The 72,089-nt window shown below is 39.7% G+C and overlaps 1 long non-coding RNA gene across 5 annotated transcripts; it reads left to right on the top strand.

Moving 5' to 3' along the window:
• The first annotated feature begins 11,947 nt into the window (after positions 1-11,947).
• On the top strand, positions 11,948-39,938 carry LOC112543710 (uncharacterized). 5 transcript variants are annotated; one of them, XR_012901027.1, is made up of 5 exons: positions 12,095-12,107; positions 17,746-17,827; positions 30,881-30,937; positions 38,121-38,366; positions 39,502-39,938. It is a non-coding gene; the product is annotated as an uncharacterized LOC112543710 (long non-coding RNA). The 5 variants fall into 5 exon arrangements; XR_012901025.1 differs by lacking the exon at positions 12,095-12,107 and adding an exon at positions 13,036-13,129; XR_003086928.2 differs by lacking the exon at positions 30,881-30,937 and having other exon boundaries at positions 11,948-12,107.
• The last annotated feature ends 32,151 nt before the right edge of the window (positions 39,939-72,089 follow it).

Raw genomic sequence — 72,089 nt, 5'->3', positions numbered from 1 at the left:
CAGGCTTCATTTGCATAAGCCGGGCGCCGCCATTTTTAAATCCCGGCTGGTTCAAACCCCGTGCCGCGCGCCTACACGCGGCACGAACTAGGTAGTTCGAACTAGGCTTCCTAGTTCGAACTACCATTACTCCTCATTCCACAAGGAGTAACGGTAGTTTGAACTAGGAAGCCTAGTTCGAACTACCTAGTTCGTGCCACGTGAAGCCGCGCGGCACGGGGTTCGAACCAGCCGGGATTTAAAAATGGCGGCGCCCGGCTTATGCAAATGAAGCCCAGGAAATTCAAATCCCGGGCTTCATTTGCAAGTGTGGTATGCCTACATTACCCCGCTAGTTCGAACTAGCGTGGTAGTGTAGACATACCCCATGTATTGACCTTCATGCCTCAGAATATAACAGAATAAGACAAAAACAATTATGTTCATTTTATCTCACAATTGCCCATTGTGGGGCTCCTAACCTTTCTAAAGCATTTGGTGAGTGCCTCAACTATGTATGATATAAGGAGGGGGTGGCATGCAGAGATTGGTCCACAAAGGACTTTAGGGATCTAAATCAAGACCCCTCCTTTTATCATGCATAGTTGAGGCCTTGTAGGATATCAGCCCTATAATGTGTTTCTCTTTATGGTTAAATCAGTCCACCTTTAGAGAACAAAGCAGTGCTTTTTGGCTATTACCTTTGACACACTTGACCATGATTTGCATCCCAATCAAGTTCATTTTGGCTTTATTCTGATTTTTCATTTCAAGGAACATTCTCACAACCTTTACCCTTGTCCCATTCAGTCCTATGCTCTGAGGCATATTGTCAATCATTAGATGGAAAAATATTTCAACTATTTTAAAGCTACAGTATTTGTCACAGACTCAAAGGATAAAGATCTAATGACTTACCAGGGGCTTTGCTTATAAATACACACCTATACCAGTCTCAGGTCTCAGTATTTTTGTTTTATTCTTTCCATTTCTACACTTAAAAAAGGAACACATTTTCTCCTAGAAAATGCTGACAGCATATCTTGGTATCTCAAGGCAGAGAAGTTGCTTCCCTCCAGGCAGTGTGCTTGCAACTTTCACATGGACACACATGACTGAGCTGCCTATAGGCACCCTTGCTTTCATTGTTTTCATAATTCAATATGTTTAAAAACAGCCATGCTAACAAACATTAGAAAGATGAGTGGGAAGTGAAACTCTGTGGGACTGAACTTCAGAAATATACTCCAACCAGAGAGAGAGGGACTCAGAACAGAAACGTAGGAGAGTATTCACAGGGATTTGTTTTGCAAGAATAAGAACTCATTTGAAGATGAAATGTTAATACATGTAATCAGAGGAATTAAAAAAATAAAACAGATTATTCTGACTAATGCAGTTTAAAAAAAAAACCATACAGTTTCTAAGTAAATCTATAATATATTTCACACAGACCCGAGCAGTTGGTTTATTTCCTTTTATTCCTCAGACACCTGTGAGAAAAATAAATGCATTAGAATACATTTTCTGCCTATTAAAAACTATACAGAAAAACTGTCTTGCTCTTTTAAATGCATTCTTGATAAAGTAGTTACACTAATGAAAAATACATTTCCAGTACACCAAACTATAGAATGCAACAGAAATGTATATATTCTATAGGCCAATTCCTGGTACCATCACATATAATAACAATACTTCCATTGATTGAGGCAGGACTAGGATTTGGCTCCTGAAATGTTTATCGTATTTGTGGGTTCTGAATCATAAAAACAATGGAACTCTTTTTACCTGAGTTGCTAATTACATTTATTTTAACTTTGTTCTTTGGAAATCAATTTATCACATATGCAAACAGCACAGATGCCTAAGAACAAGTCATATGTATCATGCTTTCAACATTGAAATAGCTTAGTCTGTGCAGGAAGTCTACAGCGGTATGGATTTATGTAGTTTCTTAAATACTGAGTCCACTGCAGGTTGTTTAGAAAAGTGGAAATGTCAGGAAAGGCATAGGGATGTGTCAAGACAGAGAGAAATTATTTCCTTTTCTGTACTGCGCCAACTGTGACATCAGCAATCCTAGGAAGTTACTTAAAGTGATGTTTGAAGTAATAACCCTGCAGTAAGGGTCAGATACACATAATATAGTGACACATATTGACTAATCACATTCCACACAGGCTAACTACAATGCACCGAAGTGAGAACATGAATATGGTGGGAAGTTAGGAATTTCGGAGTGCAATTTTATATCTGCAAAAAAAAGTATGTAAAGTTTTTTTGGGGGGTAGGGAGGACCACAACTATTTGTACATACAGATTACATTTGAGCAGGCATATACCCAGTTTGCATGTGCAAATGCTGTTTTGTTCATGCTTTTATAGGTACAACAGATGTGCATATATTACAGAGGTGCAAAATGCATGCCAAACTCTAAAAATTGGTCTATTTGTATTAGTATTATTTTATTTTACTACTAGTGGTGTGCCCTCCTCTGCCCTTGTTGGACAGTGCAAAACTTTACTTTAAAATATGGGAATTTTGTTATGCTTAAAAGAGCTAAGAAACCAGCTATGATTTTGGGGTATATTTTTCTAGAATTTACATTATGCAGGTTTCTTCTTAAATGATCAAGAATAGGCTCAATAGAAGAGATCTTATATACAATTCTGCTTCCCAGATGATTCATCACATTTGTAAATTAACATACAAAAACCAAAACAAGATTAAATAACCAAATGTACTGCATCACAAAACAATCTTGACATTTATTTTGACAATAAATTTGCAGTTTAATTTTACTATGAAAACTTCATAATGTACTAGTATAGCAGATTTTATAAAACTGGCGGCAAGAGTCTTCTCTGCAGCATTCTGCTGTTAAATCCTTGCTGAGGCTGCTCAGCTGAATGAAAGTTAGAGATATTTATGATCATTTATTTGTTTTATCATAGTGTTTAGGATTTCAGTTCATTCATCAGGACCCCATTGTGCTGTACAAACACAGAACAAAAAGTCATTCTCTACGCTACAAATGAATAGTGAAAATTAGCACGTTTCCTCTATAGTTTTACAGTACAATGATTTATCATTGGGGAAATATGAATAAGTATGGGTGCCGATACATTTTCATGCTGCCTGCCTTGAACAAGCATGGTTGTTCCTTGAGATACTTGATTGGGAAGGAAGTACGTGAATGGCATAGCCTCAGAAAATTATCATCTCCTGTGATGTAAGAGCATGATATATAGTTTAAGTTTTATGGGATTTTTTATTTGTCAAGTTGGAGCAAAATTAACTTTATTGGGAATTAATGTGATTTAGTACCTCTGATTTTAACTGTATCTACAAGGGAAATAATGATTTATGGGTAATGCATTTATTCTTGTATTGGCTGCAGAAAGAATTTTGGTCATCATGTATCTCAAGAACAAAAGTTAAAAACAGGTCAGAGATGACAGTCACAAACAACATTTATGGTACATGAAGTTAAATTGTTTGTTTGTTTTCATTTACTGAGCTCAATGGATCATCCCATTGATGAGAAATTTCAATTGTTAAATGACCTAAAAATGTAGCACTCACACAATGACTCATCTAAACACAAATACAGAATGTGTGCATATATTTTTTTCATTGTTTCTCTTTTTTATGTTTGTTATTTTATGCTTTTTCTAAATTGGTGCAAGATTTCTATACTGAAAACACACCTTGTATATTACCAATATACTATAGTATAAAATCAGCAAAGCAAGAAACAATCGTCTGGCTAATTGTTTTGATCAAACATGACATGGACTTTGTACTCATAGTAGACATATATTTCTGTAAGTTATAGCTTTCATAGTATGTGCTTTCATTTTACTGTAATCCTGTCTGTTTCAGACCCTAAAGAATGCAGCACAACCGTTTCAGTTTTCAACCTGTCAAGACTTTGCACAAATGATTTGTCAAGAAAAAGTCTAATTATGTCTGGCTTAAGGCTTCCATGTTAAACAGGAACAATTGTGGTGACTGAGAAAGAACTGCCTCTTGGCACTTAAGCAAAATGTGAAAGCAGCATGATTGTCCTGCCTTGTTTCTTTCCATCAACACCCTGTGGTCAGAAAAAAGAAACCTCAAAATACTTCAGCTCCATTTCTATCCATTTCCTGAGACTGGCAGCACCTTGGCATTTGTCTTGTACTCTGTGTGTGTCATACTGCTAGGGCAACAAGACAGCCTGTTGAATACTAAGTGTGAAACCAAGCAGACTTCAAGCCAAGAGCTGCTACTCCAGCAATCAAGCAGATTAAGCTTCAGTGATTCTGATGAGCATATTAACACTCAAAGTGAATTAGGATGTGCCTGAATCAGTCCAATTGCAGGTAAACCTGTGCTGTAAAATGATAAACTGAAAATCTATTTAGCTCTTGATGTTTCTCATGCGCTCTGATATATGTGCAGGCATTGTGTTGACTATCTGCTGCAGGGGATGGATTGGTTTGTAACTGGAGTACTTGAACCAAAAATCCTACAGTTATGCCACCAATTGGAACAAGGAGGATCTGGTCTAACTCCCAATTGAAGTCAATGGAAAGACTTCCACTCTGAGTTAGACTGGGCATTAGATAATAAAAATCCTTGTAGAAATAACTATGGATAAAGGAAAAGGGCATACCTGAAAGATTGGATCACAATTATAACAACAGCTAGTTTGGACTGGATGAATCCTGGGGAATTAAAGCAATTTCTTTTGATGAAAAGTCATTTGTGATTTTTGGTCCCTCATTTTTTTGGTGCCCAACTTGAGATAGTTTAGGAGATTTGTTTCTAGACAGTGCTCAGCACTCCCGATGCTAAAATTTAGGCTCTTTTAAGCTGTCTTAAGTTGGGCATGCAAAAAAGGAAGCCACTGGACCTAATGAGTAAAATCACCAGGTACAATCTTCATTGGGACAAAATTGATATGATGTAAATTATAAAACCAGGATCTAACCTTTCTTCCTATGAATGAACATTGCTTTATTGTGTTGTCTCAGGAGTATTAAAGGTTGAACCTCTCTAAACTGGGACTCTCTGGTTTGGACTATGGATGTTCATGGACCAGAGAGTCCAGGTGGAGGGTTGGCATCAGGGGGCCTGGCTGGCTGGCAGAACAGTGGGCTAACAGTGGGGCTGGCACTGCAGCAGGGCCAACAGTCCTATTATGGAGGGGAGCCCAGCTGGGGGGATAGTATGGGGGAGCTGGCTGGGAGTGGAGTCAGGCTTCGGTGCCAGTAGTAGGGGGGACAGAATTGACCTCCTCTATTTCAGCAAACTCCCTTGTTCGAGACCAGTCTAGTCCCAAGGGTGCCAGACCAGGGAGATTTAACCTATACCAGATATGAATTTTGTCTCAGACACACAATTACTTTTCTGTACTACACTTCCTCCTGTGGATAATAATTGGCTACTATCATACCAGCAGAGTGGGAAGGAGCCTAGGGTAAGAGCCACCACAACCTCTCTCTTCTCCCTAGAGTGGAAGAGTAGCAGCTCACGATTGAGGGAGAAAATGTTGAGGATAGGGATGGGGAGCTCACTGTGCAACCATGCAGATGGGCTATAGATGGCAGAAACTTCTAGTGCGTCTAGACTTGCCAGCTGTCTACACTGGCCGCTTGAATTTCCGCAAGAGCACTGACTTTGTAATGTACAAAATCAGTGCTTCTTATGCAAATACTTTCACGCTCCCGCTCGGGAAAAAGCCCTCATGCGCAAGAATACTTGCACAAGAGGGCCAGTGTAGAAAGGGAAGAACTGTTTTGCGGAAAAAAGCCCCAATGGCTAAAATGGCGATCGGGGCTTTCTTGCGCAAAATCGCATCTAGACTGGCCACAGATGCTTTTGCACAAAAGCACTTTTTGCGCAAAAGCATCCATGCCAATCTAGACGCACTTTTGCGGAAATACTTTTAACAGAAAAACTTTTCCGTTAAAAGTATTTCCGCAAAATCATGCCAGTCTAGACGCAGCCCCCGATTATCTGGTAAACACACTTTAGTTAGGACAAGCTGGGGTGATATTTGTTTGGGATATAAAAATATATAATATTTTGTTTATTCCATCAGACACATATGATATTGTGATATTTCTTTGCACTTTAATATGTGAGTTCATGTACAGTTACAGGCCAGGTCTACACTAGGGGACAATGTCGAATTAAGGTACACAACTTCAGCTATGCAAATACCATATCCAGAGTAGATGTACTTTAGCTTGAGTTACCATGGTGTCTCCCCTCTCCCATTGACTCCTTTTACTCTTCTCACTTCCATAAAGTACCAGAGTAGAGGGGAACTTGATGGGCAGTTGATTCAGTGGGTCTTTACTGGACCCACTAAATTGACCCCCGGGAGATTGATCCCTGTAACACTGATCTCCCGGTAAGTGTAGACAAGGCCTGTATTACATAACAAGAACATGTGCGTAAACATATTGTATTATGCACTAGAGTATATGTTTTTCTTTGACCAGTTTCCTAGGTAATGTGTTGTACATTCATCCTTTGTGTCAAAGGCATGTCTTGGACCCCTTGGAAACCATCAGTTTAGGCTGCACAAGAGATATATTGCAGTGGGAAAAAAATCTTAAAGCAGCATGGGATTTGACATGGACTGGGATTATCTTTTGTAGAAATAAACCAAGTACAAATAAATATGACACTGTTTCCTTCTTCCTTCTCATATTAGCCAACTCCTAGTTAATAATAAATATTGTCTTATGACATGTAGTATGCAAATTCCCATGCTCTCCAGAATTATCAGTTAGAAAGGGTGCACTGCCTTGTCTTTTTTTCCATATGGTGATTATCAGGCTTTATATCCCGTGACATTTGCTTTTCATTCTTTCTAGATTCTCTGCAGTAGAGAATGTCTAAAAGGATTTTCAGCTGCTAACAGGGATCCTGATGTATTCTGTGTGATTAAGAAGTGAACTATGAAAAGGTCTCTCGCAAAGCTTGGGAAAGAAAAAGACTAATTGAGGAAGGAAAAATATTGCTTTTGATTTTGAGAACAAAAGGTTCCATTTATTTGAAGAACATGTCTTGGTTTGTACTGTTGGTTATTTATTCAAGTCATTTTAAATCCAGCACGTGCTGGAGATAGAGCAACATGTAGCACGAGAAAACATCCACAATACCCTTTCTAAATTGGGCTTATTTTCCTCAGTAACTCAGAATTTGCTCTCAGAACACAAGGGTACTAGGAATATTTTTCTTTAAAATCCCCCACTTAGTGAAAGAAGTATCAAAATTAAAGAGGAGGAAAAGGTAAATTCCAATTTTCTGATATCTGTGTTGAGTGGTGTGGAGAAGATGCCTGAAACATTTTTAAAATTTGGGGTTTGCAAGCATAGATTTAACTTTCTTACATATATTATGTAGGCCAATACCATCACATATAATAACAATATTTCTATTGATTGAGGCAGGACTAGGATTTGCCTCCTGAACCTTTTATCATATTTGTGGGTTCTGAATCATAAAAACAATGGAACTCTTGAGGTAAGAACATCAGTGCATTGACTTCAATGGAGCTAAACCAATTTACACCAGCTAAGAAGCCATCCCATTGTTTCTCCAGACCATATGGGATGTGAGAGGTTTTTACTTGGGTGACTGAATTCACACAGTGGTTTTGTTCTCATAGATTATGCTATCTCCCCAATCTCTCCAAAATTTTGCACTTGCTATCATCATTGCTTATCCTTCATTATCATTGTTTGGAATTGTCTCCCTCTAGCTGCTCCAAAAGAATAATGATCTTAAATGATGTTCTATGGACTTATTAAATTTCAGGCTCTTACTGCGTTCATTTTAAAAGATTTCCTCGCTGACTTATTAGTTAAGAGGCAGAGAAAAGAGAGAGACTTGTCTTGTCTTTGCTCCAGCCAACCTAACCTTTTTTTTCCTGGTATCGGGTTGGTTCCAGTTCTCCACAGCAGTTTTTCTGTTTTGTTTTTCATTAGTTTAGTTTTGTGTTCATTCTGAGATCAGGCCTATTTGGTTTTTAAGGGCTAGATCCAGGGTACAGAGCCTAAGTGTGCATGCGCTATTACACCCTATTCTGAGCTGTAGTTTATGTTCACAGATTCCAAGGCCACCTAGATCAGTGTTTCTCTCCCAATGGAAGTCATAGGAAAATTCTCAGTGAGTCCTCAATCTAGTGCATATGGGAGGTCCTGGAGGTATATGGAGTTGGAGAGCGACCCTGCCCTGCACTCATCCTCAGTGGAAGATCTTGTCCCATGTGATGGGGCCTAGCTCCTCACTCCTGACTTTGCAACCCGGCACCTGAGGTAAAAAAACTAGTCATCCCACACTACCATGCTGAGGTGACATCTGAGCCAAATTTATGTTGAAACATTACTATATGGTGCACAGACACTCAGCACTTTACTCAGGTGTGTGGCAGATAGGTAGCTAGACCAGTGTGCCAGATCAGGGATCCAGCCCTGTGGGAACTGTTGCTACAGGATGAATGCAAGGTGGGTTTACTCTCCAATGGCCTTTATCTCCTCCCTAACCCAAGCTTTCTTTTTGCATTAGGCTAATATTAGGACTGTGATGCCATAAAGGAGGGTACTTCTGGGAGTAGTTAGTTCCCCTGCAGTGGTTGTTGGAGGAGGAGGAGAAGATGGTGGCTTATGATTTTTCCTCTTTCCACATCAACAATTTTGGTCCTGGATGGGTTGCAAAGAAACCACAACATACAACTGGTGTGTTGCCTTGCTAAAAAGTTTGGGAGCCACTGAGCTAGATAACTGAGCTAATTAAGCCTATCCCTATAAATTATTATTTTCCAAACCTGTAATCATTCTTGTGGCTCTTCTCTGAACTCTCTCCATTTTTTGCCATACTAAAATATACACCATTTGTTCTCAGTTTACCAAGCAATCCAGATCACTCTGAATCAGTGACCTGTCCTCTTCATTATTTGTGTCAGTGAAAACGTAAGCAGTAATGATTATTGCCCCTACAATGAACCAGCATGAAGAGAAAGGACCACAGCTCTTCCTCCCTCTGTTCCCCTTTTGGTGCACTATGTACCCTCAGGGAGGGAGGGATGGAAGAGTGTCTGGATTTGCTTAAGTAAATGGAATTCTGCCTGTTCCTAAGCTGGGCTAAGATTTCCATCACTAAGGAAAGACTCAGATGCTGTTTATTTTCTCAATATTTGAGTCAACCTATAAATCCCTTGGTAAGAACATGTTTTGACAACACAATACTAAAAGCAAAACTGATTCTTGCACTAGGCAAACTTAACTTTCATCTGCACATCCCCAAAAGGCTGCTCCATATTTGAGAGACAGATATTGAAAGGGACTTCTCAGCACATTGCATGCTATCCATGCAATCAGTGCTTTTTTCTTGTCTTCTGCAGTTTGTATTCCTCTCTCCTGGACATTTCAAATCACTGGTTGCTATCAGGGAATATTCTCCAAACAACAAAGAAGAGTATTTTTAATACATATGGGACTTACCATCAATAAAGGACAAATCTATTATTTTTCATGTTTCTTAATCCATACTGTGTTCATTCTTGAGCTATACTATATAATAAATGACATCAAAGAGCTTTCATGCAGTGCGGTTGAGGAAAGAAGAGAAAGGTGCTCAGTCACAACAAAGAAAACAAAATCTCTGAGGAAAAAAAAACATTTTTGCCCAATTGCAAGCACACCAGTGTCAAACTGTTGCATTTTTACTTTAGAAAAATTCTGAATGGCTCATAGTTAATGCTGAGAGTGAAATTATTTTACAGCTTTACCAATCATGATAATATTTGTAACTAGCGTGTGTGCTGTTAATTTCTGCTCCACCAGTTATGCTATTGCTTGTTATCATCATGAAGTGGGTCTTCTGGGGCACACTGATCTGACTTTGTGGGAAGAAAAGACTGTTTCTGTTCTGACTTTTAGAATGGTGGGGATCTAAAGATTTCCTACTCTTAAGAACTGGAAAGCCTCATCACCAATTTGCTGTCTTTGCCCTCTCACTAATAATGAGGAAGCATTAGGATTTAATTTCAGCCTCACCGGGAGATGATTCACATTTTTATAAATCATCCATAACTCTGGGAAAAATGCATTTCATTGAGATAATCCTTTCTTATACATCTGTACTACAATAATTTTGATCAAGCAATCTTTGGGATTTCCTGCAAGGTATGTTCAGATTTTTTTTCCTCTCTTGTTTGTCTTTCTTTCAGTATCTAGAAAACATTGAATAACATATCCAGAAAGTCAGCAGGCATAAACTTGATTCTTCTGGCACAAAGGTTATCTCTTATCGTTAGTAGGCTGTGTTTATACCAATCCTAGCTTTGTATTTAGGATGAGATTAAGGGTTATTCTTCAGAACATCTCAGGAGACATAATACAGGAAAAGGAAGAACTACACAGTCATTGGTCTCTCATCGTGCTCACACAATCTACTTTTGACTAGTGAGCAGCATGACAGGTAAAAAGCTTTATTGCTCAAAGCTATTCCAATCGATTTCTCAAAGGAGACACTGTGTATGGTAAAAGTGGATTTCAGAGCAGGACACAGAGAGGTTTGGGAAAAGAAAAGCTGATATTCTTTTTTAATTGCTTTATGCCTCTGCATATGTAGGTGTATAGTACATGAAACATAGTAGTATGTAAATATATATTATAATAATACCCCACTAGTGTCGTAGATATGAATGGATCTACAAATCAAACACATTTTGGTATTTTCTCTAGAGTGTTCAAGAAAAGTTACAAATGTATATATTTTTTCTGCATATGAAGGATACTACCAGAGTTGAATTTCTACAATAACCTTGTCCTGGTGAAACAGTTTTTTTTTTAAAGCAATGCCAAGTGTGTGGGATCTTTTGGTTCAGATAGGCAATTTCAAGACTTCAAATTCAGTTTTAATGTTGAAAGTATTGAATTAGACCAAGAATGGGACATAGGGTTGCAAACTCTGATTGAAGCTATTCCAGAAGATTTTTTCTCCAACATGACATAATGTCATTTTCTTAAAATCTTGGAGGATCCTAATGGGGAAAAGTGAAGATAGTATGACACTTTCAGAACAGAATGAGTCAGTTGAGCATTATTATGCCCACCAGTGTTATTTTTTGGTTTCTCTTGAAGGTAGGAGAGTAGGCCAAGCTCTAGCTGGCCATGATGGCTGAGAAATCCTCCTCCCTGACTAGATGGAGTAGAGAAGGGAAATGAAGTATATAGTGCTACCCTCTGCAGGGTTTGGGGAAGATGGCAGTGGAGATCTCCAAACCCATGAATGTAGTTTTCCCTTTCCCTTTGACTGATGAGTAGGGTGCCAAGGATCTCAGGTCCCCTGACATCCAGAGGGACAGCAGGAGAAAGAAGCAATCCCAATCACTCCACAGGAAAGTCAGCCTTCCTATTAAGCCTAGGTACCCCCTTTTCATTATGTGTCTTCTTACTTAGGTCATGTCCACACTACAGATAAGATCGAAGCAGCTGCAGTCGATTTTATGGGGTTCTAATCAGTGGGTCTAGTGAAGACACACTAATTCAAACTGAGAGGGCATGCCTGTCAATGCCAGTAGTCCTGCTTCTATGACAAGTAAGGGAAGTCAAAGGGAGGTTGTGCTTCTTTTGACTTTCCACAGTGTGGGTAGCACCAAAATTCAACTTAAGATACTTCGATTTAAGTTGCACAATTAATGAAGCTGAAGTTGCGTATCTTAATTCTAACATATCCCCTAGTGTAGCTCAGGTCTTATAGACAGCAGGCTGGCTTGCTCCCCTTTCTTACTTTTTTGGAAAACTAACCAAAAGCTGTTTCCCCTGATCCTGACAGCTAATTGCACTGCAAAAGTAGGATGCAGAAGAGCTCCTACAGTTCTGCTGCTACACAGGTTATTGGTCCTGTAGCAAAACCAGTTTGGGGGTTAGTTGCTCTACAATGCTCTGAATTATTGAGCAATTCCCACCATTTTAAGAGTTCTGAGATTTGTCAATAATCTGGATCTCTTGTGACATCACTGTCCTGAAGCACTCTGAAGAATAAGCATGCTAGAAGCAGCAAAAGGAATAGGAGGCTTGTGACTACAGGAAGAGTTGAGGAGGCACGGGAGCAGGTATATAAACCAAAATGGCCTCCCCACAAAGAGGGAGAGAATGTAATCTAGACATCTGCTGAAGAATAGAAAGGGAAGGTGGCTAAAATTCTGCCAGACCTGCCCTGAAAACCAATTAAAAATGTCAGCGGGGAGAAGATTCTATGGGAATTTGCAAGTGGGGAAGGGAGGTTTTGGGGAAAGAGGATATTTGTATTTTTGAGTTTCCATGCATTTTAATATTTTATTCCCATAAAGTTATAATAATCTGTATCTGAAATTAATGGCTAATGTATTGTTGCATCTGACTCAAAAAGGGCTTAGCCTTCCAAATTGTTATTTTCATGACATATTAATAGAGAAATTAGATTGATTAAACCTCAAATAAACTATTCTTTCTGACAGGGTTGCAACGTAGCACTATTTTATTTTTGAGAATCCTGAACTTTAACACACAAACAAAGAAATAAAGCTGGCTGCCCCTTAAGCCAGAAAGGTTTCTGTTGTTTTGAATATGTCTTTTTCAGCTGTGCAGGGGATAATGACAATGAAGGAGGGCTTTGTGACCTTTCTGTAATTCACTCAAGACATAAATATGCCTTCCCATGGCATCTCAAAGTGAGGCAACAGATTATGAGGGCTTTGAGGCCACAAAACTGGTCTTTCAAAAAGTAAAACTTTGTCATAACTCAACTCTGAAAGGACTTTTGACAAATGTGACCATACTGTCACACTCTCTAAGTCTAGACTATAGAATTTCCTGATAGAAAGTCTTCAATAAACTGGAAGCTCTGACTGCAGCTGGATAGGGAATACATTTTGGAAAATTAAATGTAGTAATAGTATTCTTGTTTGTCTACTTTAAAATGGTCTCATTTTCTTTTGATTGCTGTTGTGAGATCTCTATGGTCCTGAAAGTACTCTTGGCTCTTCATGTGCAATTATTTTCCAGTGGAAGTATCTAAGGTTGTTAGAGTATTACCAAAAGGAACCCAGCTTTTGGATAGAGATTTCAGCTACCAGAACGAATTCCATTACTTCAGGTGAACATTTCCCTCTCTCTCTCTCTCTTTCTCTCTCCCCCCCCCCCTTCCCCTATCTTCCCTTTCCCCACAAAATGGAAAGACAGTCAGTCCTAATACATTGAGACATTGCTTTAAAAAAGAAGCCAAGTGTGGTTGTTTGAAAGCAAACCAATGAACATCTGCTGTATTTTGGAGGACATCAGATCTGAAGATTTATATTTATCCAATTGGCATCAAACAACTTGAAAATGCAGTAGTTTGCTTTCATATAAAAATAAAGAAGGATTTCTGAAAGTGTCTCAATCCTTCCCACCTACATTTAATTGCCCAACACATCTGACAAGTACCAAGCCTGTAGGCAGGAACGACCAGGTTTGGTATTTTTTCTTCCCTCCTCAGATAAAGGCCAAGCTCTGCACTTTTGAAAAGCAAACGAAAGAAATGGAAATATCTCCCCCTTCCAAAGAGCCGCAGGTTTTAAAGGATACTGGGATAAAAAAAATCCTCAAAGCTGTCTGCATGGTGGCTAAACAAGATTAGGTAAAACACATCCTCTCCAAGGCACAGACAGAATATAAAACATCTTAATCCCTCTCCTGTAGGTACCATAAGCAGTTACTATGCAGAAGAAACTTGTGTACGGTAGGCAGTCCAAGGAATGCATGCCTGTTGGACAGACATTGTTAACATTACACCAAATGTGTGCTTCTGGACTTCTGCAGGCACTAGATTAGATACAAGGCACAGGTAGAGGCACACTGTAATGTCTTTACAGGCAAGAAACAGATTTCTGCTTTATTCGGGTCTACATTTTCTGTCAAATTAAAGATAGTTGGGTGGCCTGAACTGCTAAAAGACAGTGAAAGAAAGATGAATTTCAATGGAGACAAAATATCTCCACAAACAAGCAGCTGAAAATTTCTCTTTTCATCCTATTTCTCTTTTCATCATACTAACAACAGTAACAACATTTAAAAAAAATCTAAAGCCCTCCTGATGAGGTAGCCACTAGATCTTTTGTGAGCTAAAGGAAGCTGGCCAAACCTCTTCCCAGATATGCCTGTCTCCCTATCAGTTGAATTAGTTGAGAGCTAAATCCCTTCAATGAAAGCTACCCCTGAGTACATCATTTACATGTATTACCCTGCTCTTTCTTTTATTGTGTTCTTGTTTTGGTTCAGTGTTTTCCTTAATTTGAAATGCCAGTTTCCCTTGCTGTACATTTGGAGGTATTTGGTACTAAGACAGAAAAGGCTTGTTTCCGAAGCTGAATTAACCTAACAAAAGGGAAAGGAATCAGAGCTTCACACAGAGCCAAAAATTTCAATCAAAATTTAAACTCACAAAGACAGCAAGTGTAAAATAAAAAATGTTTCCTCGTGTAATGGCTTTTTGGTACACATGCTATACATCTATTTTATCTATAAATGGATAGATTAGATAGAAACTGTTGCAACAGAAAGATAATATGTATCACCTGTAAAGTAATATTATGCCACTGTTAATTCTGGTTTCCTATTTGTAACTAGAAATTAATTTTTTGGTACCTGAAAATAGTACTGTCAACTGTACAAGGACATATCTAGCATATTTCACTGCAAGATTCAAATTGTATGGAATCCACAAAGTACAATATTTGTTTTCCCCAAACCTACTGGGATTTCAAGTCACCCACCATTCATTATGCTGAAACAGTCTTTTAAAATGGATTATTTTGAAAGCTTACTAGGAATAGCTTCTCCATCTCCATTAGCAAGCTGTGGACTGGTTCCCTTTGTAAGAAGCTGCAGGGGATGGAAATACTTGGCATCACATTGCAGTTTGCTCCGGAAAATGTTCAAAATACAATACAAGAGCTGTTTACCATAGTGTCTATTAAAATATCTGTTCAGAACCCCCAAAGAACCAAGAGCCTTACAACTAAGATAACAAAATAGCCAGGGAGACAGAAATCTACTGAACACTTGATTTAGGGAATTTCTGTGGGAATCAGTGGCTCTTGCTGAAGGGTTTCTTTTTTAACCTAGTTAATGTTCTTTGGATATTGCCTACTCTACTACAACGACAAGCATATTGTATGCAGAAATGATCCCTTCTACTTCTTTATTCTCTGAAGAATAATTAATCTTAGTAGAGGAAGGGGGACAGTACAGGCTCTGTACTCGCAAAAGTGAAATACACTTTTTTAACAGGGATAGGAGTAAATGATTCGATATGCCTCTCCCGGGACACAGATGGTGCCAGATCAGAGAGTCCAGGTTTAGAGAATTTTGACTAGAAAGAGACAAGTATTGTTTTCATTAGAGATGGTCAAACTTCTTCAATCAAAATTAAAAGAAGTGACACTTTCCCCAGTCCCACAAATCAAAGTTTTCTAAGGCTGGAGATAGTTTGGTTAAAAAGCTCCATCTCCAGCTTAGCAAAATGAGGGAGGTCCCAGAATAGGTAGAGCTTGTCTATGCACTAACTGGCACATGTAGACCTTGCTGGTATACACATCAGAAGTTCCTTAATGCACTTTAAAACAGTGCTGTTGGAAACCGAAAGCTTCAGAAATCACACTCCTGTAGCATACACTGCGGCCACTGTATCCACAAGTCCTATGTCCTGCCACCATACAATTCCTTTAGACTTTTACATGTAGTGGTAGTGCTTTTGTGGGGAGCCGGTTCTCCATCCCAGAACTGAGCCTTATCTACTGGGGCAATCAGGTGTTCCACACATTCCTTATTATTATGTCAGGTCAATGGACAGTCTTGTGTCCATAGCCCATAATCAAGTAATTTTCTGTCTTCAGAGGACATTCCCATACCAGCATCAACTTCCTGGATGCCCCAATCAATTTCAATAAGCGAAGCCTGCAGATAGTTCTATCAGAGGGTATGTCTAGACTACATGGCTCCGTCGACGAAGCCATGTAGATTTGTTTGTTCGGCAAAGGGAAATGAAACCGCGATTTAAATAATCGCGGCTTCATTTAAATTTAAATGGCTGCCCCGCTCTGCTGATCAGCTGTTTGTCGGCAGATCTTGGCAGTCTGGACACTCCCCTGTCAACATGAAAGCCCTTTATCGACCTCCCCGGTAAACCTCATCCTACGAGGCATAACGGGGAGGTAGATAAAGGGCTTTCAGGTCAGCGCAGGTGCGTCCAGACTAGCGCCCTGAGTTGACGAACAGCTGATCAGCTGTTTGTCGGCTCAGCGCAGCAGCCATTTAAATTTAAATGAAGCTGTGATTATTTAAATCACGGCTTCATTTCCCTCTGCCGATCAGCCTAATCTACATTGCTCCATTGAGCCATTTAGTTTAGACACACCCCAAGAAGGCCACACCTAACTTTCTTACATCATGCATCCAAGTAACCACTCCTGATATATCAAGAAATCTGTTATCTACAGCCAGGCACTAAAGTACCCCAGAATATGCTCTGAGGAAAAAGTCTTGGATACAGACTATAACACTGACTTAAAACTGCCTTAACACAAAACAAGGACCCTCCATCAGAGTAGATTAGTTCATGGAATTCACAACCCAAATTCTCCAAAAGAACATGCTTCCGTATAGAATAAACAACCCACCGACCACACATTCCACATTCATGATGCCCCATTTGTACTCCACACAATCACAACCCCTACTTGACGTGGGCCACATCTGAAAGAATCCTTCCTGAACCCCCTCTTCCAATCTTTCTACAACCCCAACTTTGCAAGCTCATCATCAGAAGCAAACTCCCCCCACAGTAGGATTCACCATCTCCAAGCAGCACCAGACTCTGTCAGACCACCGGATGCAAACTCTGCAGATTACATGTTCACTGCCACTCTGAGGTCTTAACCTCCCACCAAATGCTTTTCAGGATCCATGGATCTTATACATCCCTATCTCAACATGCTGTGTACCTCATTCAGAGATAATAGACAATCACTATGTTCTCAAATAAAGTCACACAGAAAAATGACACAAGACAAAGCACCCTATCACCAACAAAACCACCATATCACACATAAAGCAATCCCTCTATATCAGACCTCTCTATCCTCAAAAGAAATCTAAACCCCTTCAAAGGATAAGCCTAAGTGCTTAAATTCATAACTTTGCTAGACACTAAAAATATGGACTCAACAGAGATACTGGATTTATAACTTTTTAGAACAAACTGTAGAAAGACCAGCCAGCAAGTATGAAAAATCAGGAGTTGGGGCAGGGGTTAATGAGTTCCTATATAAAACAGTGGCAAAAATTGGGACTGTGCCTATAAAATTGGGACATCTGGGCATGCTAACAATCTGTAAGCCACTAACAACCCCATCCCCAGCATTTGTTCCTTCCCCCACCCTCGCATGACTGGGGAGGGCTTAACTTGCCACTTCATCTTGAACGGTCCTTTGAAATACCAGTTATGTTAAGGAATCTGTTCCACCCTGTGGAGGACAGCACATAATGACACAGCACATTCCCCAGACCTGAAGAAGAGCTCTGTGTAAGCTCAGAAGCTTGTGAGGGGAGACAGGTCCCTGTTAGGACAGAAGGCTAAACTGTATTTATTAAGGCTGAGAGGGCAACTTTAACTAACCCCCCTTGCTAGCCTAAGATGGAAGTGGCTCAATATGCTGTGGTCCTTGCCTCTAGAGAGAGAATCTACATTGAGGGTCACAGTGAGCCTCTGAAGCAAGCATGATCCACCATGAAGTGCATGACCCACTGAAGCAAGGTCAGAGCCTCGTATATATTTATTAGGAGTTTCCTCTTTCCCCTTTACTTTTATTTTGTTACGCTCTTCATATTGGTTTTTCTATTTGCCTGCTCTGTATTCTATTTAACCCCACATTTTTCCCCCTTTGCCATCTCTCTTTTCCATTCTTAGTCTTATCTTAATTCCAAGAATGAAATGATACTCAAAGCCAACTTGAGTTTTCAAAACTCTGATGATATTTGTTCAACATCAGGCAAAATGAAACATTATGCGTGAGCAACTCTATAGACATTCAGCCAAATAGAACATGTTCAATAAAGCAGATATTTCTCTAACCTCATACCAACTTTTAGTGTAAAATCAAAGGCTCTCAAAATCTGAGACACAGCATGAAGCAAGCTAACAAAAGGCAATTTTAATACACTGTAGTCTCCATATGATTTTATGCTCACAGACAATCTAAGCTAATCAGAAGATAACCTTTTATGAAGGAAGACATTCAGGCATGATTGTTGTCCAGTCTAGGTTTCTACACTAAGGCCAACAATAAAACTACCAAAATATTTTATTAATGATCTGCCTTAATGAGCTATTTATAATTGTGGCTAAAGCTAGTAAGTCTCCAAAATAATGTTTATATTTAAGTCTTTGTATCCTTAAAAAGGAAAGATTTAATTTTTGTTTAAAGGAAAATCAAAAGGGACACTGCAGTTTCTTAAATAAGACACAATGGAGTTTTTTCATGGTCTTTGCAGTAAAACACACAGTGATAAGCCATATGTGAACATTTTGTTTTCCCCTCCAGATTCCAGTGCTAGGAAAAGATTTTGCCCTTGATCATGAGGTTTTATACATGAAAGGCTTCAAATATATCCAAGCTAAAGATGAACACAGAATGCTAATTTGGGTTCACACGAGGAACTGGACAAGCAAAGTCTTTTTTTTCTAGATTGTTAAAAATGCACACTTTTTGAGGGCCTTTATCCCTGAAGTACATAAAACTGATCTTCTGATCCATTGTGGAGAGTTATGAGAGAGAGAGAGAGAGAGAGAGAGAGAGAGAGAGAGAGAGAGATTAACACTTAAGGTGTTAACACATTTTGACTAATAATCAATTATTAATTTATCACAAAAACGAACGTGTTATATTTTGTGCATATTTTTGCACACAACAAAAGAGATGTTAATTTACACAACACTTTACACATAGAGAAATAAATGTATTCTCTTCCATAAAGAGCTTACAATCTAAATAAAACAAGAGAAACCAAACTAAGGATACGTCTAGACTGTGTTGCTGTTTCAGGATACTGGAAGTATCCTGAAATAGCAACATCACATCTTTAAAAGCACCCGCTGTTTCCCCAAATAGCGGGCACACTATTCTGACGTCCCTGTAACCCTCGTTCCATGACGATTAAGGAATTTATTGGAATAGTGTCTTATTTTCAAATTTGGCACTGTCTACACAGAGCCAAATTTCAAAATAAGCTCTTTTGACTTAGACTCAGAATAAGCTACGCAATTTGCATAGTGCAAATTGCGTAGCTTATTCCAACAGAAGGGTGCAGTCTAGACGCACCCTAAGACAAGTCACAAAATGATAATCCTAGAGAAACGGAGGTTGTGGAGAATACTGATGAACAGAACAAAGGAAATTATCAATGGAATAATTTCCTTATTTATGCAATTATACTGCAAATTCCAGAAGGATGTATTAAGTCTATAATACATGATCAGATGGTGTGAAATCAGTTTTTATCATTCAAAGTTTGGGCTGGCCATATTACTAACAAGAGGCAAATCTCATCCTAAAAAGGACCAATAAAATCTCTTTCTCTAAATAAAAATATCAAAACTTTGGAGTTCAATATCTTGAGATATTCCAGGGCTGAACCAAATGCTGTTTATCCCACTGAAATCCTGGGAATCACACCCTTCTAATGGTATAAGGTTTTGCCTTCTAGGGCTGTGTCCAGACTCAGGGTTTTTTTTGAAAAAAGTAGCCTTTTTTCGAAAAAACTTCCCCTGCGTCCAGACTCAAGCCGCGTTCTTTCGAAATTAATTCGAAAGAACGCGGCTTTTCTTTCGATGGCGGTAAACCTCATTTCACGAGGAAGAACGCCTTCTTTCGAAAATTCCTCTTTCGAAAGAAGGCGTTCTTCAATGTAAATAGGGCTTCTTCAAAAGAGAGCATCCAGACTCACTGGATGCTTTCTTTCGAAAAAGCAAGCCGCTTTTTCGAAATTTCTCCATGCAGTCTAGACGCTCTCTTTCGAAAGAGGCTCTTTCGAAAGATGCTTTCGAAAGAGCCTCTTTCGAAAGAAGCCTGCAGTCTAGACATAGCCTAGGACTGCAAGACATCAGGCCTCAAACTGTCACTGTCACAAGAACTGAGCACAGCTTATCCTGGCCATTGAGCATTTGCAATGTGGGAGTAGAAATTTCATATTTGGGCAAAGGTAGAATAGTTACTACCTCTGTAATTCTGCTTCTCAGAAAATCTCATCTGAATAGATTCCTACTCCCAAGGATAGGCCACCTAGGAAAGACATGCAAGAACCATCTTGTTTCTCTCAGATGTTTAAAGCTCTTCCAATTAAATCTAATTATGAGACCAATGACTATGCTATTTCAGTTTCCAAATGTGCACTAGTAGAGAATACCTCATATTTTCAGTGTAATAGTTGCCCAAAGAATATTTGTATAATAGGAATGGGAGGAAAAAAATTCTATTGAAAACATTCCTTTCCTTCCTAGCTCTAACTGGAAGTGGATAAATAAGTAGGAATCCAGTCAAATGGGAACTTCAGAGAATCAAAATTAGAGCTGAGTAATTATTCCTTCAGAATTCTTGCTGTTGCAAGTTATAAAGCATAGCCTCTCTGCACCATGATGAATTTGTGGGTTCTCTGAAAGGCATGTTAGGTGAAGTATAATATGGAGGCATTGTCATGTCAGCTTGAGTTGGAATGTTGCCTCATTATACTGACATACTCAACATCAATTCATCTATGCACAGTCAGGTGTTAAAAACAGAAACCTTCAATTTGCTATGCCCCCTTTTTTTGCAGCATTTTGAGGTTACTAGATGACCTTAGGTAATCAAGCTACAACTGCAGATTCCTCTTCTCCTTCATGCAGCAAGGAGGCCTTGTCTACACTGAGGCTGTGTCTACACTGGCGCCCCTTTCCGTAAAAGGGATGCTAATGAGACACTTCGGAATTGCAAATGCCACGGGGGATTTAAATATCCCCCGTGGCATTTTCATGAACATGGCTGCCGTTTTTTTCCGGCTCGGGGTTTTGCTGGAGAAAAGCACCAGTCTAGACGGGATCTTGCGGAAAATAAGCTCTTTTCCGGAAGATCCCTTATTCCTACTTTCAATAAGGGATCTTCTGGAAAAGGGCTTATTTTCTGCAAGATCCCGTCTAGACTGGTGCTTTTCTCCAGCAAAACCCCGAGCCGGAAAAAAACGGCAGCCATGTTCATGAAAATGCCACGGGGGATATTTAAATCCCCCGCGGCATTTGCAATTCCGAAGTGTCTCATTAGCATCCCTTTTACGGAAAGGGGTGCCAGTGTAGACACAGCCTGAGAGTTTGGTTTGTACTTAGCTGCATTAGGTCAAATTTCTAAACAATAAATCCACAGTATCATGCCCATTCCATCGACTCTAAGGGGCATTAAAGTTGATTTCAATACCCCTGCTTTTCATGAGAAATAATGCTAAACTTGATCTTGCATGGTCACCTTTATGGTAGTGCAGATGCAGTGCTGTGAAAGTTGACAGTCTTGGCCTCTGGGAAGTGTCCCACAGTGCCTCATGATGACTGATCTGACCAGGATTTTTAACTATACTTCTCTCCAGCTACACAGAAGGGGTATTTTGGAATAACTCATGTTATGCATACAGCTGGAGGACTTCTTACTCTGATTCCTGTAACCCTCATTTTACGAGGAGTAAGGGAAGCCAGAGGAAGAGTGTTTTTTTCTTTGACTTCCTGTTGTGTAGCCAAAATCTGAAATAAGCTATTTACACTTAAGCTTTGAAACTGACATAGTTCAAGTTGAGTAGCTTATTCAGCATTAGCCCTTCTGTATAGACATGCCCCATGTGAACAGGAAAATCCCTAGGAAAATTTTAATTTCATTTCCTGTGTGGCCAGCATGGCAAGCAGACCTCAGAGCAGGCAGCACACCTCAGCAACCCATCTGACCATGAATTCCCAGAGTAGCAGATGAGCACGAACATGGAGCATACAGGAGATCCTAGATCTCATTGCTATGTGGGGAGAGGAATCTGTGCAGGCAGAACTACAAACCCTCAAAAGAAATGTAGATATCTCTGCCAGGATCACAAAGGGCATGGAGAAGAAAAGATAAACCAGGGATGCTCAGCAGTGCCAGGTGAAAATAAAGGAGCAGAGGCAGTCATACCAGAAGACAAAGGAGGCAAAAGGATGGTTTGGATCATCACTGAAAACATGCTGCTTCTACGAGCAGCTGCATGCGATCCTAGTGGAGCATCTGACCAGCTTTCCTAACCAGTCTGTGGATTCTGCCAAAGACACTCTTCTGGCAGCCTCAAGAGGACAGTGTGAATGAGGAAGAGGAGAAGGAGCAGAATGGTCAGCAAGCAAGTGGGGCAACCGATGCCACTAACAGCCAAGATCTTTTTATAACTATGGAGACATTCCCAGGATACCTTGTGGCCAGTCCCTGATGCTGGGGAAGGCACTTCTGCTAACATCACATGTTTTATCATGCTACAAGTGGGTTAAGGTAATTGGGTGTCATCTGTGGTGGCCACTCTGCCTATACAGTGGGGGGCTCCCTGGAACAGCTTGTTCATGTGTTCAGAGATGGAACTGGAATCCTCCCTGCACATCTCCATGAAGCTCTCATAGAGGAACTTTTTAATCCTTCTCATGAGGCTTCTGGGGAGGCCTGCCTTATTTCATCCTTCATGGTAGGACACCTTTCTATGTCAAGCCAGCAGTAAATGGTCTGGCATCACTGCAGCACACAGCATTTCAGCATAAGGTCCAGGTTTCTGGATACATTCAGCCAGCATCCACTCTGTGTGATTCAGAGAAGACTGATATCTCACAAGGTAACCTAGGTGAAGTAAGGAACTCTGCAGTGAATCTCCATTTGCTCATCCCCAGTGAAACATGGCTTGAGCTCCTGCCTAATGCCTGGACCCCTTTTCCCCTGCCACCTGCATGCTTCTGCAGGAAATGAAAGTTGCACTCTCTCAACAAACACATGGGCACTGCATGAAGCCCCTGCCCTGTCTTGCCTTGTTGCCAAACCTTGACCCCCTTCCCTCTTTCTCCCACATGCTCCTGTAGCAAGGGACAGTTGCATTCTCTCAGCAAATGGGTATGCCAAGCATACAGGTACCACATGGGCATGTTGGAACCCCCTTCTCTTCCACAGGTTTGAGCCCCAGCCTGTCCCTTACCCATGACTGACCCAAACTGAGTCCAGCTGCTTCTATAAGATCTCTGTGGTGTACTTAAAAGTGGGAGCTTAAAAGTATAACTGTGACTTCGTATATAACACATCCTTATTGTCTATAGACATACTTGCATTTTATGCTAAGAGATAAGATTTTACCCTTGACTATGCATCTCCTGTAAAGACCTTTTTCCAGAAAAGCGTCTGTGGCCAATGTAGACACGCTTTTCCGGAAAAAAGCCCCAATCGCCATTTTCGCGATCGGGGCTTTTTTCCAGAAAAGACTACTGGGCTGTCTACACTGGCCCTTTTCCGGAACAGTGTTCTGGAATAAGGACTTATGCCCGAGCGGGAGCAGAATAGTTTTTCCGGAATAGTGGCTGATTTTGTACAGTAGAGCGTTGTTGCTTTTCTGGAAATTCAAGGGCCAGTGTAGACAGCTCGCAGCTTATTCCGGAAAAGCGGCTGATTTTCCGGAATAAGTGGCCCAGTGTAGACACAGCCTCTGAGTTTAGAGATTCATTACAAATTTTTGCTAATGGACTTGCAATTTCATGTGCCAGTTCCTTCAATATTATTGGATGAAAATTATCTGGGCCCCCCAATTTACTCCCATTAAGATGTTTGAGTTTGGCTTCTACCTCGGATTTGGTAATATATACCTCCATATCCTTATTCCCATTTGTTATGTTGCCATTATCCCTAAGCGCTTCATTAGCCTCATTAAAGACTGAAGCAAAGTATTTGTTTAGATATTGGACCATGCCTAGATTATCCTTAACCTCCACTCCATCCTCAGTGATTAGCGGTCCCACTTCCTCTTTTTTTATTTCCTTCCTATTTATATGGCTATAAAACCTTTTACTACTGGTTTTAATTCCCTTTGCAAGGTCCAACTCTACATGACTTTTAGAGTTTCTCACTTTGTCCCTACATGGCCCAACCTCAATAAGGTAGCTTTCTTTGCTGATCCCTCCCATTTTCCATTCCTTATATGCTTTCTGCTTTTTCTTAATCACCTCCGTGGGATGCTTGCTCATCCAACTTGGTCTAAACCACCTACCTATACATTTTTTCCTCTTTCTTGGGATACAGGCTTCTGATAGCTTCTGCAACTTTAACTTAAAATAATCCCAGGCCTCCTCCACTTTTAGATCCATAAATTCTTTAGTCCAATCCACTTCCCTAACTAATTTCCTTAATTTAGTAAAATGAGCCCTTTTGAAACCAAAACCCTAGTCTCAGATTTATTTTTGTTTATCCTTCCATTTAGTTTGAACTGAATTAGCTCATGAGCGCTCGAACCAAGGTTGTCCCTACAACCATTTCTTCTATGAGGTTCTCACTACTCACCAAAACCAAATCTAAAACGGATTCCCTCCTTGTTGGTTCAACAACTACTTGATGAAGGAATTCATCAGCTATCACATCTGGGAAATCTGAGTCCTATTATTACCACCAGTATTTGTTCTCCAGTCTATATCTGGAAAGTTGAAGTCTCCCATGATTACACAGTTTCCATTAGTATTTACTTCTTTTAAAATCATTAAAGAGGTCTCTATCCGTATCCAGATTAGATCCCGGTAGCACACCTCAAGCACTATCCCAGGGGAGGATCTAGTAGTTTTCTTCCCCAATGTGATTTTTGTCGAGACAGACTCTGTCTTCTCCATTCCTTCACTTTTTAATTCTTTGCAATCTACCTCATCGTTGATATACAATGCTACTCCACCACCTTTACCTTTATGTCTGTCTTTCCTAAACAGCACATACCCTTCAATACCTGTACTCCAGTCATGCCTAGTATTCCACCATGGTCCTATAATATCAGGTTTCACTTCCTGGACCAGTAGCTCTAGTTCCTCCATTTTGTTACCTAGGCTCCTCGCATTGATGTACAAACATCTTAATTTTTGCTGTTTCACCTCACTCACATTCTTTACCCCATTTGGCATGGACATTGTATCTCCAATATGACCTATTAGACTAGTATCCACTCTGCCCTTCCTCCTTATGTCCATTATCCTACCCCCGGCTATATCCTTTCTTATTTCATTTTCCTCCCTCTCAATGCTAAAATCCGGCGTAGGGATTACCTGGACATCTCCCAACCGTCTCCCCCAAATTCCTAGTTTAAAGCTCTCTTAATCAGTTGTGCCAGCCTCCATCCTATAAGTCTGTTTCCTTCCCTACTTAGGTGAAGTCCATCCTAAGAGAACAGTCCTCTGTCCGTGAATGCCTCCCAGTGGCCATACATCCCAAAGCCCTCCTTATAGCACCACTGCCTAAACCACCTATTGAGCATCATAATCCTATCACACCTTTGTTGCCCTTCTCTAGGAATAGGCAGAATCCCACTGAAGATCACCTGAGCCTCAATTTCCTTAAGCGTCCTCCCCAACCTGGCATAGTTTCCCTTGATTCGTTCCAGCGAGAATCTAGCCGTATCATTTGTTCCTACATGAAGGATGATCAATGGATTCTTTCCTGCTCCCTTTAGGATCCTCTTCAACCTCAGTTCCACAGCCCGTATCTTAGCACCTGGCAGACAGCACACCCTTCTGTTCTCTGGATCAGCTCTGGTTATAGGCCTGTCTATTCTTCTCAATAAGGAGTTCCCAATCACGTAGAGCTGCCTTTTCCTGGTGACAGCGCGATTCTCTGGTCTATCCCTTGTTTCCTCTGGCTGCAAGTCCTTTCCATTCCTATCTTCCCTTGTAATCTTCTTCAACACATCCTATATCCTCCTGGTGCTCATTATTGGTGTTGTCTCCATAGACTCTTCCCCTTTATGTATAGGACTAGCTACTCTTCTCTTCTTCCTTGCCTTTCCACCTTCAGTGGCCACTTGCTGTATCCCTTCTCCCTTCTCCAACTCTGCGTACCTATTCTTGAGCTCTATTTCTCCTTCACTGGCACATCTTTTCCTCTGCCTGGTTCTCATAGTCAAATGCTTCCACTGTCCATTTTCTTTGCCCAGCAGTCCCCCCTCAGAGGCCTTTGATCCTGCTTCAGTCTGCATGTCCAGGCTTTCCCCTTCAACCACCTCATGCCTTTGCTCTATCATCTGCTCAAACCTCCTTCTAAACTTGACCAGAGTTTCCACCTGCATCTCCAGTCCTCGGATCTTTTCTTCCATCAGTTCTATTAGGCGGCACTTCATGCGAACAAAACTCCTTTCAGGTACCCCCTCCAGAATCATATACACACCACAGCTGCCACATCCACTCATTCTCATTGTGGTCATGGCCACTGCAATCTCTGTGTTAATCAGCCTTCTCACCTAAATCCTGTTAGTCCGGCAAACACAAAAACAAACCAAAACACCCTCACCCCCATGGCAAAAACAAACCCTAAACAAGGCCCACAATCCAAACTCCCCTTACAAAATCCCACTCAAACTCCCCTGTTTACAGCTCTGTTTTCTGGCTCCTGTGCCACTGCTGCTGCCGCTGCTCATAACCTTCCATAGCAGAAGAGTATTGATTGCCTTGGCTACTTGGATCACAACAGCCCTCACCATAGATTTCTCCACTCTGGATTGATTCCCAACTGACTGATAGCTGTCTGGCACTGCAAGCTTCCACAGGGCTACTGCCACTAACTTCTCCTCTGCCAGAGCTGGTCTCATTCTGGTATCCTTGCACTTCACAAACTTCCAATAAAGTGACCTTATGCATGTGAAAGTTTTGCAGCCACTGCTTATCATCCTGTAACTGCATCAGTATATGATTCCACCAGTCTGTGCTTATCTCACAATGCTAAAAATTTGACCTTAATAAATTCAACCTTATCCTGTAGTGTGGACATGTCCTAAAACACATTATGCTATATTCTCCAAAGCTGACTGACTACTCTGCAAATTCTTGAAGAAGGTAAATGGTGAAGAATTGGGAAGTGTGACCATTCAAGTACAATAGAATACATGCTTGACTGGGTCCTATGGAAATGAGAAATATGGCCAGCCCTTGGGTTTTTAGAAGACCAAGATATTTTCTCTCTGAACTCCAGTGTCTAACATGTCATGTAGCCATGATTTAGGTGACACCACATTAAGAGCAAAACCATTACCAGTAATTTAAAAAAATAAAAAATCTATTTTCAACTGTTTCAGGAATAAGCTCCCTGCCCCCGAGACTCTACAATCCAACACATCCAAACTGTGTGATTAAGTGCAACTACTACATCTGAAGAATGCTACACTGCACCACAATCCCTGAGCAATTTTTATAAGAATCCAATGCATTATTGCCTTTATATTCTCTTTTGTTATCCATCCAAGCTTGGCTAATCTTCATAGATAAGCTTCACTTGGCTGAATGCTATGAAAGCACTTGTGTATGGGAAGTTTGTTGACATTTTAGCTACCAACCTGAAATCTGAATTGTCAGCACCAATACTAACCATTGCTGAGGAATCCCATTACTCTTTGGATCAAAGAGAGTCTAGCACTGTGGTCTCCAACCTTTTTAAACATGAGATCACTTTTTGAATTGAAGTGCAATCCAAGATCTACCTCATACTCAAATACCCTTGCCCTGTCTCCTTTGTGCCCCTTCTCTGAGGCCTTGTTTCTGCTCACTCCATCCTCCCTCTCTCTCCTATCCTCCCGCACTTTCACCAGGCAGGGCCAGGGGATTGGGCTGCAGGCTCTGGTCTTGGATTAAGAGATTTCGAGTGTGAGGGGCTCTGAGCTAAGCTTGGGGCAGGCATTTGGGGTACTGGAGGGTATTCTAGGTGCAGACTCTGGAAGGATGTTTGAATGCAGGGGTGCTTGGGTTATGGCAGGGGCTTGGATTACAGGAGGGGGTTCATGAGAGGTGTAGGATTTCAGGATGTGGGTTTTGACTGGGGACTGCTCAGGTGGCTCCTGGTTGGTGGTGCAGTGGGGCTAAGGCAGGCTCACCCCTGCCCTACACCACCACTCACAGAAGGAGCCAGCAAACTCCATCCCAAGTCCTGTTGTGCCCCACTACTCTGCTTTCTGGAGATAGGATACAAGGTGGGAGGGGGCACTTTAACATCAGTGCCACTCTTCTCCCTCCCCTGCCCTGCACAGCAAGCAGGAGGCTCCCAGTGGTGGAGGGAAGGCAGCTCCAAGGCAAGGGGCAAGAGATGCGCAACAGTAGGGGGAGGTGCAGCTGAAGTGCTGGCACTTGATAGCCTCTTGGCCAAACCAGTTAGGATCACCTGACAGAGGCTCCAAGATCAGCCAGTAGATCCCAATCTAGTGGTTGGTGACCACAAGTCTAACAACAGGCCAACTCCAGAATCACCCACAAAGGCACAATTAATATTTAAGTTTACTTGTGGGACAGAAGCCCTCCTGCAGATCTCAGGTGCAAACAGCTTACATAATTTCTAAGGATGTCCATGTATTGGAACCATTGGTAGATGTCCAGGCGTGCATAAAAACACATAAACCAGAAACACCCCTTTGCATTTCCTGTCACCTGTCAAACGTTGGCAAGAGTGGGCATGACTGGAATAGTCAATGATTGCAAATGTGGCTTTTCTGACAAGTGCCTTTGCACAGCCCTTTACAAATATTTGCTTTCCCTGTTTCTGTGGGAAATTGTGACAGAAGGAGTGGTAACCTTATTTCTTCCAACTCAGTTTTTTCCCCAGGGAAAAAGCAAACAAATAAACAACTGTGCATAGGTAAAAGTCCAAAATGAAAGACCTTTAATATTAGGTTTCAAAATCTGCAGGGTGTGAATTGTCCCAGGTATGCTTTTTTCCAATAAGCATATAGTTTTGAATGTGATATGAAATGGATTCTACATTGTGTAATCAACCTGGATCACTAGCATTACTAACAACAACTGAAATCACCTGCCAGAAGAAAAACCAGTTACTTTTTACCCTCCACATCTGAGCTAGTATTATACATTTATACTACGTTTATCACTATTTATGTTGACAGTAACACTGATACTTCATAACCTCACTCTTCCTTCCATTTAAGTAAGCATGTTTCTTTCCAGTAGTGCTCTATGTGACATAGTGAATCTAACTTAAAGAATAACTTTTTTTCTTGGAACTTATATATATATTAGCAATTTGGTTTGGATTTACACTTCACTGTCTGGTGAACAGAAAATCAGATTAAATGGGAAAAGATATAAACAAAATTGTTTTGAAAGAGTACTTGAGGACTTATGGTACTAAACTGGACTTGATGTGATTGGCAGCACATTAAATAGAGCTCTATGTCAACCACAGAGTGGACTCAGTAAAGGCAAGATGTCAAGTTACAAACTGCAGACTTTGAGACTCCATCTTAACTCTGTTACATTTTGCAATATTAGCTGGGAAAAAGTTTATATATACTATGCTGGAAAGATTTAACATAGAGACACTATCATTTGGGCCAGGTAACATTGTGACCAAAATAATTATTAGTAAAACAAAACTAAAAAAAAAGAAACAAAGCAATCCTGGTATATTATAAGTAGGCTAGTTCAACAATAGTTATAAAGGTTATAGAGGCCCCAAAGTAAATAAAATATTAACTCTCCCAGGGTATGTCTACACTACCCCGCTAGTTCAAACTAGCGGGGTAATGTAGGCATACCGCACTTGCAAATGAAGTCCGGGATTTGAATTTCCTGGGCTTCATTTGCATAAGTGGGGTGCCGCCATTTTTAAAACCCCACTGGTTTGAACCCCGTGCAGTGCGGCTACACGGGGCATGAACTAGGTAGTTTGAACTAGGCTTCCTAGTTCAAACTACCGTTACTCCTCGTACCGTTACTACCTAGTTTGTGCCCCGTGTAACCGCGCTGCCCGGGGTTTGAACCAGCGAGGTTTTTAAAATGGCGGCGCCTCGCTTATGCAAATGAAGCCCGGGAAATTCAAATCCCGGGCTTCATTTGCAAGTGCGGTATGCCTACATTACTCTCCTAGTTCGAACTAGGATGGTAGTGTAGACATACCCTCAGTAAGTTAGGCCTCTTCAGCTGACAACCATCACTTAATTGATTGCTAAAGATTTTGTGATGATTTGTACACCAGCTTTTTTCTTTGACACCTTCACTATAGTACGATATCACCAGCCAAAGATAAAAACTTTGGTTTAAATACATAACTAAGTTTATTTTATTAAAATAAACTTAAACGTATTTAAAAGATTTCCTCAGGAAATACTTACTGAGATCTACTTGAGTTCTGGAAATTTATGGGAGTCTAAAAGATGTGGCCATTTGAACCAAAGTCACAACTATTTCCAGCCTGTAATAACAAATACTTTGAACTTCCATAATTCCTTTCATATGAGGATCTCAAAGTGCCTTACAAATATTATTTAGCTATTTTTCATTTACAGGAGCCCTGAGAGGTAGGTAAACAACATTTTGGGGTCTGCTCCTACAGTCTCTTTCAGCCTATCTTCAGGTAAAACTCCAACTCTTGTTCTTGCTCAATCAGGATTTCAGGAATGGACCTATAGGTATTTTTGTGACCCATTCCTATTAATCATGAATTTCAAGAAACTGAATAATACTATATATGTTTTACATATACAAAATAGCTTAACTATATATGTTGTGGCTTCTCTACCTGTAATGTGGCAACAAATAATAATGTCTTGTTTACTTGCAAAGGTATAAACTGTGGGCAGCAGCTGACAATGAGAATGATATAATCAGAGAATCACTCAGGTAAAGAAAGAGTTGGCTGGTGATATCCTCAGCATTTTTAAAAAGCTGCATCATAATAAGATTTAAACAGTAAGGGTAATAACCCAATGGAACAATTTATCAATATTTGTGTTAGATTCTCTATCACTGGCAAATTTTAAATTGATGTTGGGCTTTTTTTTTTTCTAAAAGCTGTGTTCTACGAATCATGTTGGGGACAATCTATGGCCTTTATTACAAAAGAGGTCAGATAAGATGCTCACAATGGTGCCTTCTGTCTTTGTAATCTATAAATCTATGAAAGACTTTTCCAAGTTCCAACTCTTACATGTTCAGTTAACCATCTGCAACAGCATAAGCTGGTGACTGTCAGTAATGTTAGAATTATTTATTTTTAAAAATCATTTTTTGTAGGACTACTAAAGCATTTCATTATTATTGAAGTGATAGAAGTCAATGGGAGCTGTAGATGTTCGGCGTATCAAAAGATTAGATCCTAGCCGCTTTACTCCCGCAATAAGCAAAATTAGCTATGACATTCACCTTACCCCTATTTTACAGTGGAACTTGCATTTTTCTTACTAATTCTGCTAATTATCAGAGATATTATGTATGTTTTGACCAATATTAACTCTGTCTCCTGAGTTCTTGAAAGCTGACAAAGAGGGTTCCTTCAAACAAGGGAATTAAAGTTTTTAGGAATGGAAGGTTGGTGAAAAAACTACCTTGAGCAAAACCTATTGCTTGTTAAGTTAGGTCTTAGCCATTACATATGTTTTTACTTTTCTTTGTTTGTAACCTATTCTACTATCACTCCTTTTATGTGGTGCCACTTAACTTATATCTTCTTGTTAATAAATTTGTTTCACTTCTAATATAAATCAGTCCAGTGCTGTATTTCAATTGAACTCTCAAATGGGGAGTTTTCCTCTCAGCAGTACAAAGTGATAAGCTGTGCTTGTGTCTCATTAGCAATGGACCTTATTATTTATCTGCATTTTCCAGCAGAGGGTTGGATATTTCAGGGCAGATTGTTTGGGGAAAATTTGGGATTTGGGTGTGTGTTGGAGCCATTTAGTTAATAGTAACCAAGGCTAGTGGGGCCCAAAGTGTGGCTACTGGAATCAGAATTGCTGAACCAGAGCTGCTTAACACAGAGATTTTGTGCATGTTTCTATGTTGGTTGGGAGCATCCAGAAAGCGAGCTATAGCAGCATAGCATTTTAAGACACTCAGGATAAACAAGTGTCAGGACAAGGAGTGACACAGTTTCAAAGTGGTTTGGATTACTCCCCAAAACACACACTTACATTCACCCATATTCATAAACTGATTGTTATTTGAAGACTATATACACATGCATTACACTGAATACCCGGACACACTAACATAACTAACATAATAGATTTCAGGATTCAGCTTCCCATAAATGCATACAAGTAACTCCAATTAATATTGGCAATGGTAGTTCCATGCACAGAATTAAGGGGATGTACTCTCATGCCACCACATGTAACTAAGAAGAAAAAGGAATCCAGACATAAATGTCACTCAAAAAACTGGTCCCTCCAGAAAGCAAGCATCTAAAGATTATGCTTAACCTTAGCATCCATGTAACTGTGGAATGACTGCTCAGTAGGGCTTGGTCTACACTACATGGGAAGATTGAATATATGCAACTCCAGATATGTAAATTATGTTGCTGGAGTCAATGTATCTTACATCACGTTTCCGCACTATCCACACAGTGGGAGGTCGATGGGAGCAAATGCTCTGATCAGCTTCCCGGATTCCTCAAGAGAGGAGGAGTACCAGCACCAATGGGAGTGCTCTTTGAGTTTGATTTAGCAGGTCTATACTAGACTTGCTAAATCAGACCCCAGAAATTCAACCGCAGAAGCTTCACTCTTTCGCATAGTACAGATGTGCTCTGACTGTCGTTTTTTTCTGATTTTTCTAGTTGGTAATGCTAGCAAGTCTAGTTCTTTAAAGAGAAGTTGGGAGTGTTTCTATTATATATAACCCTTCATCTTGATTTATATATCAGATATCTGATCTTTGAAAATATACACAGAGAGGAATTTTCCGTGACTTGTTCAAACTGAACAAACAATTTTGGTTCTCAACATGAGAACAGTGTATTTATTAACTGAAAAATATATATTTTTCATGAAACATTACAAAAGTTCTTAGTTTGTCTTGTCCTATTTCTTTAATACACTTGGAAGAATGATCCAAGTGCTTTCTTTTTAGAAAGAATAGTTCTGGTATTCTAGATTTTGGCTAGTGCTAAAAAATGAGGAGAAAAACCATTAGCATTCAACAAAACCACACCAGAACTGTATGATAAATTTGTCAAGCACCTTTGACTGCTTCAGCTACATTTACTCTACCAGGATTACCTTCTACATTTCAAATCTCATAGCTTCCATTTTTAAAAAATCAATCCAGACAAAACTGTTTGTTTGCTTGAAAACATCCCAAATGTGAAGATTTTCACTCAGAAATACACATCTTAAGCCAAGGTAAAGAAATATTCAACCCTCAGCCAGTGACAGGTTTAAGACCTGATATTGTGTGTGTGTGTTTATAAGGGAAAAGAGGAGATTCCCAGCTTTACAGTAGGGAACACATCTCTTGTTTTTTAATTGAAAGGTCCAGTAGATATCAGGCCTTAAACTTAAGAGAGAGTTTTATATGAATAAGTATCAGTAGGTTACTTTTAGAATCTTTTCATTGACCTCATGTGCATGGAAGCAATGAACTGAGGGAGCTCCTTGTCATCGAGAAAGGATCTGTTAGAATAATCTTGTTGGCATTCTCCTACATTGCTCCAATCCCACAATGAAAAGCTAAGGCTATGTCTAGACTGCAAGCCTCTTTCGAAAGACAGCGTCTAGACTGCACGCGGAACTTTCGAAAGAGCAAGCCGCTTTTTTGAAAGAAAGCACCCAGTGAGTCTGGATGCTCTCTTTCGAAGAAGCCCTATTTACATTCAAGAACGCCTTCTTTCGAAAGAAGCACTTTCGAAAGAAGGCGTTCTTCCTCGTGAAATGAGGTTTACCGCCGTTGAAAGAAAAGCCGTGTTCTTTCAATTTAATTTCGAAAGAACGCGGCTGCAGTCTAGATGCAGGTGAAGTTTTTTCGGAAAAAGGCTACTTTTCCCGAAAAAACCCCTGAGTCTGGACACAGCCTAAGTGACCCATTTACATACCCAGTGAATCTCTAGTCCTGTGCTTGTACCATTGCTCTGACCACCAGATGGGACTCAGACATCCATCCTGCCCACCCTGTGTGCCCCTTTGGACAATCTAAAACTTTGGCCAATTTTAAAATTTGGTCTCAGTCAACTTTTAGGCCATCTATAATATTCAGCTGTCATAAACTGTGGGACTGTAGCCTACTTTAAATTTTGGCTATTTTAAAATCTGGGCCTTCTGAAAAACTATGGCCATCTTAAGTTTTTGGCCATCTTGAAATTTTTAGATTGCGATTTTTAAAATTTTCCCATTTCAGGGTGCATATGTCAATTTTAAATATTTATAATATTAAATCCACTAAACTGCTTGGGCCATATTTTTAGACTTTGTCTACACTGAGAAATAAGGTCAAAATTACTAAGGTTGATTTTCTAGCACCTGATTTTGTAAAGTCAAAAATTCATATCCTTGCTGTGTGCAAAAGTTCAATGTAGTGCATCCCCAGTAGGGTGGCTACCATCAATTTTGATAGCGATGCACTGTGGGTAGCTATCCCACAATTCCTGCCACCCCTTTGCATTCTGGGTTAGTTTCCAGTGCCTGATAGGATCAAAAAAGTGCAGCAGGTGATTGTGGGTACATGCTGTCAGTGTCCCATAATGCACACATCTCCTCCCTCCCCTCCACTTGAAAGCAATGGCAAACAATATCTTTGCACCCTTTTTTTCCCTGATTATCCAGACGTCGTAGCAGGCTAAGCATGGAAACCAGCATGGAACACAGTCAACAGCAAAATACTACTATGGCAATCATATTAAGCATCTTGCTCCTTATGCTGCAGCATGTCCAGAGCATATCCAGGGCCTGCTGGAATAAGGAAGAATCTGAGGAAGCCATGAACATACTTGAGATAAGCCATTGGTGGATGCTGCCGGCATACAAGAACACGTGGGGGGGGGGGGGCGTGGAGGAGGAGGGGAGAGTGTCTGTGCATCTGGCTGTCCTGGGAGTCCATCATGCAGGTCAGCACCTGTCACAACCATCAAGACTTTCTCATGTGTTTTTACTTTGCATTCCCTGCATGATCTCTTGTCCTCACATTCTGCTTGCATCTCACTTAATTGCTCCCTGTCCAAGTGGGTGGATTGCACTTGCTCCTTGAACATGTCATCCGAAGTATATTTTTGCCTTCAGATTTGAGCTACCCAGCAGCTGGATGAGTCAGACCAGGGGAGAGTGCAGCAGACTTGCTACTATACCCACTGTAATGAAAAGAGAAAGACAGACTTCACAGGAGATAAATTGTGGAGCATAAAATCTAATCTCTTAGCATAAAGGAAGGTCTGCCCAAAGACAATGGGGATGTGTTGTGTACAAATCCCCAGGTATGCTTTTAAGTGCATACAGCAGGTACACCACAGAGATCCTAAGGGAGCAGCTGACTCAGGTTGGTGCCAGGCATGGTAAGGGAAAGGTCAGAGCTTGAGCCTGCAGCTGAGAGGGGCTCTGGGAATTGCAGTAGGGCAGGGCAGCGGCTCCTGGTGTTCCACTTGCCTGCTGACCATTCTTATCATCATCCTCTTCCTCATCCACACTGTCCTCCACACTACTGCTCAAGGCAGACTGAAGAGTGTCTTCAGAGGAATCCAGAGACTGGCCTGGGAAACGGCTCAGGTCTCCAACTTGAATCCTATGCACTTGCTCATAGAATCGGCATGTTTGCAGCAAGCACTCAGAACATCCATTTGCCTCCTTTGACTTCTTGTACCTCCGCCTGACCTCTTTTATTTCCATGCAGCGCTGCTGAGCATCCCTGGCATATCTTTTTCCACCATGCATTTTGCAGTCTTGGCATAGATATCAACATTTATTTTACTGCTTCATCATTTTGCCTGAACTGATTCCTCTCCCCACACAGCAATGAGATCCAGGATCTCCTTCATGCTCCATCTGCGAACCTGGGCATTCATAGTCAGGGATGATGCTGAGCTGTCCTACCGCCTGCTCTCAGGTCCACTCACCACACTGGCTATATAGAAAATGAAATTCAAACTTTTCTGGGGCTTTTCCTGGTCACCTGGAGACCAGCAGAGTTGAAAATCCTGGCCAGAGTGGTCATAGCAGGACACTGTGAGACACCTGCAGGGGGCCAATAACATTGACCTTCATAGTGCTGTGGCTGCACTATCCTGAAGTCGACCATGCAAGGTTACATTTACTGATACTCCTCATGAAAAGCAGGAGTACCAAAACTTTAATGGCCTTTAAAATCAATGGAACAGGCTTTCCATTGTTTAGAAAATCAGCCTAATGTGGTTAAATTCAACCTAAACTCCCAATGTAGACTAGGTCTTAGTTATTCTAAATTGGTATAAACTTACAGTCTCTTATACCAGCTAATGATAGGCCCTAATTAATCTTTCAAGTGTAGCTATCTTTCAAGAAAGTTGATTTACAATTTTTAACTTATGTTTAAATATAGGAAATGAACTTTATACTTATGTGAGTTGAAAGAAAGAAAGAAAGAAAGAAAGAAAGAAAGAAAGAAAGAAAGAAAGAAAGAAAGAAAGAAAGAAAGAAAGAAAGAAAGTTTTTTTCAATCAGTTCAAAAACAGATGAACACTTATAACTCAAAAATTTCAAAATCAAATTTGAAAAAATTATGAGCATTCCGAAAAACAGGGCTGCTGGTTAAAATAAAATATTGAATTCATCCTTAGTTACAGTATAAGCAGCTTTAACTCAAACATAAACAAACACATACAATATTTAGTCACAGATGTATTGTAGTGTGCATGTGAAGTATGAACATTATTATAGTTTCAATTGACTTGCCAGTGATTGAATATAAGACATTAAAAGAGTGTGTTTTATGCATTTTCAAAATAAGCCCCACAGAGAACAAATAAAATTGGTATGCAATTCTTTCTTGAATTGTGTCTAGAATTATTAATAAATGATCATGAAATGGAGAAAAGAATATAAAGCAGGTGTCTATTTTTTCATTTCTTTTATCTGTTATTTACCTAAAGTACATTCTTCTGCTGACAGAAAAATAATAACATCACTAGAAAAGGAAAATCTGTAGATTGTTGCAGGTGATTTGTGGTAAACTGAGAATAGTACAGTGATCCTACATTTCTGGTACATAACAATTTTGGAGGCTGTTTTTTATTTAAAAAAAATCATGGTTCATGCTTATTTTGAAATTAAACATTTAAAGACCCTAAACTCTTTGTAAAAATGGAAAGCCTTTTTATAAAGCACAAAATAAATAGTGTTTGGAATTTTGCAGAGTTGAAAATTGTGATTGTTTTTAAAGAGAATAAAGAAAGACTGAAAGAAAGAAAAAAAAAGAAATAAGACTTGGATATTGTTGCAATTTGAAAAAACAAACAAAACAATTTCCTCTGCAGATAATATTAAAGAGTTGGAAAAATAATTCCACAATTTTCAGGTAAACTGCACATGTATGTTAATGCCAAAGGGCCTAATCCTGTTCCCAGTGAAATCAATGGGAGTCTTCCAATTTATTTCCTTGGGAGCTGAATTATGCTGCACATAGAAATGTCATGTTTTAACGATAACCATGGGGGAGTTTTCAAAGGTGAGACAGGTACTTGGCAGATGCAGGGAGGATGAGTGTGGTTGCTGTGATTATGACATGATTTTGCAGAGGACTCCTTTAATTAAAATCTTTTACCAACCAGAGAAACCAGAAAAATCTGGAGAAAATGGCAATCACTGAGCAGTCATTCCTCTCTAGTTGGTAACACTATTAAGTCTAGTTCTGTAAAATAAATTCTGCAAAGTTCCTCTGCGTGTATGCTAATTATCTGATGTTTTATAGAAACAGTTCCATTAAAAAAAACAACCATGGATGCTTGTGCATTTATTAGTAGGGGATGGAGTGAGCAATGCTTGGCTGCATTCTCTCTCTCTCATCTCTCCAGTTGAGTGCCAAAGTGTGACCGTTTTTTGTTTGTTTTTGTTTTGTGTTTTAGAAAAGGCTAGTCTGGCCTGAAAATGATACCCCAAATGGGACATAAACAAGGAACACAGCATTTTTACCCTAAAATGGAACCACAGTCCTAACAAGGGGCGTTTCTAAGAACAGTGGATAACACGGGCCAGAGAAAAAGCATGAACAACTTACAAGTTTAGCACGGTTACCTCCAATGGAAAATAGAAGAGATCCTATAATCTCAGTATGAAGACTCTGCAAAGGAGTAATGTTGAATAATGATCAAGTAAACACCCTTACTTTTTAGATGACTTTTTAAAATCCAGGACTAATCTAGTTTCTGTAAGAAATTCCCTAAAGTCTGTGTGTTTGGGGGAAGAAGGCAGAAAGGTGGAACTCATTTATGGTGGTTCCTTTTGATCTTGTAACCTGTGATTCTGGCTATGTCTGGACTGCAGTGCTTTTGGTATCCCAGAAAAGCAATGCTGCATCCAAGAACACATCTGTTTTTCAAAAAAATTTTTTTAGAAAAGTGGACCTGTTCTTTCACCATCCCTGCAAACCTTGTTTTATGGTGAAGAAAGGATGGCTCAAAAAAGCAGGTTTTTCTGAAATTTGGTGCCGTATAGACACGCCACATTTTGGAAAAGCCTCTTTCGAAAGAAAAGCGGAAAAAATACACAAATTGTGATTCGCAATTTGTGTATTTTTTTCCGATTTTTCTTTGTAGTCTAGATGTAGCTTCTGAGTCCCCACAATCAACCCCTTCTTTCATGGGCCATGCATTGCCCTCAGCATGCTTATAACACTTGCAGCTCTACATTAAGAGAAGGGCTATAACCACATTTCATAATTCATGGCTGCAGATGGTTGTCTGCAAAGATCAGGAAGGAATTTTTCTCCCAGTGCACAATTGGCTTAAAAGTATCCTGGCACTAAATACTGGTAATCAGAGGTGCTGACTCTTTGGGTAATCTGGGACTAGAGCACCCGGGGGGGGGGAAATTAGTGGGTCTGGAGGATCCACTGTGTCAAGCTTGTCACTGACCCTTCAGAGCCATCACTCTGTTGTAAAGCAGGAATAACACAATGGGGAAATCAGGCCCAGTGGGATGAGTGAATACATTAGGAAACTCAGAGTTCAAACTCTTCCACTAACTCATGTCTGACCCAAAACTGCTCTAAATGTCTGTTCCTGCACTTTCCCTTTAAAACATATCTGCAATATTTATAAACTGCCCAGGGATGAGTGAGAGTTGGTTAATTAATATTTGCAAAGTGCTTGGAAAGCCTTAGATTAAACATACTGTAGAAATGCAAATTATTACTAATCATACTGCTTATGAAATGGCTTTTATTAATGTCATGTCCCAACAATAAGCAGAAGAAAATCTGTTTCATTATCTTGTTTGCATCAACAGTTTTCATCTTACAATGGGTCAAACCATCCCCTACTTCATTAAAAGTCATCTGGAGGGACTTTGAGGCAAAAACTTTGTATAAAGACTATCAAAGGATTCTCCAGGATGGAAAAGAAAGGTGACAAACCTGGGGAGACATGGCTGGGGAAGACTCTCATATTCTGAGACATTTGAACCAGATTTGCACTATCTGTAGAACTGGAGATACTTCATTCCTCAATAAAGAACTTCAAACCATTTCAGTTTAGGTTTTCATAATATGTGGGAAAATAGTGATTATATATATTAGCCTGTTTAGAATTGGGTTATATCCTGAAAAAAATCACACAATGAAATATATGAATAGTCTGTTAATATAGGCATGCAGTGTTGTTGTAGCTCTGTTGGTCGCAGGCTATTATAGTACTTAAGGGTGGTGAAGTAATACATATTAGTAGACCAACTTCTATTGGTAATAGAGACAAGTTTTCAAAGACATCTTGTGTTAGCTTGAAAGCTTGTCTCTCTCACCAACAGAAGTGGGTCCAATGAAGGATATTGTATCACCCATCTTGTGCCTATAAGTGTGTGTGTGTCTTGGATCCACTGAATGAGCTAGCCTGATGATTATACAGTCTCTCCAAGAGTGTACTGTGTAACGCTGGAAAACCAGGTGCCAGCCTTTTCCAAGGCTATAGACTTCAGCTGAGAATTGACACATTCATTGCTAGAAAACAGTATGTTTCACTTGTGTGTTAGCTTGGTAAAGATGAACTTCTGACAATATGTTTAGTCTTTATGAAATGCAGTTGCTTCATGCATTAATTTCACTTGCAATATCTTTATCAGGTGCTATAAGGTTTTTGCTTTATAACTGTAAAAATTATTTGCTCTGAAACTGTGAACCCCTCAGAAGGAATGATCTCCTGCTCCTAAGGAAGGCTATCAAAATTAAAGAGACCATTAAGGGACATCACAATACAAAGACCTTGTAAATTACTCCTTCACACCCATGAAGAGGCTATATGTAAAAGGGATTCTCCCATCTGCTTGAATTCTGGAAGGAAATAAGAATAGCTAACAGGAAAAGTTTTCATCTTTTCTTTTGCTGTTTGGATTCTCACAAGGCTGGAGATACAAAACAGAAGCAGAGATCCCCAGAGTCAGCCTGAGTTAGCCTTAGAAGATATTCCGAGTTCACAGATTATTGCATCTCTGTCACCTTTTAAAACCATAGACTGTAAACCATTTGTGTATATATGCTTGCCTCCTTTGCCCCTGTAATAACACTCTCTTTTTTTTTTTTTTTTTTTTTTTTGTAATTCATAAATCTTTAGTTTGCTATAGGATTGGCTACAAATGTTGTTTTTGGTGTGAGATCTAAGGTAAAAATTGGCCTGTGGTAAGTGACAGGTCTCTTGGAACTGAACATGTTGCGTTTCTTCCTGTATGGCAAATAGCTATACTAAATCCAGTTTGCCTGGATAGCAGAATAGATTGGCATGCCCAAGTAGACTGTAATTCTATGGTAGGACTTTTGTAGAGTGCTTCAGGAATTCATATTTAATTATATCTAATTATCGAACATGCAAGACAATTTGGGGTCTCTGCCCTGCTTCTTGACAGTCTGCCCTGAGGCTGGCACTCAGTCCTGAATTACTCCAGCTAGTGTGACATATCTATTTGAGTAATAGGTAATACATGCCCACTTTTTACAATGCTCTGCCCCACTGACACTACGCTTTAGCACCTCTGTTATCTCACTGTGGTACCTGCAGCTGTATCCACTTACTGTAGGAGATTTAACCCTCTTGGGAATTACGCAACCAGCAGAGGCTTGCCATAGCACAAGACAACCTTTCCAAAATAAATCAGTGTTTTAGTCAGCTAGAGTCAGTGTGTGGAGTCATTAACTTAGATTGGAAATGCAAACTCATAGCATGTCCATGCTGGCAGCTTAACCTGCCTTCAAGATTCAAATCTCTCCTCCCTGCACCGTGCAGGAGAATTTTCACTATAGTTTGCCTCTTTATTTCATTCTAGTCATGCTATTTTCATGTTTGCCTTCATTGACTGGTAGCCATTAAATTTTAGAGCCCAGTCCTTAGGGTCGCCAACTCTGACTGACACCCTTCTGGGGAATTTTTTTCCCTACATGAGGTAATGTCATTTAAAAAAAAGAATATCTTATTAAAATCTCCCAGATTGCTTCTAACAGTTGATGGGACATCAGTGCCAGTTCTGGGAGACTCCAGGACAATCCTGGAGGGTTGGCAGCCCTATTGGTCTTCCATTATATCTCCAAGGTAACTCCATTCATGTTGACAGTTCTAGAGAGTTCTAACAGAGCCTGTAAGCAATGGAAGTGTTGGTAATGCTTCTAGACAATTAATCTCTTGTGGTTCAGCAAATTCTCTGGTTCAGCACTAGTCTGGTCCTGAGGGTGCCAGACTAGAGTTTCAACCTTTAGAAGAAAAGTTTTGCACCATTGATTGTCAATGGAGAGATGGGGGGGAGCAGAGGAGGAGTCAGCTAATAAAATGTAAAATTTGGCCGCTTTACATTTTAATAAAGTACAAATAAAAATACCATCAAATACATTGAAAAGCATGAAAATTAGGTAGTGCTTGACTCAGAGGATTTGTAAAAAACTAACAAACCTTTCAGTTCAAGAGTGATGGGTCAAATCTTTTCTCAGAACACTAATGAATGAAAATAGTTGCTATCTAGTTGATATTGGATGGACTTGGTCCTCTTCTGTATGACGAAATATTCATGGACAAATTACTGAGGCTCTCAGCAAAGCAGCCAAAATCCGCTGAAGAATCAGCGAATGAGTTATGCTTCTGTGCTTAGAGGTAGTTCCACCAGGTCAGCTTAAGGAACAATAGCAATTGCCCCTGTCCTTGTGCAGATGCTCTCTGAATAAACAGAGAATTTCTGTCTTCAGGCCTGTCAATCATTCTCATCTATGAACAATAAATTCCCAAATTAAATGTATTACAAGCAATATAAAACTCATTTGACTATATTCTTCCATTCTTCCTCAAAGCATGTTTTTAAGTATTTGTCACATAAAACAGACTATTTAAATGGACATTTATTTATTCTGGATAGCAGAATAGATTGGCATGCCCAAGTAGACTGTAATTCTATGGTAGGACTTTTGTAATGAAAGTTTTTCTTGTATACAAATGTAGAACGTATTTAACACAAAAAATAATTTAAAAATCATGCATTAACATTTTTTTTAGATGGTTAAAATCACTTGACCTTTAACTAGATGCTTGATGCTTGAAAATGTCCATGGTTAAATGTCGTACTAAGTTCAGCTGTTAGATAAATTAGGTTAGTATGTGTTTATTGATATCTCTTTTTAATGAGAAGAAAATAACTTCCCTAATCTTGCTGTTAATGATTTGTTGCTGTTTTTGTTCTGTCTGAAGGAATAAAATTAAATGAAATCACATTATTTTTGTAAAAGAAATCTCAAAAGTAGTATTTCCATTCTGGATAAAAGCATGAAAAGCGATGTCATGGCATGGTGCAAGGATGCTCTCTGTGATTTTTAATCAATATTAATTACATAATATTCTGGGAAGCACAATATTCAAAGAAAAGGCTTGATTGGTACTGTTCTTTTTTCTTATGAAGGTCATAGTAAGATGGGTGAAATGACAAGAAAAATTGATGGAACATAGTTTAAACAACAATGAAAAAAATACATTAGATATAATGAACAATTCCCTCCAGAAATCTTGCAAAAGGACTGACCAGTGCTGTATATTTGCTTGAGAACTAGAACTGAAAGTTTAAATGAGATTTTTAGTGATTTCTCGGCTCTGGAGATCTGGAAAATGACAATTGTTCAAGTTAAAAATCTCTTTTGTCTCAGAAAGGTAAAACACAAGTCAGGTTTGATAGCTCAACAGACTAATGTTATGGTCTGTAAACTTTCTTGCTTCTGTGAACTGATGTTCTAAACACTGCTAATCATGTCAATACGTTTGTTCCTTGTGTCAAGTAATGGAGGGCTTTGTGAATTGATCTTGATTTCAGTTGAAGGGGAAAGAAGAAAAGAAATGTCAATAATATTCCCTTTGGAATTTTCAGGTAGATGTATGTAAGTAATTTCACCAAGAAAAAAATCCCTTAGAAGCTTTAAAAATGTCTTAATGTTTCCCTAAGTTTTGCTTTCCCTTCTTAATGATGCAGTGTAGATTTCCTTTTGGATAAATTCTGAAATAATCTAGGCCAAAGAAAGGGCAGTACTATCAGGGAGTTGATCACATCATGAGAGACTAATTTCTTACTTCACCCATGACTTCTCCCCTGACCTACTAACTAAAAAGTTGCTCAGTGGGTCTGATCTAGGTACTCCAAGCATGTGGTCAGTTCCCATAATCACTATCAGATTCAGAATAAATAGCAGAGAGCTAATTTATTAGGCCTACCAGAAATAAAATGACCCCTCGGCACAATTGCTTTAACTGTAAAGTACAATCCAGCAGTTGCTAACCTGGTCCCCACGGCTGCTTGCTTCCCAATCTTCCTTCTACATCCAGCTCCTAAGCATTGCTCCTGCTCCCACACAGACACTGTCTGGCTCCAGAACCTGGTCCTCTTGAAACACGGGTCATTATTTCCTTTTCCTGTTTGCTTGTGAACATGGAATCCTGTACTGACTGAATGCTGAACTGATTAACACAGTTCCCTCTGCTGGTTAGAGCCTTTCTCTTCCACGAGTTCAAGGTTTTCATTCTCAGGAACTAGACAGAATGTTCATTACACTGTACACAAATCTTTGACAACTTCTTTCCATGCTAAACACCAACACTGAGGTCCCCACTTTATTAGGTTTTACAAAGGCAGTAACTCATCAGCTGAAAAGCCAATGGAGATTCAGGCTGAACTATTTAACGTGTCTATGAGAAGTTCAGTCCATGTCAATGCACACATTGCATGCACAGTTAACATGCAAATAGAGCTGCTTGCAAAAGGAAAATCTGGAAGTAATATTTGCATTGCAGCTTTAAGGTAACCCCACTTACAGGTCACTTTTTCCAAACCTATCAAGGGTATTTTTTTCCTTTTTTTTTTTTTCAAATTTTTGTTGTATTGTCTTAAATTAAACATTAAATGTTAAGACTACCTATTGCCATCTTTTTCAATTAACCTCTTTTAAAATTTAAATTAAGCCAGGAGGCACAGAGCTCTCCCACAAAAGTAATCTAACAAACTAAAACATCTGCCACACACTTACAAAATGAATTGTGAAATATGGCCTAACCCTTTTCTTCCTCACCGTAATAGGTCCTCCCTGACACTCAGCATGGGAAAGGCAAAAAAACATCATTCTACCTAGGCCAATCTGGTGGTGAGGGAAAATTTCCTTCCCTGTCCCCCTGAAAGGAGCAACTAATGCAATACCCACAGCTGGTCCTAACCAAACCTGATACTCACCATCTTGGGGGTGAGAGGAGGACTGTCTTACATGCTACCTGGAGGAAAACTAACACTTGGATTTCACTTTGTAAACCTTCCACCCTTACATTCCCTGGGGATGTCACCAAATTAACGTTACTCACCTTTGTGCAGCAGTTTCTGCCTTCCTCCCCACACACACCCAGAAAATGCTGCTACCTTCCTCTGGCAAGGCCAGATAGTATCCTTTCCCATTTCAGGTGTGATCCAGGAAATCTTCAAACTTCAAAAGGTTTAAAAATAAAATCACTACAGGGTACTTTGCATGCGTTTAATCAATGCCGTCTACAATTTCTATAGTGATATTTACAGATTTACAGCATGGGGAAAGTTTGTTTTGGAAGTTTATTTAAACCCATACTTGAAGAAGGTTATCAAAAGAAACATACTTGAGCTTGAAAACTACTTTAAGCTCCATCTGTTCTATGATGCTGCTGCAATTTCAGATGGCATTTGGCATAGAATATTGTAAACATTATTCTGCAGTGCCCTTTATGCAACATAAATGTGCTAGCAATCCAGTAATGAAGTGCCACAAAGCATCTGTCTGTATTCTTACGCAGTATAAGGCCCAGATTTCAGAAAGGAGGATATTCAACATCTGGTTGAAATGAACTGTATAATTTTACTATTTCAAAGATACTTATTTTGCCAAAGTAAACATCCGTTTCATGTAACAATGACTTTTTAAAATCCAAAATTTTACACATCAAATAATAACTGTAGATATTATAGGTTTGCTATTAAAACATGTAGGACTAGATTCTCAACCGGTATAAATAGAGTGCCTCCAGGACGTGGTTCTTCCTGTTAAATCCCTGCAAAACACATGGCTCTTAAAACATTAATCTGTCATTTTTTTCCAAGAGGAGCTAAAGGCCATATCTTCAGTTGAAAGAAAAAAATCCAAAAAGACCTTTTTATATTCTTCTACATAATCTTTTTAAATGGGAATTTTTATCCACCACAGTTGCATTCTCAGAGTTCAGATGAGACATGATTTTCTTAGCTGAACTCTAAAAGCCATGTCTAGTTTGCCCCCTAGAATTTTATAGTATTTACTTCTTTGTGTTACATATCATACCTCCTGACCTAAATCTGAAAGATTAAGTTCCCCAGGAGAAAGGAATCCTAAAGTTTTGATAAGAAATACACAGTCAGAACAAAGCCCCTGAAGCAAAGAAGTTAACCTCTTGGCAGGGCTTAATATAATTCTTTTTGGGCTCACAGGGAACTTGATAGCAAGATGATGTTGCATGCCCTACAATACTGTCTGCTATCAGAGGTCATGTGGCATGCAAATATTTTTCCCTTCATCAAGTGGCCTTTTAATTTGTCTGTCAGTTCTGTCTGGAGTCCTGCTAGAAATGCTCCAAAATTCAAATATGAAAAGCATGAAAGACGGAGCAATGCCCACGTTATCATGTATGTACCAACTTCCAGCCCAACTGATACTGGCCTGTCATTATATTACAACTCATGAATTAGGGGCTTCTGTTTCACAGTAGCACAAATCATAGTTAGAAGAGGGGCCAATCTGTCAAGCAAAGCTTTCAGACAAATTATTGTGTGGCGTAACTGGAAATTAGACAAAACTCTTTTCTTCAACCTTTCTCTGAGGAAGGTTGCAGGCCCTCAATTGATGCTGACAGTTTACTGACTTTGTGGCCCTGATGAGTCACACCTTGGTGCTGCTGTTAGACTAAGGCTCAACAAAGATCTATAAGTATGGAGTTTTTGTTTTAGTGTGTAAAGTTTTTTTTAAAAAATTTTAGCAACAGTGAAGACAACATGTTTTAACACAAAAGCAAGTATACTTTTTGCATTGGTTCCCTGTAAACAAACTAGAAGTAGGTTATATAAATGCATATGCTGTTATCAGCTGACCAAGGTTAAATACACAAATTAATGGATTAATGAAGCGAATTAATTCATTACGACTCATTTTTCACACTGTTCTTTCACTCCAGCTAAACTGTGCCTTTAGGCAGAGCCTCATCTAGAAATAACCCTTGGAGGATTTGTGCTTCAGAGTAACTCTTAAGGTACGTCTACACTGCATGGCTCTTTTGGGATACCTCCGGTATCCAGAAATAGCTGCCCCTCGTCTACACAAGCTTCCTGTTATTTCAAAATATTTTTCAAAAAAACAGGCGTGCCATTTCATCATCCTGGTAAACCCCTTTTCACAAGGGATGAGGGATGACTCGAAATAGCATGTTATTTCAAAATTTGGCACTGAGTAGATGTGCCAAATTTCAAAATAAGCTGCTTCAAAATAGATTCAAGATAAAATACACAATTTGCATAGCGCAAATTCCATATTTTATTTTGAGTTTAGGGTGCTCTGTAGATCCACCCTTACAGGGGGAAACTAAAGTCTGTTACTTGAATAGGCCAGCAGCAATTTATGTTATATTTCATGTTTATTTTAGCTTATTCCCGGCTCGGGCCCCTGACTACTTATCCCCACATCCTCCAAAGAAGAGTGAGAATGAAAATCTGGGGAGGTCATGAAAGGGCATTGAGGCACACTGTCCAGTTAGCACTCAAGCCTTGTGAACATGATTTGGCCAACCTTGCTCACACTGAGCTGTACTTTACTCCACAGATAGTCACACTGAAGTTAAAACCTGAATAAACATGGTGGAACTGGGCCACATATAAAAACTTTACAATCTTGACTTTACCACAAAATATCTCTTTATTTCCTACAGGCAATTCTAAATGTTAATGACTACAGTGTAGTTGAACTTCCATTGGAAAATCTGGAATTTTAATATATTGTCTGGGAAACATAGGCTTAAATATATTGGTTAAAAACCAGAAAGTTGTTACTCATGACCATCGTCTGCTCTTTTTTTAAGTGATAAAGTGTGTATATTTGGCATCCTCCTAATAATAAACAGAATGCTGCAATATGAATTACTGAGAGATTGTTGTGGGCATAAATTATTAACATCTGTATTTGAACATATTCCACTGCATATGATGAACAGTGGTATAATAAATAGAAACAGTTTTGTAGTTACTGATGTTCAGATTAATGGATGTAATCTGGTCAGTATTAGGACTGAATAATAATGAAGAGTCAGATATGACAAATTGTGCGAGGAAGGAATGAAGATCATAATGTCTATGGGTTAAGTAGTTCTTTTTTACTCAATTTCTTTCTAATAATGTCAGGCTTTGCAATATACATTTTATATTTGGTTCAAATTACTTGAGGGCGTTCACTGTTGAACTAAGACTTGGAAAGAGCAGGACCAAGTTTTGTAGACTCCTTTTTGACAAATACCACAGCTATTTTATAGGCATTTACCAAGTTACTAATGAAAATTTCCATATAGGAAAAAGGGTATCTAGTAAAGTTGCAAATCACAAGCAAGAATTCTTCATTTGATAGATTTAGTCGTCTTGTGGTCTGCAGGAAGGCAATGAGTGGTTGAAAGTAGCTGTGATGACTTGACTTTTCCTTGATGTAATTAGCTCACTGGCAGTCAAATTATTTCCAGGAATACAGCACTGCTATACATGCAAATTTTCTTCAAATTCAGGTAACTCTGTCATGTATAAAATTTTACCTTTGCTTCTTTTCCAGGCAGAAGAATAGCCGATAATTATAGCTTTGCTAAAGATGACCACTGTCTAGCACTAATTTGTGTTGTTCAGTGTTGGCCATTGTCCAATGAATGCACAGCCCTCTATACAACTTTAAAACTGAAACCAGAAAGGAGAAAACCAGGGTACCTATTAAATAAATGAGCAGGGTCTTTTAATTTTGACAAATAATTATAGTTACTTTTTTTTATCCCAACAGTGATCTCAGTCTTTATTAACATATTTAGAGCACATGCCAGAATTATTCTTGAACATAGCACTATTCTTAAAGAATAAACTTTCTATATTCACATTCATGTTTTGTTTCAGTTGATAGCAATTTGATGTAAACTAGAGATGACCATAATTGTCCCCAGGAAACAACCTTGCTATCAGACATCCACCTAGCATATTCTTCATTGGAAAGTTCTCTTATCAAGATTGCATGCAAGAGACAGAGCTCTTTTGAAAGTCAATGGTTTTTAAAAAGCTCCAGTTGCTGTGTGTGTTTTAGATGCACGATTCAAACTGTCAGTTTCGTTATTATTGATAAAGCTGCCCTGGGACTGACGCCCAAGGGAGAATGTGAATTGAAATTATGAGAAAAGAACTTGAGTTTAATTCTTTTGATAGTATAAGAAAAGACAGAAAAGACAACTCACTCACCAAAATATTAATTGATAATCCATAATAGCTATTGGCTGCTAAATACCTTACTTTCCAAAATGGAAAGACATTTTCTTGTATGAGAGACACAAATATATCAATCATATCATATCATAAGGTAATATCTATTGTGCTTACTCTTTTCCAGAATAATATTTCCATAGAAGTATTTGTATCCCCCAGACACAAATAGCACTATTCATAGATTCCAAGACCAGAAGGAACTATTTTGGTTACCTAACCCAGCCTCCTGTATATCATAAGCCATAAAACTTCCTCCAAATAATTCTTAGAATAGAGCTTTTAGAAAAAACACCCTATCTCGATGTGAAAATTGTCACTAATGAAGACTCCACCACAGCCTTTGTTAAGTCATTCCATTTGTTAATTACACTCACTGTTAAAAATGTATGCTTACTCCATCCAGTGTGCGTGCTATATAAATGTGTCAAATGTCCTTCAGTGTTATAAATATGAGTATCTTCAGAAGTAAAGCTTCCTAAAAACTGATTTAATATTACATCATAATATTGTGTGGATGCAAACATTTTAACTTTATGACCAATGAACAAATGATTATAAACTGGCCAGGAACAAATTTAGGCTGGAAATTAGAAGGGTTTTAGCTATCAGAGGAGTGAAGTTCTGCATCAGCACCCCTCTTCCCTCCATAGCAATAGTGGGGACAAACAGCCTAATTAGTTTTAGGATGATGATAGCTGTGTTAGTCTGATCTAGCTGAAACAAAAAACAGGACTATGTAGCACTTTAAAAACTAACAAGATGGCGACACTTCGGCCAAAGAATCAATGCCCACAAAACAGATATTAGACAGGGTCACAAAGAAAAAACAGTTTCTTGCCATTTCAACCAGAAAGGACATTGTCTCAACAACTTGATTACCTGCATCCTGCTTCAAAGACATTTTAACACCAGACTTGAAAGAGAATCCTCTGAACTGTCATTCATGCTTAAATTTGACACTACGCTAGGTCTTAACAAAGACACTAATTACCTTACCCATTACAAAGATAGCTTCCCCAATTATCACCTCTAATATCATTAGTTCACAGACATTTACCCCCCCCCCCAACCCCTTCTGTCTAAAATTTGATTTATCCTTTTCATATGTGTTCATTTTTTTATTGTATCCTTTGGTATATATGGTTGTGCCGATTTTCTTCCACTATTTGATCTGAGGAAGTGGGTCTGGCCCATGAAAGCTCATCATCTAATAAACCATCTTGTTATTCTTTAAAGTGCTACATAGTCCTGTTTTTAGTTTTAGGATGGAGTGTGATATGTTTATTAAAGGGACTATGTAATGGGGATTTCATGTTGTAGCAGGGGCCTGGACACATTGGCTCAGAAGGTCCTTTTCAGTCCTATGTTTGTATGTTCCAGTGAGAAATCTGTAGCTGTTGCTTTGAAGTAAGGCGTAATGATATCTGCTCATGATATAAGCTTCTCACTGCAAGAGTCAGGGAGGAATTTTGCTTATCAATTCTTCCAATGTATTAAAGGAGGTTTTCTACTTCCTGAAAGAACAGGAAATAGATTACTGAGGGATTCAGGATATCAGACCTCATGGTATTTGATATTTAACAGTACAGTAGACTTCCGATAATCTGGAACCTATGGGATTTAGGTGGTGCCGGATTATCAAATATGCCGGACTATCAGGAGGTACTATAAGCAGGTTATATATATATATATATATATATACTGTATACATTATATACTGTTTATAAAGTGTTCTTAACCCTTTCTATTGTACATACTGTATACAGTATACTGTAATGTTTTAGTTTTTTTAAGCCTTTTTTACCCTTTTTGCTCAATTCAGCTGCTGCCGCTGTTACCTTGTAACTCTTTTTTTGCCGAAGCTCACTCACTAGGCTCTTGCCATTTTGATGCCGGACTATCAGGAGTGCTGGACTATTGGAGTTTTACTGTATATACCTTCTATATAAGGCCCCAATTTATCTTGTTTTGTTTAATCTTGTTTAAAAAACTGTTTTCCATTCAGTTCCCTACAAAGTTAATGTGGATTTTCAAATGCCACACTTTAGATGGAATAGAATACCTAAAGTCAATATGCCAAACGTAACATAATTTAGGAAGCATCCAAACAGAAAAGAGTTGGTTTGGGGAATTTTGTTCTTATTTGATTTGATTATTATTGTTTGTTTGTTAATGTACACAGGCAAAATTAATGATGGAAAAACTCTGTTGTGCCTCTCTTATCCATCTTCCTGCCAAAGTATAAAGAGTGAAGAACTGTTATACAGCTGGGATAAAAAACTAATCAAAGTTACTTTGTTGTTGCGCAGTTTTATAGAACAGAATTAAATGACTTTAAAATGAAGAAGGACTTTTAAATTATAATGTGATACATATTTATTTGGATTTGAAAAAGTTTTACAAAATTATATATGTGTTTTTAAATATGTCACAGTAAGATATAGCCAATTTACAAGGAAGAAACAAAAAATAAATATTTAATCATAAACAAAATCCTACGCCATTCCTGCTGCATACCTCCCTAGTGAAATCAGCTACCTCTCACGTGTACCTCTGCATTTATCTTTATATGAGCAATTAATTTTTTTCCATAGAATATAGAATAACACAATTGTGTCATTAATCTTATACTGACATGCTTATATAACACAACTTTCACAACATCAACATACTAGACTTTCAAAGATGAGACACATGTACTCTTCCAATTTCACTGGATTACTTTCTTTGCCTAGCCAAATGCAATTGTAAACCATTTTAAAGGAGATTGTCCTCTGATCTATTGATGAGAAATCATGAGGCAAATATTGGTTTGACTCAAGATACAAATAAATCTTTAAATTGGCATTTGAGTTGTTGAAACACTGTTACAATATATAAGAGAGTTTAAATAATGTTCCTCAATAAAGCTCTAGCACAATGGTACTTGGATAGTCTATTTCTTTCTTTGTTTTACTGGTCTAATGCTTTTAGATTGATTAATGCTGTAGTTGAATGTGCTTACCACCTTTATAAGAAATCATGAAGACATCCTCCATACCTTCCTAGCCCTCACTCCATACATCTTACCCGCATATCACCAAAATAACAAAAAACATTAAGAGCTTCAACTTCAACTAGAAACTCTCATTTCAGGTTAGTTTTTCATTGTATTGGCCTGTTCTTGTATGCCTCCTTGCATGGAACTACTGTTGACTTCAACAAGAGCTCTGCACATGCATATAAATTCAGATCTAGAGAAGTCAGTTGAAACTCTACTGCTTCTACTGACTTCAGTGAGTGCAGGATTGAGTTAATGTAGAACCATGAACATCACAGCCATCTTTATTGTAGGGGTAAATTTACATTATCAGGATTATTCTACACTTGAGAAACTGTGTCTATCTCTATCTATATCTACACCTTTTTGTGTTGGCATATTGAAAGGGCAGTGGATATGACTGAAACAAATGATCAGATTACTCCATGTTCAGTGTCCCAGTTAACAACACTTATTATTGAAAGTGTAAATTGGGTTCTGAGGGAGGGTGGGATTGTGGAAGCTAAAGGAGCTGCTTCTTAGTTTGCTGCAAAAATAAGTTGCTTTTGGATGATATCTTTTGAGGAACAAATCTTAAGCAAAATTATTTTGTCATGCCCAAACATGGCTTTTTATAACAATAATGCTGTAATGGAACAAAGTTTCAAAGTGAAATGTTGTATGTCAGTACTTCAAAAGTTCTGGCTGTGGAAATATAAACTTTTGACAGGAAAGCTGTGGCTTCCATTTGCTCAGATGACATCAACAGAAAGGGTATGTCTAAACTGCAGTGTTTTTCCAGAAAAACAGCCATTTTTCTGGAAAAACTACACTTACGTCCACACTGCAATTGCGTTCTCTTGACAGAAATTCGAAAGAACGAGGCGTTTTTCTAACAGCGATAAAGAGCTGTCTAAGAGGAAGAAGACTTTTTTCAAAAAAGCTTTTTCAGAAAAAGGCATGTGCGGACACAGAAGAGGGAGTTTTTTTCAAAAGAAGAGGCCCTGGTGGCCACTCTGTCCATACAAATCACAATTTAAATATGAGATAGTGTCCAATTAACGTGGACGCTATCTTTCAAAAAAAGCACTTTGCTTTTTCGTTGCACTTTTTCTGTGTGGATGCTCTCTTTTGAAAAAAGGGTTTCCAGAAGACCTCTTCTGGAAAAGCTTTTCCTGAAAGAAGCCTGCAGTCTAGACATAGCCAAAGTATCCCTAGGGAATTAGAAGCAGCTATTTCCAGGCAAGTAAGTTGGAAATGTATTTACATTTTTAAAGTTATTCTGCATTTTATTGTGAATTTAGTACTTGGGAAAGGTTGGATTCACTATCCTGACCATACAAATCCTTGATTTTTCACTACAGAAATGATGTGCGTCATGCGTCTCTCCCCGCTCGGGGTTTAGCTCTCCCGTCTGGAGCCCCCCCTTCCAGGACCACCGAGTCCTTCCCGCAGTTAAAGCCTGGGTTGTTGCTCTGGTGCCAGCCGAGAGTGGAGGGGGACCTGAGCCCTCCCTCTCTCCATGTCCAAGCCCAGGACCCTAAGAACAGGCGTCTCGGACGTCATGCCCGAACGGGGGGGGCTACTGCTTCAACTCACCAGTCCCCGGATCCTTCTTGGTCCGTCCTGGGCTGCTTCCTCCTCTCCGGCCGGCCACCAGTCATTCCTGTCAGGTCCGGCGATTATCCTCACCCCGTCCTGGCAAGTCTATCCCTCACCGCCGTCTCTGTTGCTCCGTCAGGTCCGGTCTGGTTCTGGCTGGTCCTGGGGTGACTAAGTTCTGCGGTTCCACTCCCCATCCCGGCTGGTCCGGGGTGGCTACCTCCCTCGGCTGCCCGGTCCCGGTCCTGGTCCCGGTCCCGGTCCCGGTCTCAGTTCCCCCCTTGCTCCCGGCTGGGAGCTGCCTTTTTAAGCGGCACCCCTTTCCGGGGATGCTGGGTGCATGCATTCTGGTCCCTCCACTTCTCCCCTCCAGCGCACCTGCCGGAGAGCCTCCTGCACCAGCGCCGGCAGCTGCTGCCAAACAGGCGCAGCAAAGTCACTCAGGTCTCAATGCGGCATGAGTAGGGATACAGCAAGCTTCCTTACTCTATACAGCAAGCTTCCTTACTCTACCACTTACAAGCTTCAGTCCTATTTTTGAGGGACTACTACTAGGAACAAGAAAAAAGTTCAGTTTCTATGTCCTTTCCATTCTTCCTGCTAAGACATGCAAGAGTTGTGTCAATTGTGATGATTTTGGGGTTGTGCACACCTGACTATTCAAATCAGAATCAGTCATTATTGATCAAAGATAGAATTGAATGGTTGACCAAATGGTGACAGAATTTATATTCAGTTTGCAAGCCTATATGTATCCAGTAGATTTTATTTACTGCTTTACTCATTGCATTGACAAATTAGAATATATAGTAAGGGAAATGTACTCACTTTTTTCTGTGACGCAAACATCAGTAGGACCTATAAAACTATGGTAGAATTTGACAAATTTTTAATACTAGAAAATAAGTAAAAAGCAGAGTAAGTAATTACAAGTAAACTAAATGGATAACAGTTCATCTGAAGAGAAATTGCTAAGAAGAATAAATAGTCTAGACATTTTTCTGAAAGCACGGGACTTAAAGGATACAATGACAACACATAGAAGAGGGTTAAGATCAGCTTAAAGCAAAAGGATTTGTTGGACCAAGTAGCCTTTTCCTGTCCTTGTCAACATGTGTTCTAATATATTAATGTCCCGAAGTTACCTGTTTTCATTGTTAGTTTAAAAAATATGCTTTATTTAAGTCCAGGAAAGGTTTAGCTTTAAAAAGTAGCTTTATTGGAAGGTGCACTAGAAACTGTTCTGAAGTACTTAAGTGGCAAACAGTTTAGTTTTCTCATAAAGCAGTCTGTAACAGGGCCATTGCATTTTGGCTTTCAGCTAAACCTTAATCAGCTTTACAATAAACACTCTTGTTACACTACTCTAATGTCACTAACCGTTGTGTTTGTTATCCCATTGTGATAAGGGCATTATTGTTGTACTTATAATCAGGCTTTTGTTTGTGTTTGGATTTTGAAGGTTCCTATTTAACTAAAAGTATTTATGAAGGTTATAATTTAAAGCTCTGCACTGCTTTTTCTTCAAACAGCCGCAATCAGTACATAGATTTAGCCACAGACAGGAAGACAACATTTTTCCTGTGCAAATATTCTGCCTTGTTTTAACCTTGGCAATCAGTACAGTACAGCAACTAACCTAGTGCATAAAACTTGAGATTTGAGACAAATATTTACAGTGGTTGCTCCAAATCTTTTTGTACACAATTGACAACTACAACTTCAATTTGATATTTATTCTTGTAGCATCTGCAACTTAGTGCTTAAATTATCATGTTGTAAAGGAAAGGACTGGCTTTTGTAAATTTGCAGCAGAGCTGGCAAACAATATTTTCTATTTTCAGGCAATTGCTCATATTAATCTAGGGTATGTCTACACTACAAAGTTAGTTCGAACTAACGTCCGTTAGTTCGAACTAACTTTCATAGGCGCTACACTAGCGCTCCGTTAGTTCGAATTTAATTCGAACTAACGGAGCGCTTAGTTCGAACTAGGAAAACCTCATTTTACGAGGATTAAGCCTAGTTCGAACTAGCTAGTTCGAATTAAGGGCTGTGTAAACCCTTAATTCGAACTAGTGGGAAGCTAGCCCTCCCCAGGTTTCCCTAGTGGCCACTCTGGCCGACACCAGGGAAACTCTTCTGACCCCCTCCCGGCCCCGGACCCCTTAAAGGGGCACAGGCTAGCTACGGTGCCCGTGCCAGGTGCAAGCCTGCCAGCACCCAGCCAGCATACTCTCCACCTGGCACAAATCGAGCCACCCACCCGATGCCCCCCAGCCCTCCCCCTCTTCCCGGACCAGGCTGGCGGCTCCCGGGAGCTTGCCCGGGACCGCAAGAGGCGGGCACCCGCCTGGGCTAGTGCAGACATCGTGGACCTCGTCCACGATCTCCGCACTAGGCACAGGAAAGTGGCCGTCTAGGGCAGGAGAGCTGCCAGCCTGGCCACCCAGGAGCAGGTGTGCAAGAGAATCAAGGGGGTCTACTGAGATCCCCGACCCTGAGCCCTGAGCTTACAATGGCCGTCCTGGGTCAGACCAAAGGTCCATCTAGCCCAGTAGCCTGTCTGCCGACAGTGGCCAACCCTAGGAACCCTGGAAGGGATGGACCGAAGACAGTGACTAAGCCATTTTTCTCGTGCCATCCATCTCCAGACTTCCACAAACCTTGGGCAGGGACACCACTCCTACCCCCTGGCTAATAGCACTCCATGGACCCAGCCTCCATGACTTGATCTCACTTCCCTTTAAACTCTGTTCTAGTTCTAGCCTTCACAGCCTCCTTCAGCAAGGAGTTCCACATGTTGACTCTTTGCTTTGTGAAGAACAACTTTCTGTTACTAGTTTGAAGCCTGCTACCCATTCCTTTCCTTTGGTGTCCTCTAGTCCTTCTTTATGGGAACTAATGAAGAACTTTTCTGTATGCACCCTCTCCACCCAACTCCTGCTTTTAGAGACCTCTATCCTGTCCCCCCTCCGTCTCTTCTTTTCTAAGCTGAAAAGTCCCAGTCTCTTTAGCCTCTCTTCATATGGGACCTGTTCCAAACCCCTCATCATTGTAGTTGCCCTCCCCTCTCCCAGCCTCTCTCTTCCCCTCTCCCAGCTCCTTTTCCCAGTCTCCCCCAGTTTTGTTCAATAAAGACAGATTCCATTTTGGAAGACACGGTATCTTTATTTTGTACATCAAGAAGAGGGGCTAGGGAAGGGTAAGTGGAAGGAGGTGAGGGAGGAATGGGGTACGAGCCCCCAATGGGGAGGATTGGGTTGGCTCTGCGGGCTTCTGGGGGTGGAAGCTCTTCTGCAGCCCCCCAATTGCCCCCTCTCCCCAGATGGCAGCCTGCGGCAAGTGCAGCCGGGCTGATGGCCGAGTGCTGTGATGTGCCCAGTGTGGGTAGTCCGGGCACTCCAAGCCAGGACTGCTTTGCAAGAGGGGCACCCCTGAGAACTGTCTGTACGGGGTGGGGGTCGGGACCCTTTAAGCACAGCCCTGGGCTAGCCTGAGACAGCAGCTCCATGCTCGAAGTCCTCATCTGATGCCCTGCGGGCACTGCTTCCTGCCATCCTTAAGCCCGGTTCATGGTCCACTTAATGTGGACATGCTAGTTCGATTTAGCAAAACGCTAATTCGAACTAGTTTTTTAGTCTGGATCCGTTAGTTCGAATTAGCTTAGTTCGAATTAACTAATTCGAACTAAGTTAGTTCGAATTAACGTTGTAGTGTAGACATACCCTAAGAGTTTTCACATTTATTCTTACTATAGTTGCTGTAGATGCCATGTTGAATCTTTGTTCCCATAGGAATAATAAAGGTCCCACAGCAAAAATATAGGTTAGATCAAGGCCAAAATTTGTAATCATTCTGTTCTATGTTTAATAGGCCCCAGCATCACTTAATGATTCTTCTTCCTGTTTGTGTAGCTATGTATTTGCTTTGTACTTATTGAGTGACTTGGAAAAGGGTAGTTGGTTCCCTTAGAGCAGTAATTCTCAAAGTGGGTCTTGTCACTTTCTGCACTCACCTTACCTGCAAATGGTGAACCACAGGCAATGGATCATGCAGGGCTCCATGCTTTGGAGTAGTAAGTAAAGAAACCAGAGCTGCCAGTTAGCAGCTTTTTCAAAGTGGGCCCACTTTGAGAAATATTGCTTTAAAGCCATCACTTCTCATAGATCCAAAATAATTTTGCCAGACATTAATATCATTCCTGGACTTGTTACCAAGAAGACTAATGGCATATTGAGTTGTATTAGTAGGAGTATTTACTCCCTGGGGGGGATTTTGTATCACTGCACATGCACAGAATTCATGGCTCCCACAGATCTCTTTGCTTCCCACTAGAAAAATTACTTTTGAAGAAGTAAAGGGAAGTCTCAAGAATGGTCATGAGTTCCTCTCCGGCAGTGCAGACAGGTGGGTTTGGCTGTCCAGAGCAGCCAGTAGTGATGTAAGAGCAGCCAGTAGCGATGTAATACTGGGGAAAAGCTGCAGCAGCTGGACAGTCCTGTGTGTGTGTGTGTGTGTGTGTGTGTGTGTGTGTGTGTGTGTGTGTGTGTGTGTGAGAGAGAGAGAGAGAGAGAGAGAGAGAGAGAGAGAGAGAGAGAGAGAGAGAGATTCTGGGCTTGCAGCATGTTCAGCATGGAGGGGCAGGGCTTTGGAGTGTTTCTGAAGAGGTAGGTGTGGGGCAGGCTCTGTCCCCTCAGGCAGAGCAGAATGTAGCAGCCTCCCTGCTTAGAGAACTGTTCCCATTGATTTTAATGAATTCCCCAGAGTATAAAAGCAGGTGTAAACATGTTAACACTCTTTAACTGCCCTCTGAAACATCCTTTTGAGCCACTAGCCTTGTGTTTGTATTAGATTGAGAGCCTTACTGCCCAAACTACTTCTGCCCAAATGGTTGGGGAATTGGGAGCTTTAATGCAGACCCCCTCTCCTCCATATATATTCACAAAAGAAAAAGTGTCACTACAGGCCCATCCAAGATATTTACCTAAACATCCTCAGAATTTCATATTACAGTACTCAATCTATTCCTCTCCCCCTACCAAAATCACATCAAATTAGTCAGGAAGCCATATGCTATACCTTAGATGTCACAAGGGAATCTTCCTTTTATCTAGGTACCACAAAACCATTTTGAAGATCTCCTAAACTATATGTATACTTTGTGAACAGAAACAAAATTTTGAAAGAGAAGTTATCAAAGAGGATCTCCAGATATATTAAGATGAGTGAACTAATGTTCAACCCCTTTCAAGAGTTACAGCACATTCCACAAAGCGCTATCTATGTCTATAGCCTTGCTTAATCATAGAATCATAGAATACCAGAATTGGAACGAACCTCGAGAGGTCATCAAGTCCAGTCCCCTGCCTTCATGGCAGGACCAAGCACTGTCTAGATCATCCCTGATAGATGTCTATACAACCTGCTCTTAAATATCTCCACAACCTCCCTAGGCAACTTATTCCAGTGTTTCACCACCCTGACAGTTAGGAAGTTTTTCCTAATGTTCAACCTAAACCTCCCTTGCTGCAATTTAAGCCCATTGCTTCTTGTCCTATCATCAGAGGCGAAGGAGAACAATGTTTCTCCCTCTTCCTTGTAACACCCTTTTAGATACTTGAAAGTTGCTATCATGTCCCATCTCAATCTTCTCTTTTCTAAACTAAACAAGCCCAATTCTTTCAGTCTTCCCTCATAGCTCATGTTTTCTAGGCCTTTAACCATTTTTGTTGCTCTTCTCTGGACCTTCTACAATTTCTGTACATTTTTCTTGAAATGTGTTGCCCAGAACTGGACACAGTACTCCAAATGGGGCCTAATGAGCACAGAGTAGAGAGAAAGAATAACTTCTCATGTCTTGCTCACAACACTCCAGTTAATGCATACCAGAATCATGTTTGCTTTTTTTGCAACGTCACACTGTGGACGCATGTTTTACTTGTTTTACTCATAGGGTTCACTACTATGAACCCTAAATCAGCAGTACTCCTTCCTAGACAATCACTTCCCATTCTGTATGTGTGAAACTGATTGTTCCTTCCTAAGTGGAGTACTTTGCATTTGTCTTTATTAAAATTCATCCTGTTTACCTCAGATCATTTCTCTAATTTGTCCGGATCATTTTGAATTTTGATCCTATCCTCCAAAGCACTTGCAACCCTCCCAGCTTGGTACCATCTGCAAACTTAATAAGCGTACTCTCTATGCCATCATCTAAATCATTGGTGAAGATATTGAACATAACTGGTCTCAAAATAGACCCCTGCAGAACCTTACTTGTTATGCCTTTCCAGCATGTTTGTGAATCATTAATGAGTACTCTCTGAGATGGTTATCCAGCCAGTTATGCACCCACCTTATGTAGCCCCATCTAGATTGTATTTCCCTAATGTATTGATAAGAAGGTCATGCAAGACCAAGTCAAATGCCTTACTAAAGCCTAGGTATACCACTTCCACTGCTTCTCCCTTATTCACAAGGCTTCATATCCTATTAAAGAAAGCTATCAGACTGGTTTGACAGGATTTGTTCTTTGCAAATCCACGCTGGATGGTACCTACCACCTTATTATCTTCCAGATGTTTGCAGATAGATTCCTTAATTACTTGTTCCATTATCTTCCCTGGCACAGAAGTTAAACTGCCTGGTCCATTGTTTCCTGGGTTGTTCTTATTTCCCTTTTTTTATATGTATCAGAGGGGTAGCTGTGTTAGTCTGAAGCTGCAAAAGCGGCTAGGAGTCCTGTGGCACCTTATAGACTAACCGAAGTGTTGGAGCATAAGCTTCATATATTGAAATATATATATTTCATATATATAGTTGGGATTATATTTTCCCCCACAAAAGCTTTTTTTATATGAGCACTATTTTTGCCCTTTTCCAGACTTCTGGAATCTCTCCCGATTTCCATGATTTTTCAAAGATGATAGCTAAAGGCTCAGATACCTCCTCTATCAGCTCCTTGACAATGTACCAATTGCAGAGATTTGTAGTGCTGCAACTTGGTCCTCTGAATACATCTTTTCTAACCATTATGAATTGGTGCCTGTGCTTAGATCTGATGCTGGTGTATGGGACTCTGGTCCAAAGCTCTGGCCACCTCAAGGGGTTACTGCTTGGGAATCACCTGAAGAGGAGGACCCACACGGACACTACTCAAAGAAAAGGAGGTGACTCACTTTATGCAGTAACTGGAGTTGTATGAGATGTGGGTTCCTGTGTATACTCCACTACTCATTCTCCTTGTCCTCTGCATCACAATCTCCTTGAGGCAGTTTGTGGTGCAGAAAGAACTGGGGGAGGAGGGGAGTTCACCCATGCAGTCCAATAGAACATCAAGACAAGTTACAAGGGACATGTAGGGAACATTTGTGAGCTGAATGGGCACTGCTCTCATAGTATCTCCAAAAAAAAAACATGGGGCACAGGTGCACCTGAAGTGGAGCACCCACAGAGATACACATCTCAAAGAACTTCAGTTACTGCAGCCTGAATAAACTCTTTTTTTCATCGTTAGGTTGCATGTTTTGCTTTCCATTTGCGTTTGTGGTATCATAACCTTTGTTGTATTGTCTATTATTCAATACTGTGGTTGCTCAAACAATGGCCAAGGCTTTCAAAACTGGCATCTGAAATTAGTCTCCCTAAATCCACATTTAGATTTTCAAAAGTGCGAGCACTGAGCAAGTCCTACTGAAGTAAGTAGAGTTACGGCATCAGAGAATTTGACCTAAAATGTTAATTTGCCTAATCTGGGAACCTGAATTATTAGTTATTTAAAATAAAATTAAATAAAATGTGACTTTCCAGGCACCTTTAAAACTTACCAAGACTTGTGCACAGTTTGAAGTTTTGCATTACTCAAATTTCCTTCCGTTTGGAAGTGCCCAAACAATTTTTAAAGGACAACTCTCTGGGTATGTCTCCACTGCAATGGCACACTCATGGCTGGCCCATATTAGCTGACCCACATTCCAGTTCAGGCTTCTGAGAGCCTCCTATCTCACTGCAAAACTTTGCACTGAGCCAGGACATTCTTCAGGAAAAACAGCCCTTCAGCCCAAACCCATGAGTCCGAGTCAGATGGCCTGGGTCAGCCACAGGTTTTTTAATTGCAGTATATACTTACCCTCAGTGACTTACCATATGTGATTACAGTAGGGGACTCAAGATCCTGAGGAAAGAAGATAGATTCCCATGTCGTAGAAAACAGACATTCCTTGTGTAACCCCTTTGCAGACAATTTCCCTGAGGAGGAAGCCCATGATTCCGTGGGTATGAAGAATAAACTAGTGTGTGCTCTAGAGTGGTTCCACAAGAATAGATATGGGACATATTAGAGGGGTAGTGAGGTAATTATATTGCCAGTGGGATTGCTGGACCTATTCTTCAGGGATGGGTAAGTAATACTGTATATGCTAAATAAGGCCACCTCCTCTGGTAGGAAAAGGACACCCAGGAATTACCTATAGCTATTCTAAGTGTCTGAGCCAGAGGTGCTGAGTGCCTATATCTTCCACTGAAGTCACTGGATCAAGGCTAAAGTCTGAGGAGTATTTAATAACATTTTCTAAAAGAGAGATGAGAATGACTCCTCTTCGCTTCGAATGTTTGAAAGATTTACAATAATGACACATGCCAGGCCTAAAACCTATTCAAGTACTAGCAAATTGAGGTCTCTTTTGTGTGCTTTAAGAGTATTGTGATAGCCATTTCTTTTGGCAGAGAATACAGCATGGTAATCTCTTCCCACATTCCACGAGCATTATTAGTCAAACTAATAGTTTATTTTTTCACCAGAAAAATAAACCATAATGTACTCAGCACTGAAGTTCCCTAAACCAGACTGCTGCTTTGTTTGAATTACAAAGTGCTCTCTATTTTGAAAAATTATTCTATAATGGATGTGGAATCTGTGTAACGTTCTACCCCACAACTTTCATTTACTAGTATTATAGGCATTGTCACTGAAAGAGACCACCAAGAGTTATCTTCAAGACTGCATTACTGACAAAGGGGATGGAGGAAATTTATGAAAGACTATATCAAAATAAAGATAGAAATGTAGCCGTGTTAGTCTGGTGTAGCTGAAACAAAATACAGGACTACAAAATTAAAGTGCTACATAGTCCTGTATTTTATATCAAAATAAGTTTGAATTACACAGATTAATCTTTTAGTGCAATATAAAATTGATGCAGAAGTAAACTTATACTTCATGCAAAAATCATTCCTGTTCTCTTTAGAAGTGTGGAAGATGTAACTAATACACAAAAAAGAGCTGAAACGGGTTAGTGAAATATATTCTATAGACAGAAAAATGAAAAATATTATTGATAGCATGAAAAATCATGCTTAGTGCACCTTATTTTAATATGCATAATATAGTTGTCGGTATGAATGGTAATTGTTGTCAATAAGTACACAAAGAAAAATATAACTTAGCTTCACATATTGGTTAAGATTGGATTACTTGACTCTGTTAAGAAACTATTGGTAGATTTGTCATTCCTTACCAAAATTCAAAAAAACTATTAAAACGAATAGCAATTGGTTCAACTGCAGTATCAGTAATATTGCACTGAAAAAAGGATTTGATTTGCTCAGGACAATATTGTGCCCCTCTAAGGGCTCTGAGAACAAAGGACAAGAGCAATGCTATATTATCCTTAATTATAAGACTATCGTGGACAATTCTCTGAAAACTTCCACACAGTGTGCAGCAGCGGTCAAAAAGGCAAATAGGATGCTAGGAATTATTAAGAAAGGAATAGAAAATAAGACACAGAATATCTTACTGCCCCTGTATAAAACTATGGTACGCCCACATCTTGAATACTGTGTACAGATGTGGTCTCCTCACCTCAAAAAATATATTTTGGCCTTGGAAAGGGTTCAGAAAAGGGCAACTAAAATGATTAGGGGTTTGGAATGGGTCCCATATGAGGAGAGGTTAAAGAGACTGGGACTTTTCAGTTTAGAAAAGAGGAGACTGAGGGGGGATATGATAGAGGTATATAAAATCATAAGTGGTATGGAGAGGGCCGATAAAGAAAAGTTATTTATTAGTTCCCTAAATAGAAGAACTAGAGGACACCAAATGAAATTAATGGGTAGCAGGTTTAAAACTAATAAAAGAAAGTTCTTCTTCACACAGCGTGTAGTCAACCTTTGGAACTCCTTGCCAGAGGAGGCTGTGAAGGCTAGGACCATAATAGAGTTTAAAGAGAAGCTAGACAATTTCATCGAGGTTAGGTCCCTAAAAGGCTATTAGCCAGGGGATAAAATGGTATCCCTGGCCTCTGTTTGTCAGAGGCTGGAGAGGAATGGAAGGAGACAAATTGCTTGATCATTGTCTTCGGTCCACCCTCTCTGGGGCACCTAGTGCTGGCCACTGTCGGCAGACAGGATATTGGGCTAGATGGACCTTTGGTCTGACCCAGTACGGCCGTTCTTATGTTCTTATGTTCTTAATATGTCACTCATTCATGGTGACGCCACAATTAAGTTTCTCATGTCCTTCTAAATAAGACTCAAGATATATCACATCCCTCCATCATGTGGTCTGTATATGTCACTGTGATGTGGTGTTCCTTCGCACACTTCCCGCTAGGGTTAATTAGGTCCAAGAAGGAGGCAAATTAATCCCTATATGTCACAGCTCAGGACAATCAGGTGAGAAGTCACTCCCTGAGTGGATAAGGGAGCCAGCTGTGGAACAATGAGCTGGGCGGGACATATAAAGACAGGAAACTGAAAGCATTGATGGCTGTTGGGAAAGGGTGGACACTCTCAGGGTAGGGGAGGAATGCTTGGAGACAGTAGGGAGTATTGGCTGCAATCACTTTTGGGAAGAGGGAGGAGGCTTTGGGAGCTGATAGACCAGGAAAGAGAAGGGGAACCAGTGGTAGGAAGCAGCTGAGGGAAAGCACACCCAGTGTAAAAAGAGAAAGCCCAGACTGCTGAGTTGTGAATCCATGGTCAGGAACCTGGAGAAGAGAGTGGGCTGCGGTTCCCTAACCAGTAAAAGGAGGAGTTTCACCACAGCAGAGAATGAAAAGATTGCCAGAGACTGCTGAGGAACTATGCTCTGTAAGGGAAAAATCGAAGTATCCTATTCAAAGGAGAGAGTCACAAAGAGGACTCAGTGGAGATGTCCTGAAATGGAATGAGGGGCTTCTGGCCAGACAGAGTTGGAATGATGGCATGTAAGATGTGAAAGAGGGTGTTGACTTAATGAGCAATTGCCCCAGAGAGATCTGTAGAAGGAGCCATAAGTGACAAGAGATATGTCCCATGACATCACATACATTAGAGAGAAAATATTTTGGAAGCTTTAGAAAATTTTTAAATTTTTAATTAGGATTATTTCATGTAGCCCTCTAACACCACAGAAACAAGGATAGCTACACCATATCAGACCAAAAATCCATCTAGCTCAATATCCCGTCAATGGTTAGTGCCCCAGACGGAATGAACAGAACAGGTAATCATCACATGATCCATCCCATCACCAAACCCATCTTCTGGAAAATAGAGGCTAGGGACACCAACCCTGCCTATCCCAGCTGATAGTCATTGATAGACTTATCTTCCTTGATTTTATCAAGTTCTTTTTTGAACCCTTGATTTTATCAAGTTCTTTTTATAATCTTAGTCTTCACAATATCCTCTGGCAGTGACTTCTAGAGGTTGACTGTGCGTTGTGTGGTTAAATGCTTCCTTTTGTTTGTTTTAAACTGCCTCCTAATTTAATTTGGTAAACCCTAGTTCTTCTGTTATGAGGTATAAATGACACTTCCTTTTTTACTTTCTCCACACCTATCGGCTGTGTCTACATTGGCAAGATTTTGCACAAAAGCAGACACTTTTGCGCAAAATCTTGCCGCCTGTCTACACTGGCCGCGAGTATTTGTGCAAGAACACTGATGTTCTACTGTATGAAATCAGTGCTTCTTGTGCAAATATTCTGACGCTCCTGCTCAGGGATAAGTCCTCTTGTGCAAGTGTTCTTGCACAAGAGGCCAGTGTAGACAGGTAACATCAATTTCTTGTGCAAGAAAGCCTGATGGCTAAAATGGCCATCGGAGCTTTCTTGTGCAAGAGAGCGTCTACACTGGCACGGATACTTTTGCGCAAAAGCCAGTATAGATGCTCTCTTGCGCAAATACTTTTAACGGAAAAGCTTTTCCGTTAGAAGTATTTGCGCAAAATCATGCCAGTGTAGACGCAGCCATCATGTTTTTACATACACAATCATATTCCTCCTTAGCCATTTCTTTTACAAGCTGAAAAGTCCAAGTCTTATTACTCTCTCCTCATATGGAAACCCTTCCATATACCTAAACATTTTTGTTACTGTTTTCCGTACTTTTTTGCGATTCCAATACACAGTAGAACCTCAGAATTATGACCACCTTAGCAATAGAGGCTGTTCATAACACTGAAAAGTTTGTAACTCTGAACAAAATATTATGTTTGTTCTTTCAAAAAATTATAACTGACCATTGACTTAATGCAGATTTGAAACATTACTATACAGAAGAAAAATGCTGCATTCCATTTATTTTAGTAGCTTATGTTTAACACAGTACCGTACTGTATTTGGCTGCTTTTTTGTTTGTTTGTTTCTGATGTTGCCTGATAATAATTCTAGTTCTGAATTAGGTTTGTGGTTAACAGGTCATTCTGTAAGTCTGGTGACTCTGAGGTTCTTCTGTATCTTTTTTTGACATGGGCCAATCAGATCTGAATGCAATATTCAAGGTGTGAGACTATCATGGATTTATGTAGAAGCAATGCATTTCCTGTCATATTATCTGTCTTTTTCCAAATGATTCCCAACATTCTGTTTGCTTTTTGACTGCTGCTGCACACTGAATGGATGTTTTCAGAGAACGAGCCACAATGACTTCAAAATCTCTTTCTTGAGAAATAATAGCTAATTTAGATCCCATTATTTCATATATATAGTTGGGATTATATTTTCCAATGTGCATTACTGTGCATTTATCAGCAATGAATTTCATCTGTCATTTTGTTGCCTGCTCACCCAGCAAAGACAGCTGTCTTAGGGACCATAGGTGAAGGCTCAGAGGAGAACTGTAAAAATCTTTCCAAATACACCTCTCCCTGACCCCAAAGGGTGATGGGATGTAACAGCCACAGATAAACACATATTACACTTCCCTCCCTCCCCCGCAAAAAAATTGTTATAACAATGTTATTAAGGTTGCACAGTCAAGCACTGGAAAGTTAGAAAATGACAGAATTTAGGCTGGATGTGCAGCCCTAATTTGGCCCGCTAATGAATTTGGGTTATTTTAAAGGGTACCCTTTTCTAAATTTTTCATTTTTCTAATGACTCAGAAAACTCAGTTTTAATGGCCTTTAAGCTCCCAATTTCATTTAAGATCTCTTGAAAATTTCACCTCCATTATTTAATTACTTGACCATTTGTTATTTTTCCCACAAAGTTCTTACCTCTTTCAAAAGACAGGATAAACAAGCATAGTTCAAAGGCAGCCTGGAGCTCTTTCCCCCAACCCCCTCATATTGTATTTATAATTTCAAAACAATGCAGTAATTCTTTCAGTTACTATATTACTATCTTTGCAAAATCTAAAATCTTTTCTTCACTGAATGAAAATATTACACATGGTGAAACATATTTAATATACTGTGTGTATCAAGTTCATTTTATATTAATACGCAGTGCCTGTTCTCTTTGCATTCCCTTTCATGCAACACAAACAGCAGTAACTCTACTCTGTTAACTGGCAGTGGCATTGCTACAGGTTTTTTAAACAGAAATTATGCCAGTGCTTGCCAATTTTATTCACAGTAAAAGATTGGCAAAATAATACTTCAGTCAATTAACCATGTTGTTTTCCCCCATGTCTCTAGTTTTGAAGTGAAAGATACTGATTTTCTGGCTTTTAGTGCTCTGTACTCAACAAGTACTGTTTAGATTTGCCCAGGTCAGAACTACATCTATTATCAGAGGCAAGTATTAAAACTCTACCACTTGTCTGCTTTCCAGCTCCAAGAGAAAGTTACATAAATATTATAATTATTCATTATTTTGAAGCTATTATTTTATTCACAATTATTCAGTACAGCTTGAGATACATTATGTTTCCTAAATCTGGATACCACAATGGAATCTGAGACTAAAGGCTCAATTAAAGCTTGGACAAACTGTTCAAAGGCCCAGTTGAATCAGTTAGTTTGCTACAATTCTGTTCACTATGGCTGTGTCCAGACTCAGGGTTTTTTTCGGGAAAAGTAGCCTTTTCCCGAAAAAACTTCCCCTGCGTCCAGACTCAAGCCATGTTCTTTCGAAATAATTTTGAAAGAACGCGGCTTTTCTTTCGATGGCGGTAAACCTCGTTTCACGAGGAAGAACGCCTTCTTTCGAAAGTTCCTCTTTCGAAAGAAGGCGTTCTTCAATGTAAATAGGGCTTCCTCGAAAGAGAGCATGCAGACTCGCTGGGTGATCTCTTTCGAAAAAGCGGATTGCTCTTTCGAAAGTTCCGCCTGCAGTCTAGACGCGATCTTTCGAAAGAGGCTCTTTCGAAAGATGCTTTCGAAAGAGCCTCTTTCGAAAGAAGCCTGCAGTCTAGACATAGCCTATATGAAAAAAATCTATTTCAGATTTTTCTATACATAGTTAAAACTTGGTACGGTCACATCCCTTTCTAACCCCAACTCAGCTGATTAAGCTTGCTTGGTGGAAACAGTGACAAAAACACTGGCAAACTTTCAATAAAATATGACTGAATCATAAGGAAGATAAAGAAATGAAGTTGTATCTTGCAAAGAATATATTTGAAAGTAAAAGAAAAAATATATTGTATCACTGAAATTGCTTTAAAATATATTCAAAGAGGATCACCAAGGAAAAAAAGAAACACAAAAAAATATATATGTTTAAAAACTTTGCTTCAAGTACTTAGCAACACTATTTTCCTGGATAGATTAAAACTAAAAATTAGGGCTATTGATTAATTGCCATTAACTCATGCAATTAACTCAGTTAAATTAATCATGATAAACCACCCAGTTAAACAATAGAATACCAAATGAAATATTTTGGATGTTTTTCTACATTTTCAACTCTACTGAGTTCTATTACAATACAGAATTAAAAAGTCTATAGTGCTCACTTTATATATTACTAGAAGACTTACCCAATATTGCTTGAGTCCTTCAAGACAGGAGGGCTGAGAGTGTGAGGGGTGCAGGAGTCAGGCCAGGGGCCAGAGGGTTAGGAGTGTGGAGGGCTACAAGAGTCAGGGTTGAGGTATGGAGGAGTTCAGGATAGGGGGTGGGAGAAAAGCAGCAGAGCAGAGGGTGGGAAGCTCAGGGCAGGGGATTGGGAGATGTGGGAGGGTTCAGGAGAGAGGGTAGGGAGATAAGGGCAATGGGGTGTGGGCACCCATCGACTTCTCCAGGGTGGCGGTGGGGGTGTCACGCCTGCTGGCTTCTCTCCAGAGCTGGCCCAGGCTGGTGGGGTTCATGTGGCCTGGACAGTGGCTGCTCCCCAGGGAAGCTAGGTTGGTGGAGAGTTGTGCTGTTGGCCATTGGCTGCTCTTTAGGACTGAGGCACTTGCTATCCCCAATGATCATTCAGGGGTATAACTGTTCCCCATGCTTGCTGCCCTGCTGTCGTCATTCATGACTATAACTGTCCCTACTATCACACCACCCCTTTTCAGTTTGATGAGAAACAGTCACATTCCATTGCCCTGGCATAACCAAACCCTGACCTTGCTTTAAGTTATGATAAGAGGAAGCGGTATACCAAATTTTGTGGTCCTCACTTTTACCATTTAGGAGGAGTTCTTGAACAAATGGACTCTCAGACAGATGGAAAGACAGATGGGCAGATGCACAAATTCTCTCAAATATATAGTAGATTTTTAATTACAAATATTTGCACTGTAATAATGATAAACAGAAGGAATCGTATTTTTCAATTCACCTTATACAAGTACTCTAGCATAATCTCTTTATTGTGAAAGTGTAACTTTCAAATGTAGAATTTTGTGTGTTATATAATTGCACTGAAAAACAAAACAATGTAAAACTATAGGGTATGTCTAGACTACATGGCTCCGTCAATGGAGACATGTAAACTAGTTTACCCGGCATAGGCAAAGAAGCCTATAAAATAAACATGGTTGTTGCGCTGTGCTGACGATCAGCTGATCCAGCACAGCGCGGCAGTCTATACGCGGATCTGTCAGCTGGGGAAGCCTTTGCTGACTGATCCTGTAAACCTCGTTTCATGAGACATAAGGGATCGGTCGGCAAAAGCTTCCCCAGCCTACAGATCTGCATCTAGACTGCCACTCTGTGCTGGATCAGCTGATCGTCGGCACAGCACGGTGTCCATGTTTATTTTAATGAAGTGGGGATTATTTAAATCCCCGCTTCTTTGCCCATGCTGGATAAACTAGTTTACATGGCTCCGTCGATGGAGCCATGTAGTCTAGACATACCCATAGAGCCCACATAGTCTACTTCTTGTTCAGCCAATCAATAAGACAAAAAAGTTTGGTTACAATTTGCAGAAAATACTGCTGCCTCTTCCTTGTTTAAAATGTTGCCTGAAAATAGGAACAGGTGTTCACATGGCACTTTTGTAGAGGTGTTACAAGGTATGTAGGTGCCTGATATGCTAAACATTTGTATGCCCCTTCATGCATCATTCCAGAGAATAGGCTTCCATGCTGATGATACTCATTAAAAAATTATGTGTGAATTATATTTGTGATAGACCTCCCTGGAAAATAATTATATGACTCCTGTTCTATTTTACTTGCATTCTGCCATGATGACCCAGCACATGGTTGAATTAAGAACACTTTCACAGAATATTTGACAAAATGAAGAGACAGTACAATTTCTAAAAATAGCTACAGCACTTGGTCTAAGGATTAGGAATCTGAAGTGCCATACAAAATCTGAGAGGGATGAAGTGTGGAACATTCTTTCAGAAGTCTTAAAAGAGCAACACTCCAATGTGGAAAGTGCAGAATCTTAACTACCGAAAAAAGAAAATCAGCTTCCTGCTGGTGGCATCTAACTCACACGATGAAATTGAGCATGTATTGGACTGTTCTGCTTCAAATCATTAGTATGGATGTATATCTTCAAGTATGGTAGTTGAAGCAGGAAGGGACATATGCATCTTTAGTGCATCTGTCAGGTAAATATCTTATGATGCCAGTTACAATGGTGCCATGCAAACACCTGTTCCCACTTTCAGGTGACATTGTAAACAAGAAGCAGATGGCATTATCGTCTGCGCCTTGTAAACAAATGTATTTGTCTGAGTGATTGGCTGAAAAAGAAGTAAGACTGAATAGACTTTAGGCTCTAAAGTTTTACTTGTTTTATATTTGAATAAAGTTGATTTTTGTACATAATTCTATATTTGTAAGTTTGACTTTCATGATAAAAATACTGCACTACAGTGCCTGTATTAAATGAATTTAAAAATACTATTTATTTTGTTTTTTTACAGTACAATAAAAAATAAATATCAAGTGAGCACTGTACACTTTGTATTCCACATTGTAAATGAAACCAATGTATTTGAAATCAATGTGTTTGAAAATGTAAAAAATACAAACTATTTAAGTAAATGGAATTCTATTACTGTTTAAGAGTGTGATCAATCATGTGATTAATCGAGATTAATTTTTAATCACTTGACAGTCCTCCTAAAAATAATTTAGTTTATATAATCATCTGTGTGGTCTTAAAAGCAAATATTTAATTTAATTTAATAATTATGGATGCATTATCTTCTTAATAAAGGAAAAAATAAGATAAGTGAGGTGGTAACATTTGTAGATAATATAAAACAGCTTAATATAGTTAAGTCCACAGTATACTGCAAAGAACTTCAAATGAGCTCGCAAAACTGGATAAATAAGCAAAAAAATGGCAGATGAAATTCAATGCGGATACATTCAAATTAATGTGTATTAGAAAATACAATCCTCACTATACAAATAAAATAATGGGGTCTAAATTAGCTCACGAGAGAGATTTTGGAGTCATTGGATAGTTCTCTGAAAACATCCATTCAATGTGCAGCAGCAGCCAAAAAAGCAAACAGAATGTTGGGACTAATTAAAAAAGGGAGAGATAATAAGACAGAAAATATATTGCATCTATATAAATCCATTGCACACCC

Source organism: Pelodiscus sinensis, chromosome 2 (genome assembly GCF_049634645.1).
Source record: "Pelodiscus sinensis isolate JC-2024 chromosome 2, ASM4963464v1, whole genome shotgun sequence".
NCBI lineage: Eukaryota > Metazoa > Chordata > Testudines > Trionychidae > Pelodiscus > Pelodiscus sinensis.
The sequence above is the reverse complement of the archived record's forward strand: the minus strand, read 5'-3'. Positions and strand labels throughout refer to the sequence as shown.